The sequence below is a fragment of the Chelonia mydas genome, chromosome 15 (assembly GCF_015237465.2).
Source record: "Chelonia mydas isolate rCheMyd1 chromosome 15, rCheMyd1.pri.v2, whole genome shotgun sequence".
NCBI lineage: Eukaryota > Metazoa > Chordata > Testudines > Cheloniidae > Chelonia > Chelonia mydas.
Genome location: NC_057856.1, coordinates 7,150,245 through 7,222,333, shown reverse-complemented (window position 1 = coordinate 7,222,333; position 72,089 = coordinate 7,150,245). Strand labels below are relative to the sequence as shown.

Genomic DNA, 72,089 nt, shown 5'->3' with positions numbered 1-72,089 from the left:
GAGGTTAGAGCACTCCCATAGGAGGTGAAGACCCAGGAGCTAGTCCCCCTGCTCCAATGAATATTTTACTTATTTAGCCACAGTGGGACATCTTCAACAGGAGAGCCTGAGGGAGCATCCCATCAGAATGTCCCATAGCCTAAAAGCTAGAGCACCCACCAGAGAGATGGCAGATCCCTCTTCAAATCCCTTCTCCCCCTGAGCGGGATGGGTCTTAGGACACACCCCTCTCCTTGGCATCTCCCTACCTTCAGTGGTTTCCTACCTAGCCTGCTGGCTTTGGTGCATCCCATTCTGAGGCACCGGTCTCTCCCCATTCATTGTATAGGGAACCTAGGCTCCCAACTCAGGCTTTGTGAATCTCAGAGCTGGTCTACACTAAAATCTTACATCAGCATAGCTACATCTCTCAGTAGTGTGAAAAATCCACAGCCATGAGAGCTGCAATTAAGCCGACCTAACCCCCGGTGTAGACAGCGCTAGGTCAATGGAAGAATTCGTCCATTGACCTAGCTACCTCCTCTCTGGGAGGTGGAGTAAATACAGAGATGGAAGAACCTCTCCTAGCACTGTAGTGAGTGTCTACACTAAGCCTTGCCACTGTAGCGTTTTAAGTGTGGGTATAAGCCAGGTCTTCACTACAGACCTATATCGGTATAACTACGTCATTCAGGGATGTGAAAAATCAACACCCCCTGAGTGATGGAGATATACTGACCTAATGCCCCTGTGGAGACAGTGCTATGTCAAAGGGAGGGCTTCTCCCGCTGACAGAGCTACCGCCTTTCAGGGAGGTGGATTAACTACACTGACGGGAGAAGCTCTCCTGTCGGCGTAGGAGCACACTTCACTATGCCACTGTAGTGCTGTGTGTGAAGACGAGCTCAGAGCCTCAGTGATTTTCTAGGTACCTAAAAGTCAGGTGTGGTGATGCTCACAGGTGTCATACCTAAATGCCTCTGTGAATCTAGCCCTTTGTCTCTGTGGTCTAGGTATATTGTTTTCTGCTATTTATAGTGTGTGTGGGAGGGATGCTGTGCAGCTCAGTTTGTTTGCCCTTCTCTGTAGTTTGTTTGGAACAAGTCCGATTGCAAATGTGATTTTTTTAGTCGCTTTTTGTTATAGAGCTCAGCACTGTGCTGAAAAATACAAAATGGCATCATTTAACCATTTACTTTCTATGAATAAGAAAACTTGATGCTTCTCCAGCATCTTTCCAATGAGGATCTCAAAGCACTTAATGTGTATTCATTACCTAACTTCACAGCACATCTATGAGGTAGAGAAGGGGCACTGTGTGGCCTCGATTTAATGAAGCACTTGCTTAAGTCCCATTGATTTCAGTGAGATTTAAGCACACGCTTAAAGTTAAGCATGTGCATCAGAGCTTTGATGGATCATAGCCTGTGTAAGAAACACTTCACCCACCACCCAGCTACTACCAAGATAAACACAGCAGCTGTTTAAAGTAGCACATAGCAACATCACCCAGCACTATGCAATAAGCCAGGAAATGAAGAAGAATTCCTTGAAATGCAAGTTAGTTTCAAATTTGGTTCAGTGGTTGAATGTTAATGATTCATACTGCTGTTTAGATACCTGAGGATGCTGTGAGAAGAGTGAAAGGTGCTGAGGAACATCTCAAGGGCCAAATTTTGTGGACAGCAGTATTTGAGCCAAAGTGCTTTAGCAACTAGAAGACAGCCTCAAAATGATTAAGCAGGCTTTTTTCTTTCTTGAACAGAACTCAGATAGCCTGGGTCCATTTCCTCATTGTCCTGAGCACCTCTGCACCACCTAGGCTGCCCAAAACTGGCCATGATGCACTTACATAAAGTATCTGGGGAAAACCTGCAGTGGATGGGGTTCTTCTAAGCACAGAGCCAGGTCCACTAGCTCTGTGACACTTCGACAGCAGCCCCAGATAAGGTGGCGTTCTGGGATGGGTCACAGATGTGGAGAAGAGCAGCCCAGAAGAGAGAAAGGGTGTGTGGCCAATGTGGACATAAGCCCTGATGATGATTCTGTGCATCTGCAGAACCCCTCTGGGGCCACTGCAACAGGGCTGCAAGTTTATGTAGCTCCTGAATGTCTCCTACATACACCAGTGTGGGAGCTGCCATCTTGGTCAGCACACCAAGGATTGAACCAGGAATCTACAGAGCTAAATGCATGTGTCTTGACAACTTGAGCTAAAAAGCCAGGCTCTGTAACAGACTCACATCCTCTGCAGATCAGACACACAGAGGGGTACACAACACGCTAACCCGTGAGTTACACACACCTTCTGGACAGAAGCAGCTCAACCCAAGCAGTTCAAATCCTAGATAAATTCCCATTTCCATGATTACTGCCATCTTGGCCCTCACACCAGGGATTTACAAGAGACTCTCCAGAGCTAAAGGCATCTCTCTCCCTAGCTATGTCAGTGCAGCATTCTGGAGCCTGAGTGGGCAAGCCTCCCAGCCCGGGTCAACAGACTCAGGCTAGCACTCTAAAGATAGCTGTGTAGACAGTGCTTTGACGCTGTAACTTGGGCTCGGAGCTGCAACTCCGAAGTACTGCTACACTGCTATCTTTAGTGTGCCAGCATGAGCCCTTGTGGCCAGAGTCCGTCACCCTGGGCTGGAAGGCTCGCTTCCACAGGCTGTGTGGACATCCTCTACAGTTTGAGCTAGCGAGGCAAGCTCTGAGGCTGGAGCCTGTTACAGACCCACATCCACTGGGGCTCAGGGGCACAGAGGGATGCATATTACGCAACTGATACAGGGATGTATCTGGCCCGTTACATTTTTTTTTTACATGTGGTTTAAACATAGCATCTAGGCTGAGAAATCAAGCACTCCGCCTGGAAGTTTGGCAATGTGAATAAATTGAGACAGCACGAACTTGGCTACGATGTACACATGGCATTAACTACATGCTTTCCTTGTTACATATAAACCTTAACACTTTCCACTTTATGGCATTTAAGCTGTACCAAAAAGGTGCCAATTGGCTGAGTTAACAGTACAGTAGAAACCTTTATTTGTAGAACTGCCTGGCCTTTGAATACTTGATTTCTCAATCTTACCTTTATATTAACCATAGTTTTTGCATTCAGGTATCATTATTATCCAAACGAGAGGCAATTATGGCCCCCTAGTTCCCTACATATCAATTGTTGCCTCACATCTAGGACATGGGATAGGATACAAGTTAAAAGGAATGGATAGACACTTCATTTTAAAATCACAGGCAGGGCTACCCACACTAGCTAGTGTCAGGGAGTGTTACTGTCTGTTGACATCACAGTATATCCGAGCTTTATGGCCCCCATTGATGTCAGTAACAAAAACTTCCATTGATTTCCATGGTGCAATATGAGCCCTTGTGCCAATGCTACCACTGATCCAGCTTAGCAAGAATCAGCAGGTATGATGACTGGAGACTACAGAGGGGTAAATATGACATAGGAATTCATAACTAATAGCCGACATCCTGACTGTTTTAATGTCCAAGTGTTGCATTTTAGGTAAGATAAAAACATTTCATTTCAGCTTTCTCATTTTGGTTCACCTTTTATATTGTATTTAATGTTATCCCATTTATATTATAGTTCCTATTTGGTTAGGATATGATGTTTCCAAACAAAACATTTCCACGTTATCTAAATGAAACGATTAAACATTCTTTCCAAATTGAAATTTCTCCAAATGTTTATTTCACAGGAAATAAAGGTATCCGTTTTTTCATTCCTGTTCAGAATGAAAACCAATTTCAAAATATTAGAATTTCCCCCAGAACAGAGCCTTTGGAGAGTCCATAAACAATGCTCAAAGGGTGATTTTTCTCTCTTGTGTTCTGAATTGCTTGTAGATTTCTAGAAGAAAGTGAGAACACCTGCTCAGATTTTCTCTTTTGTTTGATTAGATTTCATGGCAATGACGGAATCAGTCCCTAGGAATCCAGGCTTGGCTTTCCCAGGCATCAGACCAGTTTTCCTTGCTGCATTTGGGTATGTTGTTTTTCCTTTGTGACCGCCTTTCCTGGGACAGTGTGGCGCTCCCCTACCACCCGCCGTATAGCCTCTTCTAACACCCCTTTAGTGCATTTACAGCACTGCTTAGAACAGGGGTTCTCACTATAATTTTTTTGATGGCCTCAGAAGGCAGCCACCAGCTCTTGCTGGTGGCCACTCTGACAATTCTTCCTAAAATACTTAAGGGAGGTGGATATGGAAGCAGTGGGGGACAGGGGCGTAACCTTGGGGCCAGAACCCGCCACTGTGCAGCCAGGGAATGGAGTCTGAAGCCCCGTGGCTGGAGCCTGCCACCTGCCACCCAAGGGCTGAAGCCTGACCCCACCAGCCCTGGGAAGCTGGGGAACAAACTGGCTGCCTGCTCCTCCAGCTTTTGTGTCTCCAGAGGTGGGCAGGGCCCAACCACTGCTGGTGGCCCTGAGGGAGAGGAACCGCTGCTTTGTGTCTGTCTTCCCCCCCCCTCCCATTCACCACCCAGGAGGCTGTGGCCACAAGAAAAGTCCCTGGTGGCCACATGTGGCCATGGTGGCCGCATTTGAGAAACTAGAAAGTGCCTCTAATAAAGTCACAGGCCTTTGAATCTCAGCACGTAGTTTGTCTCTCCAGCAAGTCTTATCTCTGTCTCACCATTGTGGTGTTGACAAAGGACAGCTGGGATTAATCTGCTTTCTTCTCTATTTTGTTTATAGTTGCATCTGATGGCTGAGGGCTATTAAGCATGCAAGGACTGTAGTCTCTGGGTAGGCAGGATGGGTTTTGCCTATCCTATTCTGATTCAGATGAAGTATATTGCCCTTTTAGCAGCAGAAACCCATTTTGTCAGTTTCCTGAAAAGCAAAAGAAAATATGTTAATTTTTTTTAACACCTTCACCGGGACTTTCTCACCATTCCCCTGAGAATGGCAGGTTTTGTCAAACTTCTGTGTCATCGGATCACAAGACCTGGTTTTCACTTCAAAAAAGAAAGCCTAGTGGATTCATCTGAGGGTGAGTGATCCAGCAGCTGTCTGTGGGTGTCTGGGCTGGACAGAGCCAACTCTGGCACGTCTGGTTCAGGTGTTGGACTAAACCTGCCCATCAGTAAGAGCTGCTCCAGAAGCAGGCCAAGAAGCAAATTGTGACTGAGAGTCAGAATTCTCTGTTTCCCACGTTTGCTCCCAGGAAGAAGTAATCTGCTCCTTCTCTATACCAATATCCGATTGCTTCCCACTGCACACTAGCACAGCACTGCTGGCCAGTGCATGATGGGGGCAGAGTCAAGGCTCCATCTACACTTTCCCTCTGCCCACTGGCTCCCGACCAACTTGAGAAGGAGGGAGATCAGCGACTCCGTCCTCTTACATTGCAACTCATGATGTGGGTAGACTACCGAGGGGAGTGCAGAGGTGTCTTACAGCCCATAAATCCCCAGCATGGTCTTACAGAACAAGAGACCATCTTGCCCCCAATACCTTCCCACACATCCTCCCCCTTTGTTTATTTTGAGTATTGCTAACTATATCACAGCAGACTGTGTGTCCCAGTGCACAGGTCTGAGGCCACATTGTAGATTCCTCTCTCCTAGGAGTTCTATCATTGAATCCCTGACATTTAGGGCCATATTCTGGTGTCACATCGAATTCTAGTACCTGACTGCACAAGTAGTGCCATTGAATGTCCAAGAGATCACTAAGGGGGGATATGATAGAGGTCTGTAAAATCATGAATACGGCTAAAATGAATAGGGCTGTGTTATTTATCTCTTCACAAGAACCAGGGGTCACCCAATGAAATTAATAGGCAGTAGGTTTAAAACAGGCCTAAGGAAGTACTTCTTCATGCAGTACAGGCAACCTATGAAACTCGTTGCAAGGGGATGTTATGAAGGCCAAAAGTATAACCGGGTTCAAAAGATTTAGATAGATTCATAGACAATAGGTCCACCAATGGCTATTAGCCGAGATGGTCAGGGTGCTCTGGGTGTCCCTAGGTCTCTGACTGCCAGAAGCTGGGACTGGATGACAGGGGATGGACCACTTGAGAATTGTCGTGTTCTGAAGCATCTGACACTGGTCATTGTTGGAAGACAGGATACTGGACTAGATGGACCATTGGTCTGACCCACTATGGCCGTTCTTATGAATCCAGTGGGACCAATTCTGGAGCTATGTCCTTTTAACAGAATAATGGGCTTCAACCAGATACACTGACAAAATTGAAAACACATCTCTGAAACCCAAATCCATGCAAAATTCACCTGGCTTTGTTATGAAACCAAAATTGAGAGCATGTTTCTTACAGGTTTGAGAACCAACCTGGGTCCAATTTTGAATTCACTGGGTCAAATTTTGAGCCAGTTTGGTACTTTTTTTTTTAGATTGCTGTATGACAAAGTTCTACAGAATAGGAAGTGATCACCATTCTATAGCTCCTTATAAACAAGCTGAAGAATTCAATAAGGAATTATATCCTGCCATTGAATTCTATAGGATCTTTTAAAAAATAACACTACAGACAGGATCTCATTCTCTATGAAACGTAATTGATTTTTGGAGCAAAGTCTATGATGATTATTAGTGGTAGCCTGAGGCCCAAAGCAAGTCCTGGTCTCCTTTGTGTTGCCCATTGCTGTATGAGTTCAAACCATTGGACAGACATTGACATTACTTCCCTATGAGATAGGTGGGCAAATATTATCCCCATTATGAGGCAGAAATATAGAAATATTTGCTCAAGTTAGTGGGAGAGTCAGAACTGAAATTCAGCACCACTGTAGTCCCAATCCTATACTCATTCCTCCAGGCCATCTATGGTTTAGCAACTGATCACCTCCGGTATTAATTCCCAGCTCTTATATAACACTTTTCAGTGGTAAATCTCAAAGTACGTTACAGAGGAGGGTAGTGTCATGATCCACATTCTTTACAGATCGGGAAACTGAGGCACAGTGAAGTGACTTGCCCAGCAGGCCAGTGGTAGGGATGGAAATAGAACCCAGATCTCCTGAGTCCCAGTCCAGTGCTCTGTCCACTTTAGGGAAGGGAACTAGACCAACCATATTTCCTGAATATGCCAGTTTAAGTTTTGCCCCAAACCCCAACTAACATAGCTCATACATGGGTTTGCCAGCGGCTGAAGATGCTCAGTGGCTCCCTGCTTGTGTGTTCCCACATCTGCCAGAAGTCCCAGAGGCAATCAGAGCACCAGGGTATAGGAGAGAAAATTGTGCCCAGGTCACTGTCTGTGGAGCGGTATGGGAGAAAAGCATGGCACTCAGCTTCTCTGCCTACAGCGGTCCCTCTGCCTGGTATGGGAACAAGACTGCTTAGTTTCTGGTTATCCCCCAGCTGTACGCTGTCCAGGGGAAGTAAAGGAGAAGCAATCTGTTCCCCCACCCACATGTAGCAGGCTGCAGCCAGAGAATGCTCCTCTATTCTCCCATCACCATGAGAGTTGGTAGAGGAGGAGAAGATCCAGAGCAGCAGTCAATCAAAAAGCTTCCCCTCTCCTCCCTCATTAAAAAACAGCACACATTTGAATTCAGCCAAATGTTAGGCACCGCCCCACATTCACAGTAGTGTGGCTAGAGAAGGGAACTGATGCCTTTGCCTTTGCAGCCATAATACAGTGTACTACATCGAGTGGGGCAGCTGGGACCAGTTCTCCTTCTCAGTCCTCAGACACAGCCCCACCCAGGGATTCACTGCCATTCTTTTGGATGTGATCAGAGAAAGGAAACACCAGGAAACTGCAGTGAGCCCCTGCTGCATCTGTATGAAATTACACTGCAGAGGGGGGTTGGGGGGAATGAACAACAGCCACATATCCTCCTTTGGACAGGACACAATTTATGCTAATCAAGTTAGTTTTTACTAGATTGGTCCTCGGCAATCTGGTCTGTATAAAATAATGTGACCCAACCCAGCCAGCTTGCAGTGACACCACAAAACATCTCTCTGTCTCACCAAAAGACAGCACATGCATTCTCTGAGTCAGGAGTTTACAGCTAAGCCAGATTTTCAGCAAAGGGCTAAATGGGTCAGATTGAACTTTGTGGCTCATAGAATTTCTGTTCTGCTTGCGTGATCTCCCACAAAGACTCCAAAAGGAAGCCCTGAAGTCTCTTTCTCTCCTCAGTCTCTGCCTCTCTCTCCCAAGGTGCTTTTGCTCCCTACAGTTAAAGTGAAATTAAGATAATGAGTCAAAGAGGAGAGAGGGGTGGGGGTGGGAAGGGGAGGGGAAAATAAAAGAAAATACAAAGAAGAGATATTCTTCTGACAGATAATTAGGGAGATTGGTTTACCAGCCAGGGACTAAATGCTAGCTTCCCGGCTAAAAGAGTCCCCAGTGACCCATTGTGTGACTTTAATTTCTCAGGGGTCCCTTAAGCAGGTGCCCTCTGACAGGTAGTCAATAGAGAACTTCTGGCTGAGCACCAGCAGCTCATTGGAGAGGTCAAAGCTGGAGGGCAAAGACCAAGGCTTGAGAGGTTGTCGGGTCAGGAGCCATCATGGTGACAGATGAACCTCAACATGTTCCCGTCTCTGTCGCTCTCCCTTGTAAAGAAGCTAAGCCGGCGTCTCTGGAGATCGGCCCCCTTTTACAATGAAAGGTTCCTGTTCGTGTGCTGCCCGCACCTCTCAACTGGTCTTCATTAGCTGAAGTATGTCACCGCTTGGTCACCGCCCGCCGTCTCACCCTGAGAGGGTGCTGTCTCCATGCCTCTCAACTGTTCCTCATTAGGTAGAACAGGCCCCTATTGTCCTGCATGAAGACTCCTTTGTTTCTTACATAGAGCCGGGCTGGAAAAGCCGAAACTGATACAAAACAATGCAGCACTATTTATAGGGAGCCTGAAGTCGAAGAGGGAGCAATGTTTCTCACAGCTCTCGCTGCTCCCATACTTGAAAGAGAGAGTGTGTGTGTGAAAGAGAGAGAGAATACATATATACAGATGTCATAGATCTTTTGGTTCCCCACATGCATAATGTTTGTATCTAGTTCTCTCTCTAGCTATCCCTATGTGCACTTCCCCCAGCAACCTGTCTATATTTATCTATCCCCCTTACCTATCTCTCTCTCTCTCCCGCCTAGTTCCCCATGCAGCCCCATCTATCTATCTATCTATCTATCTATCTATCTATCTATCTATCTATCTAATCATGCAGAAATGGCTTTACTCTTGCAGGCCTAGGAAGGTATAATTTATACTTTGTTGCACCAGCCTACCTACCACACCCCCTGGCAGACATACCTGAAGGCCCTCCGTTGGATTATCCACTGGGAACAAGCACTTTAATTCTTCCTTCATAGGTTCTGGGAGGATTCAGACCACCCCCAGCTGCCTTTGCTATGCCTCCCGCCCTGCCAGCACTGTTTATGTTTCACTGGTGGATGGGGACATAGTGGCCACTTTGCACTGCTCCCACCTGTCCCCAGTTGACTTTCTGCCCTGGCTGAAGTTACGCTGACCAACGCTTGTGTGGACTCTTGTCTGAGTTCAGCCCGGGGTCTTGGTTGGTGGGTGGGTGCGGTGCTGCTGCAAACCGGCATCATGACAGAAGTGTCTATTGGGTTGTAAATCATACACAAATAAATAAAAAAATATACATAAATGGCTGGCTCCTCCGCCAGGTAACTGCTTCTTATTGTCCAGGAACATCCATCTGTACCACAGCCACGTAGCAGCTGTGAGATCACTGGATTCAATAGAAAGCTTTGGAAGTTGGACTGGAACCCAGGATTTTGATCCTTCTAGTCCAAAAGAATCACGTTTGGTTTAAATAGCACTTCGAACTGTGTGAGAGTGGCAGCTGTAAAGCCTGGTTTTCAGAAATTCTGGGCACCAAAACGTCACTTGAAATCAATGGGAGTTGTGGGCACTCAGCCCATCTGAAAATCAGGCCCCATTAAAGTACGTCAATGAAGTGATGTCCACATGGACCTAGGGATATATGAATAGGCACTCTTGTAACATCCTGGCCTACAGTAGTTTTGGTACATCCATAAACAGGCATTCCTATTTCACATATGCGCTAATCAACCCTCACACAATGTAACCTTCTGGGTGGCTGTATCAAGCCCTAAAATTGCACCCATATGGTCCTATGGACGTGCAAAATGCAGCATACATAATGCCCTTTGGGTTGTGGACTTTCTTGCTCTGATGTAATTTCTAAGCCTATACTCCAGTTATAGAAAGAAACTGACATTAACGCATAATGCCAATGGAAGACTAATGATACATATAGAGCTGGCTGTGTCTGGCACACAGATGTTTCAGCAGGCAGCCAGACACTTCAAGGGGAAGCCCTGACAATTCTTTTGCAGAAAGATGGGAACATTCATTGATTGGCTTTAGTGACAATATTATGTCCACTCTCATCATAAACTCAGTCCTTGGACCTGATCTGTTACATTCACAGTTTACCCCCATATGCAGCTTTGCTGACAGATGTTTCTACACTTTGTTGCTGCTGGTGTGGCAGGCTAGTTGCATGGTCCTTTAGGCCTCCTTAGAATAGCTATGACAACAGCTCTTTGGCATGGTTTTGAGCAATTTAGTGTAGTGGAAGGGGAGTAATCGGGTCTTTGGTGTTATTCCCTCTTTGCTGTTCAGCCTGGCAGGTGGCATCTCATTGGTTTGGATGGGTGCCCTTTGTCTGTAGATGGGCTCTTGAATGTGAATTTCTAGACTTGCACCAGGCTACATTTTTCTTGCACGTGTAACTGAAAGCCCTGAATGGAGCGGTCCTGAAGAGTAAGGGAGGAAGTTTGGCAGAAGGGTGGGGATATTTTTGAGGTTTAGCACAGCATGATGCTCCACGTGTCTTTTTAGATGGACAGGGGATTAAATTTAACCTTTTTGTTTCCTCATTGGTTTTTTAAAAGGGTACATTTTCATTGCCAGCGTTTGTAGCCATCTGATCTTATTGCTGATATCCTTATTCTGTCTTCACACTTCCCTCTTGTTTTCTACTCTAGCTCATTGCAATCTTGTCTTCAGTTAGATGTTACACTCTTCAAGGCAAGAAGTGTGTCTTTGTGCACCACCAAGCCTGAGATCATGAAACACCAGAGGCCAAATTCTCATTGGGTGTAAATTGGGGAAGCTCCTTTCAAGTCAATGATTTACATCAGCTGAGTATCTGGACCCAGGTGTGTCAAAATCTGAAGCACCCAAATTCAATGGCCACTGTTGACCTTTATCATTTCACTCTGTTTAAACTTTTGTGCTCTGTTAGTTTCATTAGTCCTTGGCATGTTTGAGGTCTTGAACCCAGGCCTAGGAGTGCTTAAGTAGCTGTTGCATTCCAGCCTCCACCCTACATATAGGGAACCCTACTGTGCTGCGAAGTTAGTAGGACTAGAGTCTAAGACAAGGCCTCCATACATGGAAACTCTGACTGGAGGATGGCCTGACTTTACTGATTGGTCCAACCACACTATTTAAGCCACAAGGAGGGCCAGGAAATTGTCTGAGTAGTGAGGTGATTTCTTGTGGCTGCACCCAATCCTGTTCCTGCTGTGCGCCTACTCTGTAGTTCCTGCCCTTGCACCGCAGTTCCAACCATCATTTCCCAGTCCTGGCTCTGACTTGGGCCTCTGACTATGGCTTGACCCTTGACTTTGGCATTTGGTATCTGACCCTGGCTCTGACCCTCAGCTTTGATTCCTGACTCTGGTTTGACCCCGGCTCTCATAATTGGCAGTTGACTCTGGGGCTGATCCTTGGCTTTGTTCCCCAACCTGGATGCCTGCTCTATCCACCAGACAGGATGCCTGCTCTGACCACTAGGCCAGCCTGCATACATTCTGGTCCATAAGTCTTCCCCTTCTTGAAAAGCAGGTGAGTGGATTAAAATAAAATAAAAAGAACAGTTCTACTCTTTAAAAGTTGCTTAATCTTCCATTGCTCCAGCTGGCAGAAGAGAGATGGGCCTGAACCAAGTATGCTGCTATTTTTAGTGCACTGACTCAGTCAGGGCTAACACAAGTATGTCTACCTGGGCTACCCTTCCTGCTCCAGTGTAGCCACAGCCTTAGAAACAAATACATTAAAATGGGCCCAAAATAGATCTTTTCTTTTGCTTGCCCCATCTCTGAATTTTGGTGGCTCAGATAAAATAGTTGCATCTGGGTTTGGGATTGAGTTTGCAAGACTGAAACCCAGGCTTCTCAGAAAGCTGTATAGAGAGCTCTTTGGATGCAAAGGGAAGATGTGGTATCAAAACTGCTTCTAGGTAGACCAGCTACATTAGTTTGCTAACTATACTTTTTAATACCCAGCACAAAGCTCTGTAAAAATATTTACTATTAATACTAATTCTGTCGTACTAAGTAGTACTTGTTATCATATTAACCCCCACCCCTTAGGGTAGGTTGTTTTCTTCATTTTACAAATCAGTTAAGTGAGGCACAGAGACACTTACTGATTTGCCCAAGACATACAGTGAATCAACAGCAGTGAACATAAGAATGGCTGTACTGGGTCAGACCAATGGTCCGTCTGTCCAGTATCCTGTCTTCTGACAGTGGCCAGTGCTAGATGCTTCAATGGAAATGAACAGAACAGGGCAATTTATCGAGTGATCATCTACTGTCATCCAGTTCCAGTTTCTGGCAGTTGGAAAACACCAGGCTTCTGGTAAACAAAAATGTTGATAACCATGTCAATAATGAGCTACAGCCCACTTCATTGGATGCTGTAGCTCACGAAAATTTATGCTCAAATAAATTTGTCAGTCTTTAAAGTACCACAAGTCCTCCTTTTCTTTTTGCGGATACAGACTAACACGGCTGCCTCTGAAACGTCAGTAATGTTTCTACAGTGTTTTAACTAAAAATGTCATTTCAGTGCAAACAACTTTGTTTAAATAATTTTAATAATTTTTCATGACAATTTCTTCTTCAACGAAAGACCTTTTTTGGCGGGGGGTGGGTGGGAACTTCAGCCTGTCTAGGGTGATACTTCTCTGCTTCAAGAATGTCTAGATCCCATTTGGAGTCAATGGGAGTCTGTGGACTTTGGATGAGTGGTGTGAGCTAATCTCCTGATGTTTAGGAAGCCGAGTGAATTTTTTTTTTTTTTTTGGAGAAAGGTCAGAGAGATTTTGACATCCTTAGCCGTCACGAGGCAGAAGTGGGTTTTTTCAGTTTCAATCCACAGCTTCAAGTGAGCGGTAACCTTGGCACATCTAGAAATTGCCGATCATTTGACTGTGCCTCCAGTGCTATTCTGACATCAGACATTTAACCTATGAAGGAAGCATGAGCAACACTGCATGTTATGTTGGAAACATGGAGAGGGATTGGTTGTTACTCCTGGCCAGCAAAGTGCTGGATGGAACTGAGCTGCCATAATCTTTCAGGCCTATTGGATGATGTAGGAAGCGGATGTCGACCCACGGTTTAATTTTAGATCTAGCCCATCTATTTTTGGAACATTGGATTTAATTTTACAGATGAGGCAATGATGCATAGATAGCAAACAAGATGGTGCCTACCCCTGCTATATGTGGTTCCCATAGTCCGTTTTCCGCTGTTCCCTCCTTACCCTATGCTGATTGGCTGCTGGCTCCAAGGGTTCTATTTTAATGCTGTTTGATGATAATAATCGCTCTTGCAGGATGAATGGTTGAACAAAGACAGGAAGCATCCCCCTGATTAGATAGACAGGGCAGCCATCAGAGAGAAAAAACAAATGACAAAAATGACAAATGAGGGTCCCATGAATTCTGCCATCCTTTGGGGGGAAAGGGAAAAAATAAATGAAAAGGATAATAATTCATGGATTTAGCAAACCAAGATTTGGAAGTCTTGAAGCATCATCTCAACCAAAAACAAAGGCAGGCAGGAGAAGAAAGTAAGTCAGAACCAGCAAAGGACAAAGCCACCAACACTATCAGATTCATCAAGTGTAGATCATTCTAGTCACATGGAAATTCATTGTGGCCTTTCCTACTGTGTTATTATAGTAATGCAATTACATAAAATGAGCCCCAGCCATAAAGTTTGGATCAGGGTTCAAATGCTGATTAATATAAGAGCTTTCACAAAGTTTCAAGGCATTCAGATTGGATTGGGTTTTGGGTCAACCCATTGTTTGGAAAAGAGACCAGTCACAATGTTTTGGTTTGGTTTTATTTATAAATAGACCCATTCTTTTATCACAAATCTTATAAAACTTGTTTTAGAACTTAAATAGAGATAAACTTAACATCTGCATGATTATCAATTGGCTTATGGAAGTCCCTAAAGCCATACTGAGGAGACCTGCTACTAATTTTCTTCAGCACTGTGGTATTGTCTACCTACTGTGCTTGATGCTCTCCTACTCTTCCTTTCTGTTTTGTCTGCTGGCAGTGTCAACTGAAGTCTTTCATCTCATGCTTAGGTCCAAAGTTCTGTTTTACTTACATTTATTGGAAGCCAGATCAGAATGTCTTCTAAATATAGAAGTGCTGGGTAAAGCTGGTGGCAAAGTGTTTTATTTTTTGTGAAAAATTTCAAAGAAACCAAAAATCTTTAGTTTTCGCTGATTTCCCCGCCCCCTGCCACCCTGGAATTTTTGGACATTGCATCAAAACCCAAAAAACTTAATGTTTTGGTTTTAGAAAAACAAATTTTGGAGGAGGGTTTCAGATTTTTTTCATTAATAGAATTTCAATGAAAACCATCAAAAAGCCATATTATCTTGAAAAAAATTTCCATCTAAATTGTTTCAAACAACTCTGGGGCTGAGATCCAGAGCACTGAATTTGGGGCTGTCTAGAGTTGCTATGCATTGAGGAGCACAGCTTTCCTGACTCCTGCTTTCTGGATTTAAACCACTCCTGTAGGCAAAATGGAACCAGAGGCAGAAATAAATCTGTTAGAGACCCCTAACATTCATAGACAAGGGGGCACCCAAACCATTGTTCTAGGCTATTATTTTAATAGATCTATTATAGCTGGTCAAAAAAATGTTGACCTTCAAAATGTCAGCAGAATTTCAAAATTTGAAATTCAAAGAGAAAATGGATACAGGTGTGTGGAAACATTTCCAGCAATGTCCCTGGATTTTTTTCCTAACTATCTCTAGTATATATGTAAAATAAATGACCTTATTTCTGGGGTCTAAACTTCCCAGGTCATCCCCTTTTATGCCCATATCCAAGTGCTACCACAAACTCTGTTGGGTCTTCTCTTGCTTTCCAACATGCTTTGTCTTCAGCACCATCTTCTACATGTCCCAGATGAGCTACTACTGAAGTAACGTGCTGCTTTTGTTTGTTTTTTTAAAAAGGATAATTGGGCCTAAGCAGATACAGCTTTGGGCCCTAGATCACTCTTCCAGAGCACAGCTTATAATTCTGGCCTTAAATAGGCTCTGCAACATGTCATTCCTGTGTGTGTGTGTAACTGTTTCCATGTTTTTGACAGATGGCTTGGTGTGCCTCACAGCCAAGCCAAAACCCTGTTGAACAAACAGTGATGAAGAGCGAAGAAGGGAGAATGGGGTGTGGGAGAGAATGCAGGATGCCATTTATGCTTTTCTTTATGCAAGTATTGTGTGTTTTGTGTGTGTGCATGCACCCATCAGCTTGGAGCTAGGTGAAAATCTTCTTTGTACAGGATTTCTGTTCTTCAAATAGGATACCTTATACCACTCTATAGACTCTAGGCCTGCTTCTCTTCTTACTTCTGATATCATTTGGGAGTGATTCTGCTGAAGTCAATGGAGTTATTGGTGGAGAAACTTGTATACCTTCAGGCTCCAGCCAAGGTTTGAGCCTCATTGTGCTAGCATTGTCATGGCAAATCCCAAAGGAACGTAACTTCCTTGCAGATCAAGCACCATCTCGATCCATCTCTAAATAGGCCCTTAAGATGGTCTGGCTGGATATTCAGTTTGTCCATCACTGGTGACCTTATCACGCCACCAAAGCACGTGATTGCCAGCCACAGGAGCAGCATTCCTTGGTAAATATGCTTCATAATTCATTGGTTTTCTATCTTATAGTCCCTGCCCCAAAGTGCTTACAATCTAAATAGACCCCAAGCTGGAGGGGAAAACAGCAGTGAAGTGACTTGCCCAAGATCACACAGCAAATCAGTGGCAGAGCTGGGATTCATTTATATTGTAAGCTCTTTGGGCCAGGGATTGTCTTTTTGTTCTGTGTATGTACAGCACCTAGCACCCTAGGATCCTGGTCCATGACTAGGTATCTTAGGTGCGAGCACAGTACAAATAAGAAAAGTCAGGAGAAGCCAAATCTCCTGACTGTCCATTGCCCTAGTCACGAGCTCACACTTATTGCTAACCATGTCTATACTGTGAAATAACTCTGGGGTAATCTCTTGATGTTAGACCCTTACCCCTTGTATTTCCCAAATGTGACAGCTTTTCAGTATGTCTTAAAATGCTGCTGAAGAGCAGACTCTTCTTTCAGGGAGCACAGACCACTCCGCTTCTGTCGGGACAGTCTCCCCAGCATGCCCAAGAGGTTTGGAGAAGCTTCCAAACTTGCTTTTAGTGGTATGGAATCATAGAATTGTAGGACTCGAAGGGACCTGGAGAGGTAATCGGGTCCAGTCCCCTACTGATTGTAGCAAAGCAACACACTGGATTCACAGGCACCAGGAACACCTACCCAGACTCCAGAAGTAGCAAGGGTTGCCTGCTCTACAAGAAGATAAGATGCAGCATGATCTAATGGATAGAGCACTGCATGGGGACTCAGGAGCTCTGGCTTCTATTTCCAACTCTGCCAGTGGTCTGCTGGGTGACCTTGGGCAAGTCACTTCACCTCTTTGTGCTTCGGTCTCCCCATCTGTAAAATGGGGATAATGACACTGCCCTCCTTTGGGAAAGGACTTCCAGAGATACACATGAAAAGTGCTGCATAATACCTAGCTCTTACCCTTATTATAAGGAAGCAGTGCCTCCTAACATCTGTATAAGCTTGTCAGCTGTTTGGATGCTCCCAAGATGACTGCTATCGCAACATAGTCTCATCCATCAGAGACCTTCAGTGGCATATAAATCCACTGGTATTGTCACATCTCCTTTTGGACAAGGGTCCCCTTCAAGCCCAGCCAGCATGTTGGGAGCGAGTGCGGAAAAGAGACCATGGGTCTGAAAGAAAGAAAATATGGATAATTATTAATTAGTGGTACTATCCCCATTGGGATATACAGTGCTGCTCTAGAACACAGGAAATTCTAATGCAGGCGAAGAACAGTCCCAGAGGTGAGTGGAGTTTCAGGAACACCTTCATGCCTATTCCTGCAGAGCACCAGGGGGATTTCTAAAAGTGCTTCACGTTGGCCTAACACTGCGCCCACTGAAGTCAACTGGATCGACTTAGGGTATGTCTTACACTGCAAGCTGGCATGTGACTGCAGCTCAGGGAGACGTCTGTGCTGGCTGGCTAAGACTAGCAGTGTAGATGCGATGGCAAGAGCTCATACAATAACAAGGACCCCAGGATCCTTGGCGTGCTTGTCTAGCCCACTCTGAAACCCACCCAGCCTCAGCTACCCTGCTGTACTTGGACTAGGTCGAACTGAGCTGAGCTGCAGTCAGACCTCAGATTGCAGGGTCGACCTAGTGTTAGATGGAAGCAGAGTCAGGAGTACCCCGAGTTCTTCTGAAAATCCCACGCTGTGTCTCTAGACCTTCTTTCTCTTTTTTTATTTTATTTTTTTGTTACTCCATCTGTGTATTGATCTGTCTGCCAGCCCATAGAGTTATTCTGTTAGCCTCTGTATCTGCCTCTCTCTTCCCCTTTACATTCCACTATCTATATCTAACATAGGCAAATTTACATCTTTCTTGTATTTTGCTGCTTTTTTTCCTCTTGATATTTTAGCTCTGTCTGGTCAGATAGAGGTAAGACCGTGGCTCATCTGAATAGATTCACCCTGTTCAGGATTTGGCTGATGTAGAAAGGAACAGATTTTGCTCCTCACAAAGGCCTCCTCCAGCAGACACAGGTCAGGTCTACTCTACAGACCTATATAGGTATAACAACATCATTCAGGGGTGTGAAAAATTTACACCTCTGAGGAACATAATTATACAAAGTGTGATACAGCATGGCCAGAGGGCAGCAGGAGAGTGTTAGAAGGGAGCCTTATTCCCTGTAGAGGGAAGAAAGTTTGCTATAGATTAATTAAAGCACCTGAAGCCAGTCACCTGATAAAACCCCCCTGCTTCAATCAGACAAGGGAAGGAGTCGAAGCGGAGTGGATTGGTGTTGGAGCAGAGAGCAGTTTGGAGGGAAGCAGAGGAGAGTTTGGAGAAGTGCTGCGGTGGGCTAAGAAGACCAAGACCCTAGGTAAAGGGACACCTGGTTTGTGCAGAGGGAGGGCAGGAAGCCCCACAAGCTGAAGGGCAGGAGAGGGAAGTAGCCCAGGGGAAGGAACCGCTAGTTCTAGTGGTTTACCGCTATCCCTAGGGCCCCTGGGCTGGGACCCGGAGTAGAGGGCGGGCCCGGGTCCCTCCCTCTCCACTCCCCTCCTCTAGGACACTAGTGGGGCAATTAATACCCCAGTTCAGGGGTGAGAAATGGTGCCCTGAACCCTCCCCAAGAAAAGAAAGTGCGAGACCCATCAAAGTAGTGCTGGCAATTTGCCACAATGGACAGTGCTATGTTGGCAGGAAAGCTTCTCCTGTTGACATAACTACTGCTTCTTGGGCAGGTGGATTAAGTATGCTGACGGGAGAGCTCCCATCGGTGTAGAGCATCCTCACTAAAGCGCTGCATCGTTTCAAGTGTAGACTTGCCCTCAGTCTCTCTCCAAGCTGCTCCAGGGCACAGTCAAATTGGGTGCGGCAATAGCTGAGAATGGAGCTGCTAATTTTGATAGAATCATAGAATCATAGAATATCAGGGTTGGAAGGGACCCCAGAAGGTCATCTAGTCCAACCCCCTGCTCAAAGCAGGACCAAGTCCCAGTTAAATCATCCCAGCCAGGGCTATGTCAAGCCTGACCTTAAAAACCTGTAAGGAAGGAGATTCTACCACCTCCCTAGGTAACGCATTCCAGTGTTTCACCACCCTCTTAGTGAAAAAGTTTTTCCTAGTATCCAATCTAAACCTCCCCCATTGCAACTTGAGACCATTACTCCTCGTTCTGTCATCTGCTACCATTGAGAACAGTCTAGAGCCATCCTCTTTGGAACCCCCTTTCAGGTAGTTGAAAGCAGCTATCAAATCCCCCCTCATTCTTCTCTTCTGCAGACTAAACAATCCCAGCTCCCTCAGCCTCTCCTCATAAGTCATGTGCTCTAGACCCCTAATCATTTTTGTTGCCCTTCGCTGGACTCTTTCCAATTTATCCACATCCTTCTTGTAGTGTGGGGCCCAAAACTGGACACAGTACTCCAGATGAGGCCTCACCAGTGTCGAATAGAGGGGAACGATCACGTCCCTCGATCTGCTCGCTATGCCCCTACTTATACATCCCAAAATGCCATTGGCCTTCTTGGCAACAAGGGCACACTGCTGACTCATATCCAGCTTCTCGTCCACTGTCACCCCTAGGTCCTTTTCCGCAGAACTGCTGCCTAGCCATTCGGTCCCTAGTCTGTAGCGGTGCATTGGGTTCTTCCGTCCTAAGTGCAGGACCCTGCACTTATCCTTATTGAACCTCATCAGATTTCTTTTGGCCCAATCCTCCAATTTGTCTAGGTCCTTCTGTATCCTATCCCTCCCCTCCAGCGTATCTACCACTCCTCCCAATTTAGTATCATCCGCAAATTTGCTGAGAGTGCAATCCACACCATCCTCCAGATCATTTATGAAGATATTGAACAAAACCGGCCCCAGGACCGACCCCTGGGGCACTCCACTTGACACCGGCTGCCAACTAGACATGGAGCCATTGATCACTACCCGTTGAGCCCGACAATCTAGCCAGCTTTCTACCCACCTTATAGTGCATTCATCCAGCCCATACTTCCTTAACTTGCTGACAAGAATGCTGTGGGAGACCGTGTCAAAAGCTTTGCTAAAGTCAAGAAACAATACATCCACTGCTTTCCCTTCATCCACAGAACCAGTAATCTCATCATAAAAGGCGATTAGATTAGTCAGGCATGACCTTCCCTTGGTGAATCCATGCTGACTGTTCCTGATCACTTTCCTCTCCTCTAAGTGCTTCAGGATTGATTCTTTGAGGACCTGCTCCATGATTTTTCCAGGGACTGAGGTGAGGCTGACTGGCCTGTAGTTCCCAGGATCCTCCTCCTTCCCTTTTTTAAAGATGGGCACTACATTAGCCTTTTTCCAGTCATCCGGGACTTCCCCCGTTCGCCACGAGTTTTCAAAGATAATGGCCAAGGGCTCTGCAATCACAGCCGCCAATTCCTTCAGCACTCTCGGATGCAATTCGTCCGGCCCCATGGACTTGTGCACGTCCAGCTTTTCTAAATAGTCCCTAACCACCTCTATCTCTACAGAGGGCTGGCCATCTCTTCCCCATTTTGTGATGCCCAGCGCAGCAGTCTGGGAGCTGACCTTGTTAGTGAAAACAGAGGCAAAAAAAGCATTGAGTACATTAGCTTTTTCCACATCCTCTGTCACTAGGTTGCCTCCCTCATTCAGTAAGGGGCCCACACTTTCCTTGGCTTTCTTCTTGTTGCCAACATACCTGAAGAAACCCTTCTTGTTACTCTTGACATCTCTTGCTAGCTGCAGCTCCAGGTGCGATTTGGCCCTCCTGATATCTTTCCTACATGCCCGAGCAATATTTTTATACTCTTCCCTGGTCATATGTCCAACCTTCCACTTCTTGTAAGCTTCTTTTTTATGTTTAAGATCCGCTAGGATTTCACCATTAAGCCAAGCTGGTCGCCTGCCATATTTACTATTCTTTCGACTCATCGGGATGGTTTGTCCCTGTAACCTCAACAGGGATTCCTTGAAATACAGCCAGCTCTCCTGGACTCCCTTCCCCTTCATGTTAGTCCCCCAGGGGATCCTGGCCATCTGTTCCCTGAGGGAGTCGAAGTCTGCTTTCCTGAAGTCCAGGGTCCGTATCCTGCTGCTTACCTTCCTTCCCTGCGTCAGGATCCTGAACTCAACCAACTCATGGTCACTGCCTCCCAGATTCCCATCCACTTTTGCTTCCCCCACTAATTCTACCCGGTTTGTGAGCAGCAGGTCAAGAAAAGCGCCCCCCCTAGTTGGCTCCCCTAGCACTTGCACCAGGAAATTGTCCCCTACGCTTTCCAAAAACTTCCTGGATTGTCTATGCACCGCTGTATTGCTCTCCCAGCAGATATCAGGAAAATTAAAGTCACCCATGAGAATCAGGGCATGCGATCTAGTAGCTTCCGTGAGTTGCCGGAAGAAAGCCTCATCCACCTCATCCCCCTGGTCCGGTGGTCTATAGCAGACTCCCACCACTACATCACTCTTGTTGCACACACTTCTAAACTTAATCCAGAGACACTCAGGTTTTTCCACAGTTTCGTACCGGAGCTCTGAGCAGTCATACTGCTCCCTTACATACAGTGCTACTCCCCCACCTTTTCTGCCCTGCCTGTCCTTCCTAAACAGTTTATAACCATCCATGACTGTACTCCAGTCTGCTCTGCTCCTGCACTTGCCTTCTGTTAAATTCACCATCACAGTCCCCTCTGTGATGTGGCAAGGGAGCTGTTGACACTGGTATCTCTGACATTAAAGCTTCTGCCACTGGAAAGTCTGGATTTAGCAATCCAGGAACAAAGGTTCAAAGTGTACACTGGACCTTTTTTTTTTAAAAAAAAAAGTTGTAATAAGAATGGAAATCCCCCAAAGTTGTAGCATGAACCTTTTGCCCTGAAACTTTCCTAAGTCCACAGCTGGTCCTTGATTATTAATGTCAGTTTCTGGTTTTTAAGTTGGAGTGATTCATGCACTATTACTATTTAATCAGGCTTGGATCAGAGGGGCAAGGGTGAGCATGAAATGGGGAAAAAATCCACCCTGTACTGGACTGGCAGATCTGAGGTCATCCATAGTGCTACCATATTAGCAAATAGATGTTTGGCTTCCAGAGTTTTCTTCCAGGGAAACAGCTAATAAAGCTAGTTGCCTGTATGGTTATTCATGCCAAGATACATTCCAGTATCTGATTATTTTACTTCTCTTATTTATTGTGGAAAGAGTGGGAGAGGCATTGATTTCCCCCCTCCCCTCGCTCCCCATGGGGATTGACCTGGTTGGAGGGGTCATGGCTTATGGTGGGTGAACAGGTTTGGATAGGATTTAAAGCTGACCCAGATTATTACTTAACTTCAAACTCTACAGGAAGAAAATGTTCCTGAGCATAGGTTTAAAAGTCTGTGTGTTTGTTCATGTTTGGGCACTTCTGCACTCCCAGCTTCTGGGTAGGAAAAGAAACAGAAGAAACAAAATATAACAGGAATTATTGCAACATATCTGGCCTGATCAGAAGCAGGAAGTACCAGAAAATCAACCTGCCAACCATTTGTCACATGCGGTGTTGTAGCTGTGTCAGTTCCAGGATATTAGAGACCCAATATACCTCACCCACATTGTCTCTCCAACCATTTGTCACAACATTCTCAGCGAGAGCAGGTCAGGAATTGAAAATTCTGCCTCAGGTGAAATTCTGGCATCTTGAAAAAATAATTCCAAATTGGAACTAAAAGTCAACACTTTGAAATTCCCACAAACTACAAATTCAATTTAGGGCCATCAAAACACTTCATTTCAACTTTATCATCTATTAAATATTTCTATAGCATCATATTATATGGCTATCGTATGATATTAAAACAGAAGTCAAAACAAAATTAATGAGAATGAGAAAGTTGAAATGAAATGGCTTGACTTTCCCATTCAATTTTCAATCAAAATCAACACATTCCTCCAAAATAGTTTGACTTTTGACAAACCTCCTTTTCTGCAGAAAACTTCTTTTCGTCAAACTTTTCAACCAGCTTCATTCCCAGCCTGAGACCTGTTTCTTCTTCACATGAGAAGTCTTTGCTCACACAAACAGTGCTATCAAATTCTGTGGAACTGTTCACGTGAGGAAGGACTATTCAAATCAGAAAAAGTTGCAGGCCGTTTTTCACTATGTAATGCTGATTTCATTGATGTCTCCTAACTTACACCAGCGATATCTGGCTCTAAGATTCCATAGTCAAAGATCCTAATTCCAGTCTCTCACTGTTTTGTACACAAGTGTAAATCCATTAATTTATTCCTGATTTATACTGGTGTAAATGAGAGGAGAAACAGAACAAAAGAGTTTTGGGTAGCTTATGGTGGCTTACTGGACACACATGTTAATGAGTGGAAAATTAGAAAAAGCTCTTTATCCAGCATTTTTTAATCCTCTTGATCATCGCAGTTCCAGATTCCATAAAAATCACAAAATATATTTGAAAATAAAGTCTTATTACCACTGAGGTTGCCAATCCTTCTGCCAGCAAGGACTGTCTTCCTGAAGTGATAGAATTTGTGACTTGTGGAGATCAGTGTTAGTCAGGATATTCAGACCCTAACATTTGGTTTGGCCTATTATAAAAAGAGACAACTGTCAAAATTTGGATCTGCAATTCGGTTCGGGTTTTATAAACCTATCAAGTTTGGGGGCTCTCTCATGGTGGCTTTTGGCCTAGTTACTTCTCTAATCCATCCATTTTAAATGTTCTTTTAGCTGAGTTTGTGAATGTCCTCTGTTAAAGAATGATCAGACCAGTGATGAGCTGCCAAAATCTTAACAACAGGTTCCCGCCTAACCCCACGAGGGGGTCATTGCCCACCCCCGCCCCCCGGGACTTCTGCCCCATCCAACCTCCCCGCGTTCCTTGATGCCCCCTACCCAGGACCCCTGCCCCATCCGCCCCCCTCCCCTGTCCCCTGACTGCCCCCAGAACCGGGCAGGAGGGTCTTGTGGGCCACCGTAGTGGGTGCCCACCCCTAAGAGCCAGAGGGACCTGCCAGGGGGGGAGGTGGGGAGTCCCAGCGGTGCTTACCTGGGGCAGCTCCCAGGAAGCATCTGGCAGGTCCCTCTGGCTCCTAGGGGCAGGGGAGCGTAGCTGGGGGGGAGCAGGGGGAGTGGCCGCTCCCCCCACTGATCACATCAAAAGTGGCGCCTTAGGCACCGACTCCCTGGGTGCTCCGGGGCTGGAGCACCCACCGGCAGCTCCCCGCCCCGCGCCTGGCCCTAGCTCACCTCCGCTCCGCCTCCTCCCTGAACACACCGCCCCGCTCTGCTTCTCTACCCCCCCGCCCCCCCCCGGCTTCCCGCAAATAAGCTGTTCGGCGGGAAGCTGGGGAGGGCTGAGAAGCAGACCGCAGCTTCCCGCTCAGGCCGAGGGTGGCAGAGGTGAGCTGGAGCAGGGAGCGGTTCCCCTGTGCGCCCCCCCCCCCCCCCGGGTTATCTGCTGCGGCGCGGGCGGCCCTCCTCGCACCCCGCCCCCAGCCCGAGCTCATCTCCACTCTGCCTCCCTGGGCCTGAGCGGGAAGCCGCCACTTGCTTCTCAGCCCGCCCCGACTTCCCATGCGAACAGCTGATTCGTGGGAAGCCGGGGGGGTGGAGAAGCAGAGCGGGGTGGCGTGTTCGGGGAGGAGGCGGAGCGGAGGTGAGCTGGGACCAGGGGTGGGGCGGGGAGCTGCCGGTGGGTGCTCTGCACCCACCAAATTTTCCCCTTGGGTGCTCCAGGGCTGGAGCACCCATGGAGTCGGGGCGCCACTTAAATTTAGAAGCCCTTTTAGAACCGGTTGTCCCTCGCGGAACAACCGGTTCTAAACGGGCTTCTAAATTTAACAACCGGTTCTAGCGAACCAGTGTGAACCGGCTCCAGCTCACCACTGAATCAGACCAAGGAAAAGTTCCAAGGATTGTATGAAGGCAAAAAATCTAAAAGCTTCTGAAAGGCAAAAGGAATCCATCACGCTTCTTATCTCATTTAACTGCTGGAGTTTGAACAAGGATTTGCTCCTACAGCCCAGTTTCTTTCTGATGGTTCCTGCAGGGAAAAAATATTAACACTGGATCATAGTTCAGGATATAATGTTCACAATGTCAAGATTCACCCAGGACAAGAAAAACATGACTGTGATCTCAAACTCGGACTGACTCCAGAAGGTTGGATACTGGCAAACTCTGTGGCGCTGCTTGTTTTTGTTGGTCTGTCACACAATCTCAAGTCTACAAAAGGCAAGTGCATTCAATGTACAAGAGACTGAGCATGCGATGCAAACTGTAACCGTTCTGACAAACGGCCCAAATGGACACAATAACATTGAGTGGACCAGAAAACCACAAATGACCTGCAATCATTTCTCAGCCAGGCAGCAGAAGCAGTTGATCAAGGTGCAGAATTCACAGGGACACAGAACACGTCAGTCTTGACACCTTGGAACTCTGTCAAAAGCTTTGTGGTCAGACACACCTCCAGACTTTTGTAAAATGATTGGAAAGGGGATCTCTGTGTATGCACTAGAAGAATGGAAGGACTCTTCAGGGTTAATCAATTGTCCTTAATTTCTTAAGGGTGGGGGGGCCCAAACCAAAAAAATTCAAAAATGAAAACAAATATTTAATAAAAATATTTGTGGAAAAAAAATCAAAGAAAGGGAAATTTGTTCCTTCCTGGAAACTATGGAACAAAAATTACTTCATGGAAAATGTGTTCCCCCTTTTTTGGGACCAAGTCTCATGTACACAGCTGCCATTGACTTTCATTTAGAACTAGATGCTCGCACCAGAGAGCAAAAAGGTGACCTTTCCAGTGGACCATCTTAATTACACCTGTAAAAGCGGGCATATCTATTCTGAACATACAAATGCAGAAGTAGGAGAATAATGGTGTGTGGGGTAAATGTGATGTGTTGAATTATTTATTCAACACATCGCTAAATTAATTGAACAAATTATTCCACAAATTATGTAACTAGCTCTACACCACCTGTGTGCTTGCAGAATTTCATGTGCAAGGTAGTATTTGCATGCACCATACCCATTTAGCATGCCCAACCGCAGGCTCTGTGCAAGTGGACTGGATGTGAAGGTAACTACAGAGGCACTATGAAAATGAGCTGATGGTGCTTTGGGTTTGGGTTTTTTTAATGTTGACCGTGGATTCAGAGCAGATACATCACACATGGAGCTGGGCAGAGGATTTTGAAATCCAATTTTGTTCCAATTCAGAATGAAAAACCAAAAACTTCAATTTGCCACAAAAGGGAAATCCCCAAAGTATTTCAGTTTGGAAACCAATGATATTTTGTTTTGACTTTTTTTTTAAATGTTTGAGGGTCCCTGAGCAGCCCCCCGAGGAGGGAGTGGGGAGCCCCTGGGGCTGTTGAGGAGCCAGGAACTGGTAGTCTGGCCTCCCCAGAGCCCACCAGGAAGGCTGCTAACGAGCTAGACAGGTGAGCGATCAGGCAGGGGTCTGTCAGAAACCTCCCTCACACCTTCTCCTGCCTCCCCTCCCTAGTTTCCACTGAAATTTAGTTAAAAGAAAAGGAGTACTTGTGGCACCTTAGAGACTAACCAATTTATTTGAGCAAAAGCTCATGCTCAAATAAATTGGTTAGTCTCTAAGGTGCCACAAGTACTCCTTTTCTTTTTGCGAATACAGACTAACACGGCTGTTACTCTGAAACCTGAAATTTAGTTGAAATTGACAAGTGTGGAACACTTTGATTTTTTGATGAATCGACCAATTCTGACCAAAACAATTCAAAACTTTCCCTGCCACCTCTAATCACAAATGGACACACTTCTTTACACCATAGCATTGATGTCAACTGCACCTTGAACGCCCAGAGATCCTGCGAACGTCGGGGATCAAGTCCCTAGGTGGCATAAATCAAATAAGCCAGTGGAGCTATGTCGATTTACAGGAGCCCACTAGAATGTCTTGAACTGACACTAAGTCCAGAGGGAACTTTAGAAGTAATTGGGGCTGCCCTACAAAAGGGGAAGACTGAACTATGGAGACAAGTCCTATGCACTGACCCCATTCTCCACCCTTGCCATCCATCACTTTGCACTGGTCTTTTATTCTACCAGTATGTCAGTCACCATTTCAATGAGCTAGTGGGGGGAGAGAGTGAGGATGATAGCACCTGATAATCCATTTGACTGAGGATGAATCTCGCTGAGGAGGGCATCTGAGGTTAAAGAACTCAGGATTCTGGGTACACGCATAAATCAGCAGACTTGAGGTTTTCATTATTTACCTTCTAGTGCATGAAGTGATATGACTCACTGGATCATAAATGAGATCAAATAGCTTTGTTGCTAATCATTCTTTCCTTGACCCATTCTCTGGCACAGTGGGTTTGTAAACAGAGTTTTAATGGCATCCCTTGCACATAACATCATGCCTTTACAGCCCCTGGGCTGCCCATATGTGCTTGGCTTTGACTGTGCTGAGGCATAATCCTCAGGAGTTTGTGGGAACTAATGTACTTTTGCAGCTATGTAATTTTTTAGTTGTTGCCTTTTTTAAGGCAGTGACCCTCTCCAGTTATTCCGCCTCCCCTCCTCGCCTGGTCTCACATGTATGGCATTTGAACCATACCAAAAGAATTGCATGGGGCTGGTCTCCGATTTCCTAATCCATCTCTCCCTGGATGATAAATTGTCCTGTAATATTCTGCTGGGATCATGTGCTTGATCTTCAATGTGTCGTTAATGCCTAATGAGCTCATGGCGCCATTTATTGTTTTATGGGTAAGTCATGATTATTCATTAACTAAAGCAGCAACACATGACTGTTCTGGGTTTTGATTCAGGGAACGTGGGGGGGAAATGACATGGCAAGGACCCACAAACTCAGCAGTCCTTGTGGGTAATAAGAATAGAGCGTGTGTGGTGGTGAGGGAGGCCCAGTGACAGGCTCTGTACTGGCTTCTGATCCAGGGCTGAGGTTGTCTTGCTGAGGAGAACTCTTGAGTGGGGAGGGAGAGGACGCTTCTGTAGCTAAGGACATGAGAGACCTGGGTTTGATTCCCAGCTCAACCATAGATGCCCTGTGTACGTTTCAATGAATTGTTTCATCTACCCTGTACTTCGGTGGGAAAGCTATTTTGCTACCTCACAGCAAGGGTGTTGGATCAAATCCAGCAATGATTGCATGGTGCTCAGCCACTGTGGTGATCAGGACCCCTGGGCAGAGATCCCATCCTACAGCAGTCGGGGTGGGGCAGGGGCTGATGGAGATGTAGGTCTTGCATGCTGCATGACCATTGTTACTAATGGTATGGGGCTCACTGGCATTCAGCTACACTTAAGGGGAAAAGGCTCCATAATCTAAGTGAGAGACACACAGAACTGGCCATAAAGAAGAAGGAATGGATAAGTAAGATTGGAGAGACAGAGAAGGCAAACAGGAAAGGCATTTCAACCAGATGAAATATGCACAGAGGAAAAATAACTTCCAGCTTTCTACCTGCCCACACCTTCTTGGAATGGGCTGGAGCAGAAAATAGAGATGGAACTGGCAGGTGCGGGAGGGAGGAAGGGTTATAAATGCGGAACTACATTAACATGGATGCTATTGTAGACTACATGCTGGAGGATTCATCAAAGAAAGAGTGCCAAAGCCCTGTGGGATTGATGCTTATAGGAGCTGTTAGTGAGCCAGAGACAAGTGTTAAGACAAAATAATAGAATCTGTAACCGTGAATATATCAAAAAAGGGCCCTGTCTGCATTAGCACTAAACCTTCTAATTATGGCTTGCTGTTTGATCTGTCATGTAGATATGGCCAATGAGCTAGACAGGAATGTAAAGGAAGGAAATTCTGCAAATGACAAACATGAGATGGATATCTGGACATATGAAGATGACTCTACTCTGAAAATGTGACTGTCTGTATCTGAATCCTTTTTGATCTATTCCCCCAGCTAATGTATAGGGATTAACAGAAGGCTACTGGAGGCTTGTCTAAACAGTTTTTGTACTGCTATCATTATATCCGTTTAGAAAATCTACCAACATAGGCATGTTTGAATTGTTATAACTGTATCCATTTGGGGGATTGTACTGCTTTAACTGTAACAGCTTCTAAACAAATATAATTATAGGCATATATGGTGGATTGCCATCACTTGCAGTCTTTAAATCAAGCTGGGATGTCTTTCTTTGAGATGCTTATAACTCCACCAGAAGTTATGGGCCTGATGTACAAATTACTATGGCCTGTCTTATACAAAAGGCCAGACTAGATTATCAGAATGGTCCCTTCTGGCCTTAAACTATATGAATCTAAAGAGTGTATAGACATGCATTTAGTCACCATCTGGTGTCCGAGGCAGGGGTTTTCAAAGGTGTTAAAGGGAGTTAGCTGCCCAAATACCAATAAAAGTCAATTGGAACTGGGTACCTAACTTCCTTCAACACCTTTGAAAATCCCAGCTTCGGTTATTAGCAATATCTTTTAACTCATCCCTGATCTTGTAAAATCCACTACTGCCCCAGGAATTGATTTGGCTCAGAGAAGGCAAAATTCTCCAGCACATATTCTGCACTTGTTCTGAATACCAAATTCCTACTGTTTCCTCCCAATGGGAGTATGGCACATAGAATGGGTGAGGAACAGTCAACAGAGATCTATAGGGCAGAGGATCAGAATTTTGTACAACTCTTTGAAGTGTTCTCTTTATGAAAAAGGGATTAGGCCTGGATATAGATAATGAGAACATCCACAGTAACAGTAGATAGGAAAAAATGCCTGAGGGATATAAACCCCCATGCTTCAGGGCAGAAGCCATGAGGAAGAAATTCCCCTTTGGGACATTTATTTCACATTTGTACATTCTACGGATTCTTACTGATATTTGGCTCCTTTCATCCACTGAACTCAAAGCACATTACAAAGGAGGGAGGTACTATTATCCAAATTTTTTCAGATGGGGAGACCGAGGCACAGAGAGAACATGTGACTTGCCCAAGGTCACCCAGCCCCAGCCAGTGTCATAACCAGGGATAGAGCCCAGGTTTCCAGCCCAGGTCTCCTGAGTCCTAATTTGGTGCATCTACCTCTGCAGCATCTGACGCTGGCCACTTTCAGAGGCAGCATATTGGGCTCCATGGACCTCTGGTCTGGTACAGCCACTCCTAGGCCACCCATTCATATGGGTATACCTGAGCAAAATGGATTTCCTACGGTACAATGGCACCGCTCTTTTTATTCCTGACAGGAATTGCTTGGGAATATGGCAGCCCCATTTTATCCCATTCCAATATTATTTCTACACCACCAGCAACACTCAGCTCTTCCATTCCCTCACCCTGCTCCTTTTGCACAGGACAGGAAAGCAGACTCCACAGACAGAAAGGAGGGGAGGGGGAAAGAAGCCCATTACAAAGTTATTAGCCTCGTCTTGCGTATCCTGCGGCGTGAGAGCAACTGCCAAACCCACTTTGCCTTAAAATGTTTAACAGATTTGCCCATGTCTAATTTCTGTGTTTACAGAAGGTAGGTGGGCGGGGGGAAGGTTCGGGGAAGAGGGGCAAGTAGTTGCCAACACTCCATCAAAGAGCTGCATTCCTCCGTGTGGTTTCAAAATGTTTCCTCTTTCCCCAGCCAACCTGTAATCACTCTCCAGCGTTCACCAGAGCAGTGTTTACATCCAGCGCCATTACCGGCAGGGGAGATGGGAGAAATTAAGGCCTCACGGGCTCCATTATCTCCCTTCCTTCACCCCCTTTCATCAGACACCTCCAATGGATGAAGGAGTAAAAGCCTTTAATGGGATTCTGAAGATATTTAAAATCCAGGTGGCTTGTTTAAGAAAGGAAAAATACCACCGGTGTCGCCCTTCCCTTTTCCCTGCATGTCCTCAGCCCCTTTCCCTTAACCCTGCTTGCCAAGCAGAGCTGTAGCACTGAAATTTGACTTGGATGGCTAGCGAGACCACACAACTCTCGCAGGCTGGAATTAATTTCCTACATGCAGCTGAAGAATCCCATGCACACATAAACACACCAAGTCCTTTAGTTTCCATTTGATTTCCTTTGCATTTCCTTCCCCAGATAAAGCTGATCAGCAGCAGAAATTGATGTAATGTTGCTCCAGATACTGTCAAGGCAGGAGGCATTAAATCGTCATGCAAATGAAAATGGGGGTGGCAGGTAGAGGAGGCAGACGGATAAAAATGTGTAAAATGGCAAAAGTTGGACAATAACAGAATGTGGGTTTTGGATGTTCTTAAATTAAGAGTCAGAAAAGGATGGTCTCATAATTTTGGCATTCAGCTGGGACATATGAGATGTGGGTTCAAGTCCTGGTTTAGCCACAGATTTTTCCCTATGTCTTATTATTGATTATTTATTTTATCCTCCATGCTATAGCCATACAAATGAATAATAATAAATTCCACCATAAACGAGGCTTTCTGTGCATAAAAAGAGAATGTTTGTTTGTGTAGGCGTCTGTCCATAATGTTTCACCAGAACTAAATTCATGGAGGGAGAGAGAGAGAGAGAGAGAGAGAGAGAGAGAGAACAAAAACTATTTTGTCTGCATTCATGAAAAATAAATCCCATGTGAGTAGTCAATAGAGACGAACTACTTAAGACAGCAAAAGTGGGGGCAATGTTTTTTTCAAAGGGAGCCATGTCCTGTGTCATTCCCCACTGACAATCTAATCTGGATACTCCTGGGAGCCTCGAATTGCAGCTTTGGAGAGACTGAGGAGATGCTGGATTTTGGACTCCCTTTAGAACATAACTGCACCTGATTCTCATTTATACTAAGGCCAGGACTCTACTACACACTTTTGCCAGCATAGCTACATTGCTCAGAGGTGTGTCAGAAGAAGCCCTTAGTGTAGGTGCAGTGATACCGGCAAAAATGAACTCTTGCTGGGATAACTTCTTTTGCTCCAGGGTCAGAGCCAGATCAGTGCAAAGCCTCTTTGTGGGCAGGGGGAGGGTGCTTTCAGCTGGGGGTGTGATTCCCAGCTTGAGGCGCCATACTCATGCTAGGTCTGACTGAGCTTACCCATTAAAAATAGAGCCTAGCTGCAGTGGTGAGAATGGTGGGAGAGGCTGGCCCCCTGAGTATGTACCTAGTGTCTCAGATGGTCATGTACTTGGAGCAGTTTGCCCTCCCACCACCTGGTGGCTACAACTCTATTTTTAGCACATTAACTCAATGAGAGAAGTTGTCCCCCCCTGGATCAAGGTGTGACGTACCCTTAAGCAGGCCCCACCATACATGTCCTCATTAAATTTTGAAGCTGATATTTCTGAAGCTGCCTAAAGTCTTGTCTACACTAGAAGTTGTACTGTGTAACTATATGATTCCTGTATGGGGAAAGGATATAACTAAACTGATCTGACTGCATCTGCAACAGGGGTTCTACCAGTATAACTGTTTCAATTTAAAAAAGTCACACCCCTAACCAACACAGTTGCACCTAGGAAACTTTTATGCGTAGACCAGACCTCTTTGATTGGGATTCTCAATTCTCTTTTTAAAAGGGCGTTGCCAGTCCCACCCCTAACCTCCAAAAACACACGAATTTCAAGTTAGAGAAAGCATCACCGCAATGAGTCTGTTGCTGTGAGCCTTGCAATATTTGGTGCTTAATTTAAAGCCCCAGTTCCTGGAATTCCAGGCTTACATGAGAACCTCAGTTTCATTTTAAAAAACAAACAAGTTTCTAGCTCTTGTAGCTGCAGAGAGCTTGAACGTGTAAGCTGAGTGCTTCCAAAAGGCTCACACAGGAAGGTGAATCAAAAGAACCCCAGATTTCCTATTTGAAAAACCTCATGACGTTTGAGGGCCTTCCTAATTCTTTTTGAATATTTGAGGTTGGAAATATTGTAATGGTTGGGTTCTGTTCCCAGCACCTTCCCCTCTTCTCACCAGGCCCAGACACAGGAAAAGACAGCGAGCATCACCAGTGCTGGGTGTTTCTCCATGTAGCAGCATCTCCACACCCCTGATCACAAACTTGCTAAACAGGAGCAGGCCTCAGAGTCATGCCCTTTGTGAGCGGCTGGGCAGGAGAGAAGTACTCTGCAGAGGCAGAACAGCTACCAGGGCTCTGAACAGAACAAGAGGCTCTAGCTCCTGCTACTCTCCGAAGGTGTTCGATAGTACTTCAGCCCCCAAACTTGATAGTGGTTTGACCACACCTAAAATAAGACATGAACCCACACCTCTAGCCTGCTATTTCTCGACTCCTAGGGTCTCTTCTACTTTGTGTTGCATTTTCTCATCCCACGCCGTCCGTCCGTCGCTCGACCCGCCTGCCCGCCCGGGTAGGCGGGGAAGGGTGGCGGCGGCGGGGAGGGACGCCCCAGAGGGATCGGAACCGTTTCCCTCACCCAGGAGCCAGGTACCTAGCGCTCTCCGCGAGCCTCGCGGCCCGGGGAAGGCGGTGGTTCAAAGACTTGTGCGGCCTGAGGCGGCCCGCGGACGCCCACGAGGGGGCCCCAGGGAGGGCGGAAGGGGGACCGCCGAGGAGGGAAGGACGTCTGCTTTCATTCGACTGGATTTCAAGGACCACACTGCCATGCGCACGTTGAATTTATACCTTACTCTGCAAGCAATTCCATTGTGATGGGGCTACTTCTATAGAAAGATAGAGGGGGTGGTGGGGAGAAACTAGCTCTAAAAGGGTATTTTAAAATTCTTTTTTGGGGTCCTGCCAACCTGAAATATTCAAAAATAATGAGTCAGACTTCACAAAGTCATGAGACTGGGGGTTCATTTTATTTGTGGTCTGGTTCCTGTGCCTCTAGGATGCACTTGGGTCACAGTCTCAAGGTTTTTTGTTTGTTTTTGCAATGGCAAGCTAGAAACTAACTTTTTTTAAATAAAAGCTGAAATTCTCATGTAATCATTTGTTTTCAGTAATTGGGTTTTAAATAAAATATTAAATTGTGAGACCCACAATAAAGGTAAAAACAGCCACACAGGGTCGACCAATGGTCCATATAGCCTGGTATTTTGTCTTCTGACCAGTGTTTAATTTGTAATGAAAGAGGTGTCAAGGCTCAAGCAATTAGGCGCTGGGACTCAAGCGATGTTTTTACTTTAATAACTGATGCGGGAAGCCAAGAGGTGCCAGCGCTAAGCCTTGGCAAGCCCTGGCACAAATTAGGCACTGCTTCCAACTGTGGCCAATACCAGGTGCTTCAGAACAGTCAATCACTGAGTGATCCATCCCCTGTTGTCCACTCCCAGCTTCTGGCTATCAGAGGCTAGGGACACACAGAGCGTGGGGTTGCATCCCTGACCATCGAGGTCAGAGTGGGCAAAGTATGGCCCGCGGGACCCTCCTGCCTGGCCCCTGAGCTCCTGGCCCAGGAGGCTAGCCCCTGGCCCCTCCCCTGCTGTTCCCCCTCCCCCGCAGCCTCAGCTCAGTGCACCGCCAGCGCAATGCTCTGGGTGGCAGGGCTGCAAGCTCCTGCCGGGGCAGTGCAGCTGCAGACCGCGGCCTGACCCGGTGCTCTGTGCTGCGCGGTGGCGTGGCTGGCTCCAGCTGGGGAGCACGGGTACCTGTCCTGGTGCTCTGGGCGGCACGGCTGTAGTGCTGCCAGCCACCAGTGCTCCAGGACGTGCGGTAAGGGGGCAGGGGGCAGGGGTGGGGTTGGATAGAGGGGAGGGGAGTTCAGGGTGGTGGGCAGGGGTGTGGATAGGGGTCAGGGCGGTCAGAGGGTGGGGAACAGGGGGGTTGAATGGGGGCAGGGGTCCTGGGGGGGCAGTCAGGAAAGAGAGGGGGGGTCGTATGAGGGGGCAGGGGGACAGTCAGGGGTGGGAGGTCCGGGGGCAGTCAGGGGACAGTGAGCAGGGGTGTGTGGATGGGGCAGGAGTCCCTGGGGGGGGGCTGTCAGGGGGCGAGAAGCAGGGAGGGGTTGGATAAGGGGTGGGAGCCTGGCCACGCCTGGCTGTTTGAGGAGGCACAGCCTCCCCTAACCGGCCCTCCATACAATTTCGGAAACCCGATGTGGCCCTCAGGCCCAAAAGTTTGCCCGCCCCGATCTAGGCTAATAGCCACTGATGGACTAATCCTCTGGGAACTTAGCTAATTTTTTAATGTCCCCTGGCAACAAGTTCCACAGGCTGACAGTACATTGTGTGAAGAAGTACTTCTTTTTGTTTGTTTTTTAAACCTGCTGCCTATTAATTTCATTGGGTGCCCCCCTGTTTTTTTTGGTTATGTGAAGGAATAAATAACACTTCCTTATTTACTTTCTTCACACCATTCATAATGTTATAGACTTTTATCATATCCCCTCTTAATCATCTCTTTTCCAAGCTGAAAAGTCCCAGACTTTCTATGGAAACTCATATGGAAACTGTTCCTTACCCTTAATCATTTTTGTTGCCCTTCTCTGTACCTTTTCCAATTCTAATATATCTTTCTGGAGATGGGGCAATCAGAACGGCACACAGTATTCAAGGTGTGGGTTTATATAGTGGCATTATGATATTTTCTGTCTTAGTATTTATCCCTTTCCTAATGGTTCCTAACATTGTTAGCTTTTTTGACTGCCGCTGCACATTGGGTAGATTAGATTGGATTAAAGGAGAGGAAAGTGATCAGGAACAGTCAGCATGGATTCACCAAGGGCAAGTCATGCCTGACTAATCTAATTGCCTTCTATGACGAGATAACTGGCTCTGTGGGTGAGGGGAAAGCGGTGGACATGTTGTTCCTTGACTTTAGCAAAGCTTTTGACATGGTCTCCCACAGTATTCTTGCCAGCAAGTTAAAGAAGTATGGGCTGGATGAATGGACTATAAGGTGGATAGAAAGCTGGCTAGATTGTCGGGCTCAACGGGTAGTGATCAATGGCTCCATGTCTAACTGGCAGCCGGTATCAAGTGGAGTGCCCCAAGGGTCAGTCCTCGGGCCAGTTTTGTTCAATATCTTCATTAATGATCCGGAGGATGGCATGGACTGCACCATCAGCAACTTTGCAGATAACACTAAACTGGGAGGAGAGGTAGATACACTGGAGGGTAGGGATAGGATACAGAGAGCCCTAGACAAATGAGAGGATTGGGCCAAAAGAAATCTGATGAGGTTCAACAAGGACAAGTGCAGAGTCCTGCACTTAGGACGGAAGAATCCCATGCACCGCGACAGACTAGGGACTGAATGGCTCGGCAGCAGTTCTGCAGAAAAGGACCTAGGGGTTACAGTGGACGAGAATCTGGATCTGAGTCAACAGTGTGCCCTTGTTGCCAAGAAGGCCAATGGCATTTTGGGATGTATAAGTAGGGGCATTGCCAGCAGATCGAGGGACATGATCGTTCCCCTCTATTCGACTTTGGTGAGGCCTCATCTGGAGTACTGTGTCCAGTTTTGGGCCCCACGCTACAAGAAGGATGTGGAAAAATTGGAAAGAGTCCAGCGGAGGGCAACAAAAATGATTAGGGGACTGGAACACGTGACTTATGAGGAAAGGCTGAGGGAAGTGGGATTGTTTAGTCTGCGGAAGAGAAGAATGAGGGGGGATTTGATAGCTGCTTTCAACTACCTAAAAGAGGGTTCCAAAGAGGATGGATCTAGACTGTTCTCAGTGGTAGCAGATGACAGAACGAGGAGTAATGGTCTCAAGTTGCAGTGGGGGAGGTTTAAGTTGGATATGAGGAAAAACTTTTTCACTAAGAGGGTGGTGAAGCACTGGAATGCGTTACCTAGGGAGGTGGGGGAATCTCCTTCCTTAGAAGTCTTTAAGGTCAGGCTTGACAAAGCCCTGGCTGGGATGATTTAGTTGGGGATTGGTCTTGCTTTGAGCAGGGGGTTGGACTAGATGACCTCCTGAGGTCCCTTCCAACCCTGATATTCTATGATTCTATGATTCTTCAGAGAACTATTCACAATGACTCTAAGATCTTGAGTGACAACAGCTAATTTAGTTGTGAGAATTGGCAACAGTATTAATCTAAATTAGTGATTTTTTTATTACTGTATTAGGTCCTGGTCACTTAGACAGAAGATTGCCATGTAAACTTTATTATTGGTTGAAATTTTTTTTCAGTGGAACACTTTTGTCTTTGGAAAATGCTGATTCAGCACAATTCAAATGCTTCCTGGGAATGTATTGATTTTGTTGCAATTTTAGTGAGGAAATTTTACCTAACATTTCATTTTCATAAGGTCAAAATAGTGTCATTTTGACTTAAAAATGCATAGTCAAAACAATCAGTTTGAAACAATAGTTTGACGTCTTCAGAATGAAACATATCAAGAAGGATGAAACAAAATATTTTTTGGAATTTTTTTTTCTGAAAAATTCAGTTTGTCTTTTTATCCCAATTAAGGATGAAAACAAATTTTGAAAACTCAGAAATTCCATTTTCAAACCAGCTTTTATTATTATGATAACTTCAATCTAGGTCTAGACGAATTATGTTAATAGAAGTACCAGGACAAAAAGCACCTGACCCTAAATAATTTTTTCTAAGTTTCCCCTTTCAACTATTATTATAACTTAATTAAGGAAACAATTGCTGAAAGCCAAAAGAGCATTCCTTAATGCAAGATTAATAAGTGCAAAAAGGCTTCCATTACAGATATAGCTGTCCCCGTCACACACTGGTAGTTTTACTCTCCGTTTGGCCACTCTTTGGGTAAATTTGTAGGGGAGGAGAAGGATTTGAAAAAGAACAGTAATATCTGGTTCAGGTTAACAAAATGAATCCATGCAAGGACCATATCTCCTTTATTTGCTGTTGGAAATTTCCATTAATGGTACTGTAACTGGAATCATAGAATCATAGAATATTAGGGTTGGAAGAGACCTCAGGAGGTCATCTAGTCCAATCCCCTGCTCAAAGCAGGACCAACCCCAACTAAATCATCCCAGCCAGGGCTTTGTCAAGCTGGGCCTTAAAAACCTCTAAGGATGGAGATTCCACCACCTCCCTAGGTAACCCATTCCAGTGCTTCACCACCCTCCTAGTGAAATAGTGTTTTCTAATATCCATCCTAGACCTCCCCCACTGCAACTTGAGACCATTGCTCCTTGTTCTGTCATCTGCCACCACTGAGAACAGCCGAGCTCCATCCTCTTTGGAACCCCCTTTAAAGTAGTTGAAGGCTGCTATCAAATCCCACCTCACTCTTCTCTTCTGCAGACTAAATAACCCCACTTCCCTCAGCCTCTCCTCATAAGTCATGTGCCCCAGCCCCCTAATCATTTTCAAATGTCAGGACAGACATGGCTATTCTTGTTAGCACTGGGCAATCCACGTCAGATGTTGTAATAACTAAAACCCATGGGAGGGGAAGGGGCTCAGCACTTCTGAAAATCGTTCACTGACTTTAGGTACCCAAATATGGACTTACGGGACAACCGTCAGGAACTCATGTTAGGAAAATTCTGCCTCTGTGCCATGCACGTGGTGACTTCTAGAACTAGCTCTCATGTAGCTCTTTACCTCTTCAGAATGCTTTGCAAACATTAATCAGTCCTCCCGACAGCCTTGTGGGGTACATACATATTTCCATTTTACAAGTGAGGAAACCTAGAGAGAGAAGCTCAATGACTTGTCCAGGCCACATACCGTGAATCGGTGGCAGAGCCAAGATCAGAACTCAGGCATTACTGTCTCACAGACCTATGCTCAAGCTATTACTCAGGCCACAGTGCCCCCAAAAGTGTCTGGGCTCCATGAACCAAAGCCCAAGTCCTTGGTTCTGTCTATAAGGCAGTGAATTTGCAGAACTCATTCTAGCTGGTGCCTCATGGACAGAACAAAATGCTTTCCTGGTCTTGCAGTAATGTGGTGCTTAATGCTACCATTCAGTGCCTGTTATTTCCTATGGGATCAATGACTTCCACTCACAATCGGCTGCTTATAGCTAAGGATTTAAAACCATATGCCGTGTGTGTCACCGGTGCATTGCCATGCCTGGCATACACAGGAAAATGCCAGTGCATGAAGTCTGATAGACCGTCCCCAAGCCCTGGAGGAGTAGCCTCTCTTCCCTGCCATATTCTCATGGATGGACAAAGGCAAACCAGGTTTGCTTGCCCAGCTCTATTTGCCATACCCAAGGGAAGTAGAGGAGTTGAGTGCCAGTAACTGATGTGCCCCATTCCATTGCAACTCTCTGATCTGTAGTATCTTATGCATTTGCACATGATTAAGGGCCCCCAGTGTACTGGGAATCAGGCCCATGGGTCTGCAGTGTCAAGTGAATCATAATGTATTAGATCCAAACGCTTCCCCCACGGGTGTTTAGTCTCAACAAACCCAACTAATTCAGATTTAACTTAGCTCTTAATACGCTACATTGCTGAGTCTTCTAATTAATGCCACATGTTGCAGTCAGCTGTCACACTGCATAAATGTTTACAAAGCTATTAACGAACTGTATTTGTAAACCAGCCCAGCTCCACTCTGGAAATCATGTGGTCTGCATTTTCCCCTCAAAGATGGAAAAGTTTTAGCAATAATGAATACATTATTTTGCTGCTACAGGAGGGAGGCACTACCCAGGTATTCACTGCAAGCTGCCTTGGGCTGCAGCAACTAAAACTGATTGATCTCTGGGCTTGATTGGAAATGCCATCTCCTGAACGGTAACCTGTGTCATTGGAACATGAATGGAAATCCAGACACCCCCTGACCAGCAGTGAAGTTTATAGCAAGATGGCCATGAGGCAGTGCAGGAGGAAGGGATGGTGGTGCTGTTAGGATTGCAGGTAGACTGTAGGGGATACTGATCCAGAGGAAGAGTGGGTGAAGAGCAAGGCCAGGAGTTAGGGAAAGAAGCTCACAACACGGGCAGAAGCATGTGTGTTGGGGGAAGAGGCTGTCCCTGAGGAAACAATGGGAGTAGAGGATCAGAGACTGTGATTCTAAAGGCTTAAAGGTGGGGGGAGAAGTGATAGGGGAGCCATATGGGCTGAGAGACAGTCTTGTCTAGTTTCAGAGTAACAGCCGTCTTAGTCTGTATTTGCAAAAAGAAAAGGAGTACTTGTGGCACCTTAGAGACTAACCAATTTATTTGAGCGTAAGCTTTCATGAGCATGCATCCAATGAAGTGAGCTGTAGCTCACGAAAGCTTATGGTCAAATAAATTGGTTAGTCTTGTCTAGTGGATCGTGCACTGGGCTGGATGTCAAGAGACCCGGGTGCTATTCCTGTCTCTATCACTGAAATGCTGTGACTTTGTGCAAGTCACTTCCAAACTCTGTGCCTCAGTTTCCCCTCCCACCTTTTGTCTGTCTTGTTTAATCCGATTGTAAGCTCTTTAGGCTGTCAGGGACAGGGACTGTCTTTTACTATATGTGTGTTCAGCACCTAACCCAGTGGGTGCCCTGATCTCTGTTAGGGCATCTAGGCACTTCTGGGATAGCAGTAAATAAAAATGTTATCTCTCTGAGTGGCTGCAGATGTCTTAAACGTGGGTTTCCCAATGGAGGAAAAACTCAGTGAAGTGGAGCCTGGGTATTTTCCTAGTAGAATTCATTTTATTTACATGAAATACACCAATCCTTGGACAGAGGAGGTCACAAATGACATGCAGGCAATCCCCTCTTTCAAGAATCTCAGCCCAAACATGCATGACCAGTTTCCAAGAAGCAACTCGGCCCCATGAGATAACTAGTGAGAAACAAGGCTGAGATCAAACTCACTGTTTGCAACAGCGCCCCACCCCCCAAAAAAATCTCCATTGCAAAATTAACTATTGTAGGACTTTTCTTCAAAGATTGTGCACTGCTCCCACACTATGAAGAAGAACTTGTTAGAATATGGGTAACAGTGCTGTCTAAGACCTCCCACCATAACAATAATAGATGAGGTAGAGAGGAATAGCATCAGAGAAATGGACTAGTGAAAGACAGAATGAATTCCAAAAACAGAGTGAAGGTGCCAATCCTAAAGCATGTTGCTAAGGAATCCAGCCATGGCAGATCCCCCATTGAAGAGGCTATAAAAGCAGACCTTTGTATTTCTTAGGTCCTAAGATGCAGATTCAAATGCTTTTTTTATTATTCCATTCTTTTCTGATTTTAGGAAACCTATGTCTTAGGATGTCTTTTAAAACAAATGCTCTGCTTCATGGACTCCCAAAATCTTCTGTGTTCTCTTCTCCTTCTAGTCTCCTGCAGAGACAAAGGGAGATGCCCAAGGACTAGCCTAAGACTTGGGAGATCTGGATTCAAGTCCCTGCTTTGCCATAAGCTTTCTGTGTCATCTTAAGCAAGTCAGATAAGACCATAAGAGCTGCCATACTGGATCAGACCAATGGGCCTTCTAGCCCAGCATCCTGTCTCTGACAGTGGCCAGTATCACAGCTTCAGGGGCAGTGTACAAAACAGAGCAGTTGGAGTGATCCAACCTGTCTTCCATTTCTGGCAGTCAGAGGTTTAGGGTCACCCCAAACATGGAGTTGCATCCTTGGCCGTCTTGGCTAATAACCATGAACTTATCAAGTTCTTTTTTGAATGCAGTTATACTGTTGACCATCATAACATTCCATGGCAATGAGTTCCACAAGTTAATTATGTGTTTGTTTCCTTGTTTGTATTAAACTTGCTGCCTATTATTTTCATTGGGTGACCCCTTGTTCTTGTAGCATAGGAAAGGGTAAATAACTTATCTCTATTCACTTCTCCAACTCTATTTATGATTTTATAGATCTCTATCATATCCCCCCTGGTAGGGCTGTTCACCTTAGAAAAGAAACTATCTTATTAGTCTCTTCTTGTATGGATGCTGTTCCACCTCCTAATCATCTTTGTCCTTCTCTGAACCTTTTCCAGTTCCACTGTGTCCTTTTTGAGATGGGGCAACCAGAACTGGAGACAATATTCAAGGTGCGGCCATACTATGGATAGTGGTAATATGAATATAATACAATTTCTGTCTTTTCTCTTTCCTAACAGTTCCCAATAGTCTGTTAGCCTTTGTGACCACTGCTGCACATTGAGCTGAAGTTTTCAGACAACTATCCACGATCTTTCTTGTGTGGTAACAGCTAATTTAGAACCCATTATATAGGGGTTGGTTGGGATTATTTTTTCCCGTGTGCATTACTTGGCACTTACTGTTGAATTTCATCTGCCATGTTGTTGCCCAGTCACCCAGTTCCGTGAGATTCCATCTGTAACTCTTCGCAGTCAGCTTCAGACTCACCTATCTTGAGTAATTTTGTATCAGCTACACACTTAATTGTTCACTCCCTCCTCCAGATCATTAATTAATACATTGCCTCAGTTCCCCGTTTGTAAAATGGGAATGAATACACTTCCCTACCTTGCAGAGGGGTTTGGAATAAATACATTAAAGATTGTGAGGGGTTCAGATACGGTGGTCATGGGGGGCATGTACAGTAGTAGCTAAGCCAGGTGGAACCTGGCAGCAGCAGTAGGAAAGATGTGTGATATTAGGACTGTGCCTCAAAGGCTGAGCAGTGGGGTGCTCTGTAGCTCTTGTTCCTGTTATGCACAGCAAGTGGGAATCAGACACAGAATAGAACAGAGCTCTTGGAAGTGCCTTAAGCACCTAGTGATCACTCAGTGCCACCTTGATCCTTCACAGGCACTTGCCCCCTCTGTGGCAGGAGGCTGGTATGGGGCCTTTCCAGCAGACAGAATGTTCATATCTTCCAACATTTCCAGTGGCTAAAGCAGAAAGGGTGCTGCCCCTGGGGGATGGAAGGCCCAGGCGGGGGTCAGGTGCTTCCCTGGGGAGAGGGGAGGCCTGGATGAGTCAGTTGCAGAGCAAGCCCTGCCCCATAGTGGTGGCTCCTGTCCTGTGGGGCTGGGATGGGGGATGGGAACAAATTTGAATAAGCGGTGCTGGAACCCTGTACACCAGGGGCCAGATCACAACACCCTTCAAGAGGAGTTGAGCCCAGCCAGCCCTGTGGGACAGGAATTGCTTCAACCAGGACAGAAGGTTTGGGGGATCAAAGTGGGACAGTCTTGCACAGTCCAGGCCTGGTGAGAGGTATGGAAGCTAGCTGTGCTGAAGCCTGACAGATGGGTGGTTTTGTGATGCAGACTTTCTGTCAACTCAGGGAATGCGCATAAAATGACAGCTGGGATTTGGACTAGCCAAAAAGCTGAAATTCCACTTAAGTGTACCAGGAAAGAACATGTTTTCCCTCTTAGCTCTAGTAGCTGTAATAATAATAAACATTTTTACGGGGCTATGTTCAAGGAGCTTTGCAAATAACTAATTTATCCCCTAGTGACCCTGTGAAGCCGGTAAGGGTTAATTATAGAGCTAGTCAATTTTTCTAACATTTCAGCAACATTTCAAAATGAAAGAAAAAGCTGACATTTTCTCTTTGACCAGCTATTGAGCAGATTCATGTTTTTCAACTGTTGACATTATTAGATATTGTCTTCATTTTACACATTGGGAAACAGAGGCAAAGCAGTACTTGCCCGGTGTCATGTAGAGAACGAGATGGGATTAGAACTCAAACTCCTAGTGCCCAGGGCTGAGCTCAGGAATCTGTCCCTCACTGATCAAGAATGCTACCTCACAGCCTTATTGTGTTTGTCGTATTCAATACACATCACCCCTAAAACTTGGAGATTTTGATTTAGGAACAGATATTGCAAGGCAAAATAATGGCATCCCAGTTACATATGTCTTTGTCCAGCTGTTCCCTTCTCATCCATGGTGGGAATTCCATAGATCCGTCATTTGTTATTTCTCCAAGACTTAGGGCCAACCCAGCTTGGGGGGAATTGGATAGATAATAGAGAGCATCTTCCCTTGCTGCAGGCTCTTCTGCTTTCCTCACAACAGTTAGAGGAACTGTCTATTGCAATGCCTGCCGTTAGCTGCACTGCTCCCATTAGTAATGTGCTCCACAGGGCATGGGTTATCTTGGTGTCTTGTGAAGCCCCAATGTGTTGTCAACACTTAAATAATCATCATCAAATAATAGTAGCTTACAAATAACCATCATGAATAATTGCATTAATGGAAACTAATTAAATTAAATGAGAGGCTGTGTGAGGTCAGATAATTCCAGGTGTGTACAGATGGCTGTCTTTGGTTTGTATCCCCTAGCCCCCAGAGTTCTCTTGTCCTACAGTGTTAAAGGTTTGAACCCATACTTCTAGCCTTCTCCCCTCCCCCAAGTTTCTCTGAGTCCTGCCTGCCCCATCAGACATGCATGCATATACTGAGCCTGGGTGGTCTCTTTTCCACTGTTCTCCCAGAGTTCTCTCTTGCTCAGACAGCGAGGGTTGTCTCCTTATCTCTTACCCCAATCCCTTCTGTTCTACGAGGGGACAGAGGTCCCTACATACTTCCAAACCTGTCTCTCCCTCTCTCCCATTCATCCAGGGTCCTTGTCCACTATGTCTCTCTAATCCCGCAGGCTAGTTTACCTCGCACGCTGGCCGGGGGAGTGTGCCCATAATGTTAAACTTCCCTCATTAGGTGGAACATTCCTCTTTTTAACCTCTTTAACCTACAGCATTCCCATTGGGAGGGTCCTGTCTCCATGCTTCTCAAGTGGCCTTAATTAGATTGGGCATTCCTTCCTCCACTGTATATTTACAATTTAGGAAAAGGAAAAAACATAACCCCCACGTAAGGGTTTTCCTTCCTCTAGTTTGTTTGCTTGGTGGACAGCGGGAGTTGGAAACTTACAAAGCCCAGTGGGACTAAACATGGCCTCGGTTTGCTTGGGAAGGGAATATGAGGGAGTTTATATCATTCCTTAGGAGGCACTAATTTCATATCTTGATGAATTTTTGCAACAGCCCTGTCTTTCTCTCCCCTGGTGTGCGCGCGTGCAGGCTGTTCTCTGCCTTTTGCTCTGATTCTGCCATCAGCCTCTTAATAATATTATTGTTGATGGCTTTTCATTCCCGATGCCAAACCTGATTTGGCGATCACAGGACTGAGGGCTTCAGTTTGAGCACTGCAGACAGCAAACTGGAGTCCTAAGTGACTGGAGCCCCCAGACAATCTAATTGTTATTGACATTTGTGTCTGATTGTCCATCAAGGGAGATTTGACTTGCAGGCCAAATCATTCTATTACTGGGGTTCCTTTCAGCCTCTCTTCTAACAAAAAATGCACTCAGCAGCAGAAGAATCAATTGCAATATCTATATACATCTATCTATCTATCAATCCTGGGTGGGTGGGATGGGCAGGGAGGAAATCGGACACATTCCATTTGCAATGGAAGTGTGAGCAAAAGAACGCGGCTCTGCAGTATTGCATTACAGAAAAAGAACTAATTAAAATACACCATTTTTTATGTTGGTGGAAGAAGGAGGCTAATATTATTAAGGTCATTTCATCTGTCAAATCTGTCCCCTTAGTCGTATCCTCAAGGCCCTGGGATAACATCCAGATTTGTCCTGAATGGCTGCTCTGTTCCCTCTCAGGAGCGTTGACTGGTGGATCATGAAGGGAGTTGCATAGAAAGAGCCTTGATACATCCCCCCTCCCCTGTGATCAGTTTGGATTTCCCTCCCCCCTCTTTAATGCCTCATTCATCCCCCATTCGATTGCATTGTCACCTAGAGCAAAGCAGCCTGGTTTGGTACATTTCTCTCTTGTTGACTGCTATAGGTAGCTGGTGATTTCAGCCCCCTTGGAAGCTCTCTTGTCCGCAGGATCAGGAAGAGATTGAACAGGACTATGTAATGGGACTGCTGTGATAGCAGGCGAGCGGACTTGAGGACCTACGAGATCTCTTCCAGTTCTGTGCTCTTATCGGCTAGCCTGAGTGTACTGCTGGTGGAGGCTACTTCTATTGAGGTCATGGATCAGATGTGGCTACTGGGGTGGTGACAAACAGGGGTACCAAAAGAGAGAGAGAAGGGGGATATTCTGTAACGAGTTTGAAATTGATGTTGCTGAGGATCTGGCTGAGAGGCTCAGGTGTCTGCCTGATGAATCTGAGAATTACCTGGCTGCTTTTAGAGGATATTCAGAGGGGTTAGCCCATTACATTTTCCAACAGCAGCAGGGTTAATCTTCCCCTGCACGCTTCTCTTTGAAGGTAGTCAAAGGCTGAGATAGAATGCCTAGCCTTGCCGAAATTAACAGGTACCGGTAACTTGGGGCAGAAGGGGGTAGAAGTTACACAATAGGGCTCATTCATGATCACTCAAGTTATAGCTGTTGCCATGGAAACAGCAGGAATGTGAGAGCCCAGAAGCTTCTCACCAAAAGTTGCTATCCCAGAGCACTGGAGGGGAGTTGAAGGAGGGGAGCCCATGTGCTGTATAAAAGATTCTGATGGCTAGACTCAGTGGGCCAAGCCCATCTTGGGATAACACCACAGACTCCAAGGCCAAAAGGGACCATTGTGATCATCTAGTATGACCTCATGTATAACACCAGAGAACTTCCCCAAAATGATTCCTGATCTTAATGTAAAAATTGCCAATGATGGAAAATCCACCATTACCCTTGGTAAATTGTTCCAGTGGTTAATTCCTCTCACTGTTAAGTAAATCGGATGGGACATACGAGATACATATTTATTTCCAGTCAAGTCAAGGGCTGAATCTGACCTAGAATGTCCTGCATTAGATCATTAATAGGCATGGGAGTGCTATACACGTCTGAAATCAAATCCAAATCTGAATTCCCCCATTGCTGATGAGCATTTGGATCCTGTGATTGGGCACACAGAGATTAGAGACAAATAGTAGGGTTTTTTTACTCCATTCTAGAGACAAGCTCAGGTTTTTACCTCTGGAATCCAGATCTATTTAAACTTTCCTACAGTTCAGTGGAGCTGCTCAGAATTGAACCCTGGACTTCAATATTGAGCCAAGTTAAATGATGGCTTTAGTCCAGCACTAATGTAGCGCATTCTCCCTAAGGAAAGAGGTGGGAGTTGCCACCTGAAGGGCGAAAGGAAAGGAAAGTTCTGAGAGAGCCAAAAGTGGGTGGAGGCGCACACACAAACACATGCCAGTCCCTCTAACCAGTCTCTGCTGCAAGAGCCTCCTCTTCTGCAGCCTCTACGGTGTGAAAAAGAGCTGCTCTCCGCAGTCCAGTTCTTCATCTCTTTTGAGTTGTAAACTGAAAACACACCTTTGCACTCTCACCTGTACTGGGCCAAATTCAAGATTTGCCAGGGAACACGTCTGTCCTCTAGTTTTCTCATTTAACTTTGTAACCTGTATTATTTAGTTTTGTAAAGCATTTTGGGGTCTAGCTTGCATGAAAGAGACTGTAAATACAGTTCTTTGTACTGGATGGATTGGATTGGTGGATATCCATCATAAAACAAGAGGTGGTCTTTTGGAACCAGACAGATATTGGTTATAATGGTAACGCCTGTGCATGCTTTTGCCTGGGTTAGCTCTCAGGGCTGGACCCGCAGCACCAGCCAGGGTTCCATTAAAGTCAATGAAGCTGCGTTCGCTTATACCAGTTGAAGATCTGGTCCGTCCTGATAGGTTTGTGTGAGCAACTTTAAGTGCCCAGCCAGCCTCTGCCTTTTGGAAGAAGCCCTGTCAAGGTTTTGATAAGACCTGAGACAATGGAAAGCAAACGGGACAGCATGTGAGTATCAGTGTCTCACTTTTGACAGGAGCTCACACTGTCCAAGCGAAGCAGTGATGGAGACAAGCCTAAAAGGGTTCCAGTGTGGTAACCTGAATCATTTAAACAGCAGAGAATAGGAGACAAAGCATGGCATTGTAGGCAGTGGCGCTGGAATAAGAAGACCCTAGGGAGCCCTGCCACTTTTCTCTAATCTGATCAGAGATCAACATTCTTGCAATTCCCTCCAGGTCACCCTGAATTCCTTGGCTTTCTCAGCCAGGTAGAGACCTTCCCGTTTGATATTAAAACCCCCAGACTGTCTAGCTGCCTGGAATACAATGTAATAAAACTAAATGATGAAAAACTTACCCTACCTAATATACATAAGGAAATGTTTGCATGTCGCTTCTCCCACCTCTAATGCTACTATTAATATAATTAATGAATAATACTTTACATTCATATGGCTTTATACCTTCACGTCACTTGGCACAGTAATTATGCATAAGTATACTGTTATATTTTTCAAAACATGATATACACTGTCAGATTATCACACCCATTCACCAGGATCTATACTGTCTACCACTTTGTTCCAGGTGCAATTTAAAGTGTTAGTTTTAACTTTTCAATCCTAGGGCCTAGATTGTGATTTTTCCCACTGGACCCAAGTAAGGGACAGGATACCACAAAGCAGAAGCAGCTCAGAAAGTTTTCCCCTTCCCCAATTTGCTGTTGGAAGAAAGAAATCTGCTACTGGCCCGTATCAGTAGTAAATTACTACTTCATCCTATGCTGGCTCAGCTGCGTTGTCCAGTGTGTGCTGGTAGCTAGCTCACATGAGAGCTCCTAATAATGGACTGGACCAAGTCCTTGGATTCAAACACCCCTGAATTTTGGGCTGTCTGAAATCTAACCAGCTCTGGATCCATATGTTGCAGCTGGAGCTGTCTCTAGTATTGCCTTTAACAACCTGTCTCAATCATCATTTTCTGAGTCTGTCACATTGACCTGAATAGCACACAAGACAGAGGAGGTTCATCATTATGTGTGCAGGCAGAGGGCTGCCAGTACCCTGTGGGATCATGTAGAAGTCCCGAGATGTTCCCAGTCAGTGTACTTTTCTCAGTGTACCTTTCCTGCATCGGTCTTTTGATTCACTCTAAAGAAAATTGCAGAGCCATTGCTTCCTTTAGAAAGATCTATTTGAATTACCTTCTGACGTGGGGTGGCCAAATGCACCCTAGATGCACCCAAATGCATCTCTTTGATCTCTAGTTTCAACTGCATTTGTTTTTGTGTTTGTTTCGCCCCCCACACACACACACTTCTTAAACGTTCCGATAACAGTCCTGGGCACTAATAAATAGCTGCCACATTCCACCGCAGAACTGACTGCATCCCAGCAACATGCTATTTCAACCTGTCCCAGACATCCTCCATCTGCAGCAACCTATTCAAAGCCAGCCCAAAATTCCCATATGCTGCAGGTACACAGGGTGTGTAGAGGTCCTGCACCTGTCCACTCCATTGGCCTAATCCAGAACCCATTGAAAACGATAGGAGTCTTTTTCCACTGACGACCACTATGTTTAGGGAGTATGTGTTAATGGGCTTGTCAGTATAGCAGAGAAAGGCAGAACAAAATCCAATGGCTGGAAGTTGAAGCTAAACAAATTCAGACTGGAAATAAGGTATACATTTTTAACAGTGAGAGTCATTAACCATTGGAATCATTTACCAAGGGTTGTGGTGGATTCTCCATCCCTAGCAATTTTAAAATCAAGACTGGATGTTGCTCTAAAAGATCTGCCCTAGGAATTATGTTGGGGAAGCCCGTATTGTACAGAGGTCAGACTAGATGGTTACAATGGTCCCTTCAGGCCTTGGAATCTATGAACTCTAGCTCATAGGAGCCTCCCCTTTCCACCGAGCTCTCCTGTGGAGCTTAAGTGATGCGCAGGGCACTTTAGCTCAGATCCTCAAAGACATATAGGTGCCTAACTCCCATTGATTTCAACGGGAATTAGGTTCCTAAGTATCTTTGAGGATCTGGGCTTTCATGCTTGAGTGAATTTGCCTTTTAAGTGAGGGTCTCACTATATAAAGAACAGCACCTTGCATCCGATGAAGTGAGCTGTAGCTAACGAAAGCTTATGCTCAAATAAATTGGTTAGTCTCTAAGGTGCCACCAGTACTCCTTTTCTTTTTGTGAATACAGACTAACACGGCTGCTACTCTGAAGCTTGTATATTAATATGCACTAAAACAACTGGAAATTTTCATTCTGCTTTGCTATAGACATTGACTCTGAGTTCATTATAGGTGAGTTCCAAAAAGGAAATTGATGGCTTTGCACAGCTCCTCTTTACCACTGAGCACTTAAATGAGAAATAAGACACCTGGGGAGAGGAGGAGAAAGAGTTTCAGGAGGGCTGATTACAATGGTTGCAATATTGCTTATGAGGAGGCCCCAAAATAGGATTTTTTTCCAAGTGTTTAATTAATTCTGATTGCCAATTGTGTTTATACTGAATTGTTCTTGATTCCCTCTAAAATAATCCAGATTTTGGTGGTCCTGGCCCGGATGCACAAATGTGGTTAGACTCCTGACTTCTAATGGGTTTGTTGTGGATCTAGGCCCCTCTGTCCATTTTCCACTTTTCTCCTTCTTTCTCTTTCTCTTTCTCTGGCTTTGAGTACAGATTTTCTCTCCTTATTTAGATAATGGTTTGACTCTCAAGAGGGGTGGTCGTTTTGAGGAGGTATGGTTAAGAGACTGAGTTTTGAGAATGCTACGACTGAAAACGGAGTTGACTTATTCGGGTCTTTATTGCATTGCAAGGATGTAATTAGTCCTGCATGTCCATAAATACACATGATGTTGTGAAAAATACAAATTCCAGTGACACAATAGGGATCCTGTTGGTTGGGCTCTAGTTTTTTGCTTAAACCTAGACACCATCTTGAGATAGCAGTCACCATATGAGCAGCTACTTGGGTTGCTTTTTTAATAAAGCTGGCTGAAATTTTTCAAATGTTGAAATTAAGCAAAAAGGAAAATAATTTGACATATTTTTGTGTTTGTTGCCCCACCCCCCACCCTTCTCTTGAACATCTACAGAACTGGGGGAAATCCTTCTAATATTGACAATTGCAAATTTTTTAAAAATTGGGGGATTATTTTTAAAGTCTGGACTCTTTCCCTCTTTTTTGACCAGCTGTGCGTCAGACTAGCTCACCTGCAGACAAACAAAACTGCAAGACTTCTGGGGGCCTGAATGTCTCAAAGATTTGTAATGGGATACATCACTTTCACCTCTAAATCACTGAGTCTTAGCCCTGCCCTCGTATTAATGACTGAATTTTCTTACCATCTGTTTGATGGTCTCAGGCACATTCTTCATACTGAGCATTATGATGGGAAGTCCCAGGAGAGATAAGGTATTGAGGCTAAAGTCTTGCTCTGACCTCCTAGAACGAAGTTATTTCATTTTTGGATTGATGCATAGGAGCAGGCTGCTACGGGGAAGTTTGAACTGTCATGATACCTGCTCTGTGGCTCAACAGGTACCTTCAAGCACTCAGTGAGTACTTCATGCACCAGCTGCATAGAATTTTCAACAATAAGCCAGTATTTAAGCACTTAATCCTAAATATATCCCTGAAATCTCTACTCCCCCAGGTCTGATAGCTGTATTCACGTCAGGTGTATTGGACACTAAAATATCCCCCAGTGTGTTGGGATGCCCAGATGCTTCTCCTGGTTGCCTTTGTTTTAACTCCTGCTGGGATGGCAGCTCATGGTGTTGCTAGCAGAGCTGTGTGAAGCACTTCCATATATTTCTTCTCTGTGCCCGAGTGACCTCCATATCTACTCCTCTGCGGATACCATGTGTGTGCAGGAGGTGGGAGGGTCTGAGATCCAAAAGCTACATTTCACTTAGTAATTAATTAGTGATTCTTGACCCCAGGCCATTTCATCCCCCTGACAATAACAAGACTGCTGCCTTGTGTATAAACTGGACCCCTTGCCCTTATTACACTCATGCTGAAATCCTTTACAATAGAGACACAAGCAGCCTGGCAGTGGGTTCTCACACTTTAGACTCTTACTCAGGTGTTGCCCTTAACACTTCTCCTGTCCACACACAACCCCTCACCCAAGTGTGGTGGTGCTTTCAACCAAGGCTAGCAGGACATGCAGGTGAAAACCTTAGTGAGACTTTCACTCGGGCTGGTGATCCACCCACACTGTAGTGAGGACACAGGCTAAATCACGCTAGTGCGGATAGTCCTCCAATGCCTTCCCAGAATTCCCCCTGTGTGCCCGGAAGGACAGACAGAATCTCCCACAATCATGCAGTAGCTCCTAGTGTTTCACACAGGGGAGTACAGTACCAGTGAGGAAACGGTAAACCAGGTGGGACTTTGCCGTTGACTGGTCAGACCTAGGCGAGGCTAACCTGGTACTTAGACCTGGGTGCTGATCACCCAAAGTAACTCTGCAGTGAAGATGTAACTTGTAAGGCCACTGCTAGTGATTTATATGGTCAGAGATTTGCTTTTACACCTCAAATATTTGTAATCATTTGAAGCCTTTGAAATTAAACTAATCCTGTAATGGAGGCACTTCAGTTCTACTGGCTCATCCAAAGACATTCACAGAGGTGTGATCAGCCATGGCCATGTCAAGAAGGAACTCAATTACCAGGCACTCAGATAAGATTTTAAAGCCAGAAGGGACCATTGTGATCATCTAGTCTGACATCCTGTATGGCACAGGCCAGAGAACTGCCCCAGTTCCTAGAGCAGATCTGTTAGAAAAACATCCAGTCTTGATCTAAAAATTGTTAGTGATGGAGAATCCACCATGCCCCTTGATAAATTGTTCCAAGGTTAACTGCTCTCACAGTTAAAAGTGTACACCTCATTTCCAACCTGAATTTGTCTAGCTTCAACTTCCAGCCATTGGATCATGTTAGACCTTTCACTGATTGAAGAGCCCATTACTAAATATTTGTTCCCCATGGAGTTATTTATAGATTGTAATCAAGTTACCCCTTAACTTTCCTTGTTAAGCTAAATAGACTCAAGGAGCTCAATCTATGACTATGACATGTTTTCTAATCCTTTAATCATTCTTGTGGCTCTTCTCTGAAACCTTTCCAATTTATCAACATCCTTCTTGAATTGTAGGCACCAGAACTGGACACAGCATTCCAACAGCGATTGCACCAGAGCCAAACACAGAAATAAAACCACCTCTCCACTCCTACTTGAGACTCTTCTGTTGATGCATCCCAGGATCTCAAAAATTCTTTTGGCCATAATGTCACACAGAGAACTCATTCGCAGCTGATTATCCACCATGACCCCTAACTTTTTTCAGAGTCACTTCTTCCCAGGATAGAGTCCCTGGTCCTGTAATGTGGCCTATATTCTTTGTTCACAGATGTATATATTTACATTTAGTCGTATTCAAATATATATTGTTTACTTGTGCCCAGTTCACCAAACGATCTAGATCACTCTGGATGATATGAGGGGCTTCAGTGCAAGAAAATAGCTCTAAACACTAAAGATCCTGGAGTTGCTGAGGTCTTGTGCTTCAAGAGAAGAAAGGTGGTGGTGGTGGTAAGGCATTAGAATGGGATTGAGGGAACCTGGATTCATTTCCCAGATCAGCGCCAGACTTCCTGTGTGATCTGGGGCAAATCACATACAGCCTAGTCCAAAGCCTATTGAAGTCAATGCAAAGTTGCCTTTAATGGGCTTAGGATCAGGCCCTTAGATAGAAATAACCCCAAGAATAGAAATGGGACTGATTGCATATTGCTGCTGGAATTTCCTGTTGCATTTCCTGACTTCTTGTGATTTTTCACTGGGAAAATGTTCCACTAATGCAGCTTTTTATAACAGTGAAGAGAAATATGTTACTGCAGGACCAAGACTGCATAGCCACGCTTAAGTCAGGAAAATTAAAAGCAAGGCTAGATGCTCAAATCTGGCCCCTGCATACGTGCATCACATAATCCAACAGTAGGATCATCCACTGTGATCCACCCTGGTGCAATCCAATCCAATCCTACTGTAAGTAAAGTACAATACACTGCAATACAACACTGCACAATGCAATACAACATTACTATGTAGTAAGGTATCATGCAAGCAACACAGTACAACACAATGCAGTGAGCGCAGTGCCATGCAATGCAATACTATATGAAAGCATGGGGCATGACCTGATATAATATGATACAAACCCTTAGCAAATGTAATAAGAAACTTTTTTTGTTTTAAGCTCCCCAGCTGCATAGCTTTCGGGGAACATCTAGTCTCTTCCGTGGTTTTTCCTTTGTCATGTTTAGGAAGTTTTTTTGCATGTCATACCATTTTGTCTGTTTTGCTGAAATCTCTCTATGTAAAATGAGTGTCGGCGCAAACAGACTGACGTGTTGATACAGGTTGGCAACTGAATTAAAACGTTAACACATTTGCATACAGTTTATGTTGTGGCCCAATTCTAAGACGCAGAGGAAATGGGGAGGTCTGAATCTGACTTTATCTTCCATTGCTGCTTCTCGCCCTCATTCTTAACTTCTGCTCCCTGAACGCTATGGGAGAGTTGTCTGGATTTTTCCATTCAGGTTTGCAACAACAGGTCCATCTTGTAGATTTCATGCATTGTTTTCACAATCTGTGTTTTTCCCTTTCTTTCCCCCACTCTATCTGGTTATTTTTCTTAGCCTTCTCTTTTTCTCCTTGTTTTCAAAAGCTGCTGATGGAGCATTTTTCACAGTTTTAAAAACGTCATTTTGCTGTTGTGACAGTAATCCCATGGAAGCTCAGTGTTTTCAGTGCAATAATAATATTATAATAATACCCCCTAGCTCTTGTGTAGCACTTTCCATCAGTAGATACAAAGGAGGTGAGAGTCATTATTCTGGTTTTACAGATGGGGAAACTGAGGCACAGATTGGTGACGTGACTTGTCCAAGGTCACTCAGCAGAGCAGTGGAAGAGTCAGGAATAGGAACTTGGTCTCCTGACATCCAGTCCAGTGCTGTATCCACTGTCCCAGTGTACTCTAGGGCTTTTACTAGGGCGCAACTGTTAGCAGATATATAGCAGTTTGAGCTGTGCAAACTGGTTCAGTATTGAAGCCCATGGTTCCTCATGAGCACCAAACTACACATACTGCTTCACTGTTGAAGGGTCACTCATGGCTACTATGCCTTCCAAGAGTTCTACGGTATTCACTGGCTAAGAAACAGATATTACAGGGTAAATTCTGGGCCTCCTTTTAATCTCCGCTATCCTGCCAGAAATCTAAGGGCAGGATAGTTGAAGTCCTGATGTGAAAAGCCCAAGATAGAGCTGGGTGAAAGGAACACATGAACAGAGCAGAGCAAAGGGCAGCAATAAACCCAAGCCACAAAATTCAGATTACAAATCTTCCTAAAATTGAGAGCTGCCCAGATGCAAGGTTTAGGCTTGGTGCCTACCTTTAATAGGGACACTTCTTTTTTTCTTATGTACCTCCTCTGAAATGCTTAATACTACAGGGAGACAAGCACTGTCACTTCAGTTCTTGGGTTTCCTACATCGAAATGTTGGCTGGAGTTTGCTAAACTTGACACAGTGGTGTCATCTGTGCTGGGAGAGTCAGGAATTCCAGTGACTTGCTATGTGCATATCATGAAAGGACTTTCCAGATGTGACCTCCAAAGACGCTAATAAGCAATGCCAGAGCCAGGCTTTCTAGTATCCTCAAACTTGTTGGCTTGCTGCTTATACCCATGTTTGAACAGGAAATGGATGTTGATGCTAAATTACCAGACTCACCTTCTCTCTACGTGTTCCAAGTGAGCCGTTATATTGGGCTAAGAGGAATGGTAAAGTTGTCAGCTGTGGTTTTCAAGGGACCTAAAAGAAGTTAGGTACACAGGTCCCTTAGAGTCCTGCAGGGAGGGAGGGAGAATAAACCTCTGCTATTCTTTCTAGCTAAACGAATGGGATGTGGGGGGAAAGCACACTTGAGGTCTTGTGGTCTAGTGGTTAAAGCATAAGACAGGAAGTCAACAGCATTGAGTTCTTTTCTATGTTTTTGCCACTAACCAATGGGCCAAATTGTGATAGCCTTGCCTGGAGTGGTATCTTATTATATGAGTACTGAAATCAATAGCAGCGTGACTACCCCTGGAGTAAGATACTACTCAGTATGAGTAAGGATATCAGAATCTGGCCCTATTGATTTAGATAAAGTCACTTTGACCCAGATCCTCAAAGCTATTTAGGTGCCCAACTCCCATTTGAAATGGAGGGGGGTTAGGCGCCTAAATAACCTTTGACAGTCTGAGCCTTTATATCTTTGCCTCAGTCTCCCTCTTTTGTAAAATCTATCCCATGGTGGTTTTGCGAGGCTCCGTCCACTAATGCTTCAGAATCATAGGATGGAGGGTGATTAAAGACAAGCCAACTGTTATGGTGCCTATGCTTGAAATGTGGTGAAAATCTAACAAAAAGAGACCATTTTCATTCTGTCCACCCTCTTTGGAACAGAACAAAACTCCAGTTTTGTAGCATTTCGAATGGTTCTTCAAATAGTCATGTATCCAGTATTTTACATGTTCGTGTGCTATGTGGCTTTCTGAAATGTGCAACTAGTTAATAACTGCTGTCTGATTAAAACAACTGAGCTACAAGGAGGCCTAAAACACCAGCGGCCTTTCTAGGTCCCATGCGAGCTCTAACTCGCTTGCCCCATCTGCATCTGTAGGGTGGGGGAGAAGGCTGTTCTCACTGCCAGACCTTGCCCTCCTCCTCAAGCTTTGGGAATGTAGCGGGATGGAGCTCGGTGCTCAGTTGCTTCTGAGCCCCACAGATTGCTAGGCCAACAGTGGCTCTAAGAAACCTGAGAGACAGACACACTCGTACATCAGGGTCTCTGTTGACAAGGTGGCAAGCAGGAGAGGGGAGCTGGAGTGGTTTGTCATGTCAACATAACCCCGAGATAGCTTTGTGTAGCCTTATTTACAGGTTCCCTGTGCTGTTTCATATGCTGGTAGGTCTCTAACGAGAAAAACATGTTTGTGGAAATCGTACACAAAATGTCCGTCCCCGTCCCGCCCCGGCCAGAGCTTTCCTGAGTGTTTATTTTGCCGGGTTCGGGGTGGGGGTGGGGAGTGCTGCAGCAAGCGCGCGCAACCCGCAGAATCATCAACGTGTTTTTTTAGAAAAACGTACAGTTTGACTTCAAAGTGAGTGTTGAACAATAACCGAGTGGGTGAGGATGTAGGGCAAGGGTGGCAGGGTTTTGACCTCCAAAGGAGTTCACCCACGACACTTTTTCCCCCCACCATTAGCATTAGATCACTTTTGTGTTGCATTCCTTGTGGCTGGTACGCTGCAAAGGCTGTCTGCGGTGCTGACGGAGGTGCAAAAGGCAGTTGATTTGCTCTGGTTTTGCTCATCCTGTGGACGGCGAGGCAGGGACAGAGTTCAGGTTGTTTGTCCGACGTTATAACCGTGACTTCCCATTGCTTTCTAACGTCTGTTAATTTGGGCCAAAGCAAGAACTCAGCTTTGGGTTTCTAGGTTTTGTGGCCCTGACTCTAGTGCTCAGGACATGTGATTATTCCATTCCTGGCTCTACCTGCATGACCATGGACAAGTCACTTAATTGCTCTTTGCCTCAGTTTTCCCATCTCTAAAACTGGAATCATGAGACTTCTTTTGTCTGTTGGGTCTAGTTAGACTGTAAATTCTGACTTTCTTTCCTCAGTGGGAACTGGAATTTAAACTGTGTTGTCAGACCATATATCTCAAGATATATCCGGTTTGAAAGCATACTCATGTGCTATTTTTTTCAGCTAATATAGATACAGCTGTGATGAGCACTAACCAGGCAGGCAGACAAAGAGATTAGATGGCTTATTTCCAATGGAGCTAGACACACAGACATGGCCTACACACACACAGAGTTGCACCAACATAGTTAAAGGTGTGATTTTTAAACCAATTTAGTAACTGGTGTAAACCTCTATGTGGACACACTTAATCTGATTTAGACCTGGCTTATCCAAATGCAGCTTGGGACAGGAAAGAAGGAATCCCATCTAAACCATGGAGTGGCAGCCCAGTCATGCTGGCTAAGCCCCTTTTTCATGGGGGAATGTCTGGTCCATCCACTCAGTGGCAGTTGCACAGCCGATGCCCTCCCTCACCTTCCGTCTCAAGCCCTACCCTATTGTGCATCACGAAACCCTGTGCCTCTCGCTTCCTGCATGTCCTCCCCAAGTCCTGCCCCTCTGCCCAGGCAGTAGAACTGCCCTCCATACACCTCACAGCAAGGGCAAGATTTGCCCCTGATAGAGAGCCCAATTCTTCTCTCGGTTACGCTAGCAGAAAGGCAGTGTCCCACCATCGATTTTGAAGGGTCTGCTCCGGCTTTACGCTTGTGCAGTTGAGAGCAGGATCTGGCTCTGAATCTCTGGTCCTTCCTCCTGTTCCAATCACAGGAACCATCAAGGAAGCGAATGGCTGAATTCTGAAATCATTTACAGGCTAATTAGAATAGGAGCTCCAAATTGCCGCCAGGGCTGTTGGATTTTTTTTTATTATTATTATTTTTAAACAGCCATAATAAAGAGGGGAAGTTGAGACTGGGCTGGTAAGACTGAAGGAGCAGGGAGTGTACTGACTGTCAGAGGTCAGCCTCCCTATAGCCCTGTGATCAAAGGCTGCTCTCAGCAGCGTGAGTTTATAGGCGGCCAAGACAAACAATGAACAACTTTATCTCTCTGCAGGAAAAAAAAAAAAAAGAAAGAAAGAAACCTACGTTCCAGGAAACTATTTCTGGACTAGACAAATTTTAGTTGCTCTCTCTCTCTCTCTCTCCGTCCGTCTCTCATAATGAAGTGCTATTTCTAGATTAACGATAACAGTAAGACAGCAAAGAGAAAGACCAAACGAACACAATGCGCCATGTCCTCAGCTGGTCTAAACTGGCGTCGCTCCATTACAGTCCAAAGAGCACCACCGATTTACACCAGCTGAGCATCTGGCCCCGACCATCCTTATTGTAAAAGCACCAGGGGAGCGCGGACTGGAATCACGGCCAGTCTGATCCATTTCCCTGAGGTGCTGCCTGCTTTGTTTGCAGCTGGAATGTTGCCTCTTCTCTTGTCCCAGCTGTGGCCTCGTGCGTCAGCTGGTCAGAGCACAGCTGGCCAGTTTCAAATATGCTGATTCCAGTGCTTTTGTTCACTGACTAGAGTGTGCACAGTGAAAAAAGAGGAAAAATATTCTCCCAATCTGGATCCCAGAGAGAACTTACACAGTTCAGAGCTTTTTCCTTCCTAGTTGTTGGATGAGGGACCAACCTTCTTTAGGGTTCTGGGCTCCAATGGACAATGTAGTCATTTAGCTGGGAGAAAAGTCAAGTCACTAGATTCCAACCTTTCTCCTCCAACCCCCATAATGGAAATGGGTCAGGTTGCAAACTTCATAGCCAAGTTCAGGTCTGGGTTTGGAAGGGAGGGAGATTGTATCAAAATCTGGAGAGTATTTGGATTGAAGTCTCCACTTTGATCCATTTTGGAGAGCAACACTAATCACAAATAGTTAGATCTTTAACTGGTGTAAATCAGTGTAGCTCCATTGATTTTAGTTGGGTTATGCTAATTTACAGCAGCTGAAGATCCCTACCTAAATTTGAATCTGGATTTCAACAGCCTCTTCTCACTGAATCTCCTGTTTGGATTCAGGGTGTGGTCCAGTAGAAACATAAACACTTGTTATGAAATTCAGATCTGGATTTTAAACCATCCCAAAATGTGTGAGGTGTTTGCATTTAGGATTCTGGCTCCTCTCTTCCCTGCTCCCCCATAGCAAATACAAATGTCTCAAAACTCTATGTGGGCAATAAAGGTTTGCTTGTGGTCCCTAAAAAGATTTATTCTTACAATGGACAGGGATGGGTAAGTAAAGTCAGAAAAAACTTCCCTCTCCCCAACTTCACCTAGTTTCAAAGGCAAACTTGAACCCACAGCTTGAGGTTTTGTTTACTCATTATTTTCAGTTTTTGAACTAAGTACTTCTACCCTTCCACATTCTGGGAATGGAAAATTTGAAATACCACGAGAAAGTCTATTGTTCTGGAATTGCCAGCTGGAAATACAGGCAGGAAGCCCTGAAGTACTTGTGAGAGAACCTATTGTCATGGGATTCCCCACACAACTTTGTAGACAGGTCTGGAGAGTTAGGAACTTTGAGTCTTCTCAGATGCACTCTTCATAAGCAGTAGCCACTTGGGTTTGTCATCTTGAGCGGTAGGAACAGAACCATGAGACATGAGAGGAGTGGGAACGGGACTGTCTTCAAACTTTAATCTTTCAGTCCAGTACTAGCCACTGCTGACTGGAGCAAGCAGTGGGTAATAATGTCTCTCTCTCCATCCTCCTTTTCTCTCTCATTTTAGTTCTGCATTTGTACAGCACCCAGCAAAATGGGATCTTGGTTCATGACTAGGGCTTCTAATTGCTACAGTGACACAAATAATAACATAGTAATAACCCATTGAACAATACAAATACCTAGCACCTTTCACCCATAGAGCTCCAAAGTGGTGTAAACAGATGGGTGTTGTTAGCCCCATTGTACAGATGGGGAAACCAAGGCACAGCGAGGCCAAGGTCCTTACCCAAGCTCACACACTGAGTCAGTGGCAAAGCCAAGAATGGAGCCCATGTCTTCTGACTCCTAGCCCTCCCTGTAGGCCAAATCCAGGGACACTTCCCCTCCCCCAGCCCCCAGACTGAGTAACAGGCTGTGCACTGGGTATCTCCACAGAGGGCAAGGAGAAAAATATCCTCATCACCAGGCTACTTCATCCCAGTGGCTGAAACACTTGTTGGGCCTCGCCATGGTCAAAGGCCCATAGGACTTGCACTGCCATCCCCTCCTGTTCAGGGAGTCCCTGCAGTGCTTGGTTCCTTATTGCGCCATGCTGGAGAGCATATCTCTTGGGAAACCCTGCCAGTTCTAGCCCCCTCCACCCTAGCGTAACCACACAGGTTCTGCTGCCAGTGGGCTCTGCACAGCTGTGGAGGAAGGAGCTCCATTTCCCACTATATGAACAGCTGCCCCCCCACCAGAGTTGGGCCCCGCAGTGCAAACAGCTTCCTCTAACAACCTGAATCCTTCCCTGCAGATACGTGTAAACGAGCTTCGCCGCTTTTCAGTGCGTGCTGGAGAAGAGTATTCATCCTGTACCCCGGTCCTGCAGCAGGGGTTTGTTCCCATGCGCACCACTGGAGAGAGCAAATCCATCACGCCTAGTGCACCCCTCACAAAGGGTCGGATTCTTCTCACAGTTAATAACTCCATTGGAGCCAGTGGAAAACCGGGAGCTGCTTTAAGTGGCACTAGGGCCCAAAGAGACTCCTGGCATGACATGGAATTAGAGCCACGCAGATGGCTATGGAGTAGCAGGTCCACAATCCCCAATTTATTCCTTATCAACATTAACCAGTCGTCCATAGTTTAAATCAAATTTGCTCAGACATAAGCTACCTAAGATGGGGAAGGCTCTTTTCCAACACTGGAGTTGTTGTTTCTTTGTATTCCCGTAGCTCTTAGGAGTGCCACTTGCGGCCCCGGGCACCATTGTGCTAGGTGCTGTACAGACCCCCCAAAAAAGACACTCCTTGCCTGCAACTGTTTGCAATCTGAGACAGCAGGTGGATCCAAACATACGGGGGAACACAAGGAAACAATGAAGCTATGTCTATACTACAGACCACTGGCGGTGACATATAGGGTATGTGTAGCTGCTCTGGAGGGCAAGGGAAAGGGAGCTGCTGGAGACTTTCCCTGCCCACTGTCTTCCCACTGCCAGAGCCTTTCCCTGCGACAGGGAGGTAGTGGGACCCTCCATTGCTAAAAGTAGCAGCAGAGAGACTGGGGAGGCGCTGTTTGAGCATGTAAAGAGCAGTGTACGGTACATACCCTAAGGGTTTGTATGTGTCTTTACGCGCCTAAGCAGCACTTCGCCTTCCACACTGTTGTTTATACCTGTGCAAGGCAGGCGTGCAGCATCACGCCGCCATAAGGTGTATGAGTGAAAACGTATCTTGTCTGGGTCAACATGATGGGCAGTGGTCCCAACACACCAGCTGCCTAACCATTGAGTTTCTTGTAGGCATCATGGAGGAAGAGCATTTGAAGGAGGGATTCAAAGGAAGACAATGTCTAATAGTGCCTACTTCTTATATAATGCTTTGCATTGGTAGGTCTCAAACTCCTTTACAAAGGAGGTCAGTATCTTCATCCCCATTTTACAGGGATTGGGAAACTGAGGCACAGAGCGAGGGAGTGACTTGCCCACAGTCACCCAACAGGCTGGTAGGAGAGTCAGAGCTAGAACCTGGGTCCCTTGACACTCCGTTCAGCGTTCTGTTCACTAGACCACACTGTTTCTGCAACAAAGGGGTTTTGATCGTCAGGAATCTATTACAAAACCCCAAATCAACAGAAGTTATGCCAATTTACACCAGATGAGGATCTGGTCCCAGTGCTTTGACCCCATCTGGAAAGAGAGACGGGCTGATTCATTTAGGAATGCCTATTTCTGTGCAAAAGCGTGAGTGGCGAGTACCAAGGAAAAGCAGAGGGGCTTGCTGTGTATTTTTCTATTCCAGGGGTGTTTCCACCAGCTAGCAGAGAGTGGCAGCAGCAGGTGAAGGAGATAGAGCAAAATAGCAGGAGCGAGACTTTCTGCTCTTTTACTTTTCCGTTTCTATCTTCCCTCTTCTTCCCCGATCTCCATCCTTCCACTGAACCCCATGGTGAGCTCGACGGTGCACAGTGAGTGTCCGTGAAGAGAGAGCGTTGCTTTTTTGTTTACCTAATGTTTTGGCATTGGCTCGGTTGACCCAGACATGTTAAACAAGCAAACATGGGGCTGATTTTATTTTAAACCCACTTTATTTTAAACCCACAAGCCACTCATCCCAGTGCCTTCCCATATGCACTGTTAGCTTTTAGGCTCCGTGCTTTTCAGGTGTAGAATCCATTATTAATTTGTCTGGGAGTTTCAAAGGCACCTAAGGAAGGGAGATGCCCACTTCCTATTATATGTCAATGGGATTTATGTGCCTAATTCCCATAGGCTCCTTTGAAAATCCTAGCCAAAATGCATCTCACTTACTTAGCACCTTTTAGGACAAAGGTCTGAGCGCTCTGAAGATGTCAAGGGATGGATTCTGATCTCACTTACGTGCTGTGAATCTAAAGAAACTCCAGTCAAGTCAATAGGCCTGATTCTCCATGCTAAGCACCTTGTGTAGTCTTTTATCCTGTGTAAAAATGGCCAGATTCTAGCTCACACTCTGGATGCTTTGCACAGCTCCAACAGGTCATCAAGTCCAGCACCCTGCCCTGAGGCAGGACCAAGTAAACCTAGACCATCCTTGACAGGTATTTGTCTGACTTGTTCTTAAAATCCTCCAATGGTGAGGATTCCACACCCTCCTGGGATCTTATTACAGAGCTTAACTACCCGTAAAGTTAGAATGGCTTTCCTAATGTCTAACCTACATCCCCCTTGCTGAAGATTGAGCCCATTATTTCTTGTCCTACCTTCAGTGGCCATGGAGAAAAATAAGGGGAATCCCTGAATGGTATAACTTTCCAGTCCGCAGCATAAAGCATTTGGCTAGGAAAAGGGGACATAGCGGGGTTGCTTGTGCATTCTGATAGGTTACTGGGTAGATGGACCGTTGGTCTGACCCTGGTTGGCCATTCTTACATTCTTAAATATTCGCAAAAAGAAAAGGAGTACTAGTGGCACCTTAGAGACTAATAAATTCATTTGAGCTTAAGCTTTCATGAGCTACAGCTCACTTCATTGGATACTGAATGCATCCGATGAAGTGAGCTGTAGCTCACGAAAGCTTATGCTCAAATAAATTGGTTAGTCTCTAAGGTGCCACTAGTACTCCTTTTCTTTTTGCTAATACAGACTAACACGGCTGCTACTCTGAAACCTATTCTTAAATATTGTGCACACAATAGGCTAATGCCTGGAGACATATGTTGTGCTGGGTGTGAATGTTGCTTTACCATATGCATTCCTTGCTTTTCAGTGTTCATGTTGCATGAGAAAATAAGCTTGACAACACTTAAGTCTAACTTAATTCAGATTTTTATGTAGGATAAACATATTGCCCATTTGCAAAATGTGGCTGTATAGTAGGGTTCAGATGTTCATCAATCCCAAAGTTCATTCGTGTTTTTGTCCAGATTAGAACTGGTCAAAAATGTATTGTCTTCATCAACAACAACAGAAGAAAATGCAGTATTTTCATCTAAAAAAAAGTCAGCCTTTGTTGCATTTTCATAAAAAACCCCAAACCCTGGGTTTGTTAGTTTTCTGCAGACAAAAAAATATTACTTTTTTGAAAATCAAAAAAAAGGGGGGGGAAGGGGTTGATTTTTTTTTTTAAAAGAAAACCTGGAAAATAAAATAAAAATAAATTTTCTCACAATTTTTCTTTTTAAAAAACAAAGTGAAAAGTTTTTGACCGACTCCACTTCAAACCCATCTCGGTGAGTAAATGAACATCAACACGCCCAACAAAACAATGCTCAGCCGGTTTTGCTGGATTTATTCAAATGTCATAAACTATCCCACTGCAATTTCTTTTGGTACAAATGTGTTTTTCATTTCACATGTTTTGCTGTTTAGGATCTCATAAATTCTTCGCTAGATAAGAGACACTTCTGTGCTTTCTCCTTAGGTGCACTCAGTTTCTGTCACGGCCTTTGCGCTGTATTTAGGCATTTATTATTTTGCTCATTCGATTTTTTTATTTACAAAATGTTTAAAAATACCCACCCCCCTCACTCCTTCACTGTCAAGAACCACGAGAGAGAGGGAAATATGTAGAGCTCATTTATTTTTAAGTAACTGTAACTAACGGCTTGATCAGCTAATGTAGTGGAAAATATGCAAACTGCTCGGAGGAGAGTGGATGTTAAAAATGTAATTTACCCATTATTGAGACATCTCTTTCAACTCTAATGACAGGATGCATAACAAACATGTCAAAAACTTTGTTGCTTCTCCAAGCAAAACCAAATAATTGAGTTTCTACTCAGTGACAGTTCTGCCCTTCCTGCACTCAGTTCCTTGTCTGTTTTACTGCATCTCTTTTCACGCTTTTTTGTTGTAAACAAGTTGATTTTTTTTCTGAAGGGCTAGGGAAGGGGGGGAGTTTCCGGGTAGTTAAGTCTCATTTACTTCATTCCCTGATTGGGTCAGAAAATGAGCCACCTTTGTGCTCCCCAGGTCAGATCCTCAGAGAGTGTACGTTGGCATTACTCCACTGACTGCAATAGAGCTATGTTCTGTTGCACCACCTGAGAATCTGTCCCCCATATTTTGCAGGGGCCTGCCCAGCCCTTGGTCTAGGTTAGGGCAGTCCCAGGGCATCTCTGATTGATTTATGCATGTGCCCTGGGAAGCAGACTATCCATAGTGCCAGTCACTCCCCAATCCCTCCCTCCCCCCAGCAATCTACCCACAATGCTAAGGGCTGGAATTAGAGCCAATGTAGTGCCCTTATACCAACTCTAAACTATCAAGGGATATTATGAAGGACCTATGGCCCATTAATCTATCTCCTAGGTGGTTATCTGGCCCCTATTACTTGTAGTATCTCTGTGCCTTACAATACCCCATTGTACAGATGGGAAACTGAGGCACAGATAAACTAAATAATTTGCCTTAGGTCACACAGAGAGTCTGTGGAGAAGCAGAGAATTGGACCCAGGTTTCCAAAGTCCCAGGTTAGCATCTCTAACCATTGGATCATCCTTCCTTTCTGTTTACATCCAGTTTATGTCCTGAGCAGTACAAAGAGTCCCTTAGTGTAAATGGGAATCAGGCTCCTTATGCTGAGCCAATACCTGACAAGGAAGGCAATGACCAGATCTGTGCGACTCCATTTACTGCCTTGTCAGCTGGGGGAGCACTCTAGAGCACTAGGAGATGCTCCCCATTCCCAGGTGCTGAGCTTGCTCTTCCAAGGGACTCCCTGCTCATACTGGTCCAAGGATCAAGAAACCGCAGTCAGGGCCTGAATTCAGATTCTCATCTTGTTGGAGTGAGTTCAAAGCACCAAGCCAGCCTGCAACTCTTCTTTCTGCTGGAGTTGGGAAGGGGCCAATTAGACTGTTTTATTTAATGCAACGCTACAACAAACCATTCCACCCACTGGTGAGATCTCTGGAAAACTAGCTACCCAAAGCTCAGAAACTTGCAGCCTTCCGCACTAATGCATAGGCCCAGCTGGCTTGAGATTAAAGAGAAACTCTAAAACCTAAAAGCATCTGAAATCACCCCACAGCTCTGGCAGAAAACTCCAGCCTTTGTTGACGCAGGAGTCTTGGAGCTGCTGAGAACCATAGATTAATATTCAGAACTGAGTCCCGTCATTAGCGGTTCATTGTTAGTGTTTCTTCCTCAAATGTCTAAGAACCTGAGAGGGGGGCACCTCCAGATCCGAGCTGGGCCGGAAATAGTTTTCCCATCCTATGAAAACTTTTGAGATTTTAAAAAGTTGTTCCATGAAAAGTCAATATCTCAAACACTTTCATGAACTGGAATATTTGGAAAAATTTCAGTTTGCATCAACTGAAACATTTAGATCACTTCAAAACATCGAGTTTGGAGAGATCGTGGGGAAAAAATTAGGAGTGCCCGTGGCCATTTGGTGTATGACAACGAATGAAGAGGGGGAATTGAGAATGGGTTCCATTCCCATGTCACCTGTGTGACTCACATGCAAAGGCAATACTGTTGTGGTTTTGGTTGCTTGACGCATATTAATAACTAACTATTTTACCTAAGTGGAAAATGTTGGGATGGGAAAGAACTGTAGGCTAGATTCTCAGTTGACGTAGATTGGCGTAGCTCCATTGAAGTCAATGAAGCTAGCATGATTTATGCCTGCTGAAGATGATGTCCTACGTTCAGAAGGGACCACTTGTGCATTACTGCTTTGAACATTCAATAATAATAACCCTGTGCATTATACAGAGTTCTTCATCGGAAGATCTCAAAGGACTTTACAAATCTTAATTCAGATCTGCAGCAGCCTAATGAGGATTCATTAGATTTATCTATTATTTTGCAGAGAGGAAAACTGAGTCACAGAGAGTATGGAAATTGCTCAGTATCATAAAGCAAATTAGTGGCAGGGCCAGGATGAGTAGCTCAATCTCCTGACTGCCAGCCCTATGCACTAATCAATTTGCCATGTTGCCTTTCTCCCCTTCACAACCCAGTGAGCCCCTTCAAAGGGACATGCAGAGGGGAAGGTAGAAGATGGTCATAGAGCTGATGTTTACCCCCACTTTCCACATCTAAGTCAGATCTGTAGGCGCAAGCTCCCCACTCCTCGTGGAAATGGAGGAGAGAATGGAAGCTTAAGATAATCAAAGACCACCTGAGACCTGCAGGAAAATAATCAGAAATATTTTTTTTTAGAAACCATTCTGCTTCGATGGATTTTCTTTCTTTCCTTTTTACAGGGAAAGAGAAAATTTTTTATTTCCTAATTTTTCATTTGTTTGCAGTATATGCCCCAACTGAGAGCCTAGTCTTTGGTGATGTCACAGATCATCATGATCACGTCACAGTGGTTATAATCTCAGCTCTGGAAGGTCGGAATGACCTAAGGCAAACAAAATTCCTCGGCCTGATTCTCATGTACGTTAAGCTCCTTTATACCCCACTGGCAGCATAGAGGGGCATTAAAGTAGGAAAAAATGTACATTACCCCCACTTCCTAGAGGGGTGCAAAAAGGCCTTAGTATAAATGGGAATCAGTGCCCCAGTGTTCATGTAAAAAGTTCCTTGGTGGAAGAAAAATATATATAATATCTACACTTGCAGAATTGCTTTTCAGTGGCATCGTATCTTTAATCCACTGGAATCTGTTTCTATCAATGCCTCATCCTGAAAACAAAAGTAGAAAGAGAAGAATCAAGAACTGGCAAACTTGGCTTTAAAAGGCTTTTTTAAAATATACATAAAGCAAGAGGTGAAGAGAACAAAAGGGGTAATGGGACCCTGACAGACAGTTTGCATGCCATTAAACCTGCCTTTCAACCCCTGACACACACACACACACACACACACCCCACACACAAACGGCAATTATTGTTTAAGGGGGGAAAAAGTGTTTTGATTGTGAACATGTGTGAATGGCAGTTTCAGCCACATAAAACTGATGCCCACAATAAATATATTTGTGTAGCAATTAATGTGAGATCACAGGCTTGGCTTTTGCTAAACAGTAATGTCAGCATGGGGTAGATTATGTGTGTGAAAAATCCAGTTCCCAAATGTGGAATACATTGGGATTGCTGTAATTAAGCATTTTGTCATTGAAAGGCAAAGCTACCTTCACTTCAGCTGAGGACTGCATCTAAAACACAGTTTCCAAAAATTTCCTTTCCTTGGCAGCTCTTTAAGGAAACTTTATGCAACAGGAATTTCAAGACACTTGTAATTAGATCATTCAAAAAAAAAACCCCCCAAAAAACCATGCATGGGGCATTTTTATTTTGTCTCTCAAGTAAGAGACAGCTAATTTAAATCTCTCTTTATTGTAGCAGGGCTTATCTCTCAGGTTTGCTCGGTTGATATATCTTTTCCATTAGGTTTCTGTTAGGGGTTTGTAGTAATACTTCTGTGAATCCAATACTTTTTGGGGAAGTTTATTACAGCAGCTGTCAAGGCAGAGTTGAGGCATCCAAAAAGTGCAGGAACACGCATTTACCACACTTACAACTCCAAGAGATTTAGTTACCAAGTACTGCTGCAATTCTTTTTTCATATTCCTTGTGGTCTTATTAACTATGTGGACTCGAGTAAAACTGTGGTCCCCGATACTATATTTCTGAATGTGTTTTTCAGTGAAGCTGAAGTGCAGTGAGGCAAGGTTTTTGGCAAGCATGGAGTTGGCTGAGGATTGTGTACAAGGTAGGGGTGTGTGTGTGAGAGAGAGGGAGGGAGAGGGAGAGGCTGGGGGCTTCATTCATTATGCTCTCCCTCCACACACAAAGCTATCTACAGACCTATCAGGCTTTCATCACCCAAATGTGATCCAAGGGTGTTCAAAAAGTGAAACACATCATAAATCTGTAGGTCTGGCCAGAACCTGGAAAGTTTTAAAAAGCAGTGTAGGGGCAGGGGTGGGGAAATAGAGAGAGAGGGAAGGGTTGATCAACACACTGTAGCTTGCAGACGAAGCACCTTTCTATGGCTTCGTGTATCACAGTCATATTTTATCTCAGTATTAGGTGGGACAATTCCCAACTTTTTTTTCCCCCCTCCAAGGGAGTTAAGAACAGATGTGTCCCACATTGTAAATGTTGACCAGCTGAGAAGAATGCCTGGATAGCTTTTTGTGTGTGTGTGTGTGTGTGTGATTTTCTTTAATGGTTTCCCCAGTAGTGACGTGACTATCACTTTAGAAGGAGGGGTGCACAAATCAATCTTTGTTTCGCTTTCCATTGCTGCTGCTCACTTCAAGTTGTTTTCTACTGATTCTTAGCCAAGCTTGTTGGAATTGGGAGAACATTGTGAAAGACAAATAAATAATAGTCCAGCGTTCCCCCCCTTTTTTGGGTCAAATGAAACACAGACACACTAACACATTTATTTTGATTTAAAATAGAGAGGGACAGACTCTGTTACCTTGACTCATGCTGAATAGCACCTTGTTCCAGAAGCAATCTCACTGGAGTCAAGGGATTAGATTCTCAGTTGGTGTAAATTAGCAGCCCTTTATTTGCTTCAATGGAGCTATGCTAATTTACACCAGTGAGGACCAGGCCCAGAGAGATTACTTGCACTGTGAGGAACAACTCCTCCTGAGAAGGAAGGCTAGCAACATCTGGCCCATGGTCGTGTTCATATTAGAACTTCTCTTTGCCATTTGTGGGTCTGCTTCTCCTCTCTAGTGTAAATCAGGAGTAACTCTATTAAAACAGTTGTACGTTAGAGGAAAATCAGGCCTCCTATAGGTCCAATGTGGGCCAGATTTTTGTTTTAGGAACAGCCGTGAGTAAAGAGTGCCATCTCCGGGAAGCATTTTGCCCCAGACACCTCTGAATCTGTTCTTCCCTTGCTTCCTCCAAAGAGGTAGTAATTTGCTGCTGACTTATACCAGGAGCAAACTATAATGCCCACTCCCTCCTCCCTGCTAGCTTGACCAGAGAATAGAGGCATTGGGCAAAGGTTCCATCCTTTCCCTGCACCTCCCCGCCCATCTACTGCAGGTAAAAGGGGGGCAGACATGTGGCATCCACCTATTCCTGCATTTCTAGAGCCAATATCTCAGTTGCCCATGTAGAGGTTAAAGGAGGGGTCCTTAAACAGGCATGCAATCCATGTCAGTCTAGCCCTTCGTGGTTATCCTGGGTCATTGCATAACGCAGTGTGTGCTGCTTGTTTGGATTTAATGTAGCGGGTGAATGACCCACATTGTTTCTGTCTCATAAGGGTTGTAAATTTCAAATTTCAACCAAAAAAACTGGGGGGAAGTGGGCATGACAACTTTTTTCTCTTCTATGGACTCTACATTTTATCCCTTTTACTCTTTGTGAAACGTGCTCAAGACGATCATAACAGCCCCTCGTGTATTTGTCATTGAGGATTATTTGCACCTTTCTCCGTTACTTTAATTCCATGCTCGAATCGATTATGATGTGTTTGCTGTGAAGAGTTAGTAGCTGACATTAGACTTTCATGTTATGTTGCTTGGTTACCTAGATCACGTGGCATTGTTCCTGATCTCTGATTGGATGGTAACTGACCAACACTGCAAAAAATGCAAATTTTGAATATTTCAACCAACTGTACCACGTGAAATTCTCTTTTGGGGAATATTCTTGTTGGTAAAATTCAAGCTCCCATGTGTTCATGGAGAGGAAACATGAAAGCTCACAAACTGGCCTTTGAACCTGAATGAATATTCATAGAAAAATTCCCCCCTCTTCTCTCTGCTCTGTGCATAGTAGGCCAAATCCTGAAGTCCTTGTGCAGGCCAAGATTATGCCTTGCAGCTCCATGGCTCCACAAGGTGATAAGGATACCGCAGTTGAGTCCCATCTTTTTCCAGGTGCAGCAGAGCACAACTGTAGCTCCTGTACTCCAGTGAATGCAAGGACTGTGGCTTCCATGCATCCTTAAGGAGGCAATGGTTAGAGGAGTTTGAAACGAGGGGAGCTCCCATTACCCCAATTCAGGAGGAAGGGGAGCTGTGCAGAGCATTGCTTATCAAAGCCAAGGAGTGGAGAAGGAGCTATCCTCTGCTTTTTAGCTGAGGAGGGGGACCTGTACATCTGCCCTTCTCCCCTTTCCTTTAACTTCTCTTCCAAATAGCAAAATGTCCCAAAGGGGGACACAGCCAAGGCCCTGCCCCAGGTCCCATGCACTGGGCTAGGGTAAGTGTAGATGCATATTTTTTAGGCCAGAAGGAGCTATTACAGTCATTTAGTCTGAGCTTCGGCCTAGCACAGGCCAGCAAACCTCACCCAGGAATTTCTGCTCGCATTAGTTGTATCGGTGTAGCTGCATGCCATGAATGTAGCAATGGACACGTTCACCCTGCAGAGGGATGGGGCTGGGTTCTGTCCTCCTGAACTGCCCGGGTGTGGTCAAACTCTGCGCTGCTTCCAACACGGGGCTGCCCTGGACAGCACGTTTGTGCCTTCTTAATCCTTACCGAAACAAAACACCTAGGCCCCAATCCTCAGAGGTATTTAGGCACCTAAACCTCATTGCAATCAATGGGAATTAAGCACCTAGTACCTTTTGAAGATCTGGTACCCACTGAATAAAGTTTCGCTTTAGACCAGAGTGAGTGAGAACTGAGTCAGGGCCTAAAGATTTGGCTTCGTAATTTATTGCTGGATTGCGTGCACGCACATGCATATTCAGCAACAATCCCTAACGAATTTTCCTGAAAATTAATGAGGCTTTCTTTCCCACATGCTAACCAGGCTGATCTTCCCCCAGAAGCAGCAGCTCTGCACCCCAAGTGAACTTTTGAACTTTACCCTTAAGCTCCAGCAAATTCGTTATTTTTGACACGCCGTACATGAATTGTTGCCTATATGAAAAACAGATAGATGTCTCCACTCCCTCCTTTGCAATGTCTCTAGGCAGAGCTCTCTGTCCTCCTGCACCAAGCAAAGTGCTCAGTGCCTCCTTTCAGGGGAGCTTGCGGAGGCAGAGATAGTCCTTTGACAGTACAGTGGACAAGTGCCATCCACAGTGAAACCAGCCTGCCATCTGGTACGCTCCTTGATCAAGTTACAGGAATGTATTTTTCTTGAGCCTGATTCTGCCTTGTTTTCTAGAATATTTCTCTACGTGAACATCAGGCTTCCCTTTGCTTAGCTTCAATTCAATCAGGCAGAGATATTAATGAGTGAGCATTGTGTATATTTTCAGCTTTCTATTTGTGGCCAGACCAACTTTTGGATGGGCTGTGTTCCAATCCAGCATTCCAAATTGTTCCAAGCATTTACTGACTTCACCTTCCCAGCAGGTGTCGTA

The 72,089-nt window shown here is 45.2% G+C and overlaps 1 long non-coding RNA gene across 1 annotated transcript; it reads right to left on the bottom strand.

The window, feature by feature from the left end:
• Window positions 1-33,212: 33,212 nt before the first annotated feature.
• Window positions 33,213-53,915, bottom strand: LOC122463040. The gene is made up of 4 exons (XR_006286003.1): window positions 53,902-53,915; window positions 51,446-51,449; window positions 36,084-36,089; window positions 33,213-33,463 (listed from the first exon to the last, which is right to left on the bottom strand). It is a non-coding gene; the product is annotated as an uncharacterized LOC122463040 (long non-coding RNA).
• Between the last annotated feature and the right edge of the window lie 18,174 nt (window positions 53,916-72,089).